General features: G+C 42.4%; 1 protein-coding gene across 1 annotated transcript; it reads left to right on the top strand.

Annotated features, from left to right (window-relative positions):
* Positions 1-19,400: 19,400 nt before the first annotated feature.
* LOC309545144 (KN motif and ankyrin repeat domains 1-like) lies at positions 19,401-41,771 on the top strand. The gene is made up of 4 exons (XM_082244280.1): positions 19,401-19,734; positions 22,474-22,554; positions 33,370-35,289; positions 41,523-41,771. Exons 2-4 carry the CDS (start codon positions 22,518-22,520, stop codon positions 41,552-41,554), a joined length of 1,989 nt encoding a protein of 662 aa, XP_082100406.1. The 5' UTR covers positions 19,401-19,734; positions 22,474-22,517; the 3' UTR covers positions 41,555-41,771.
* The last annotated feature ends 30,318 nt before the right edge of the window (positions 41,772-72,089 follow it).

Genomic DNA, 72,089 nt, shown 5'->3' with positions numbered 1-72,089 from the left:
GGAGCCTATTCTTTTCCCGCTTTAACTTTCTCATCACCTATCGCCCCGGATCAAAGAATGGTAGGGCTGACGCCCTCTCCAGAATGTTTTCCGAGCCCTCGCAGAGTAACAAGGGCCAAAACAACATCCTACCCAAGAGAAGGGTCGTAGGGGTCACCTACTCTAAAGAACTCCTGGGCACAATCAAAGAAGGATACGAAAATGACCCCTTCCTTGCCCATCCCACAAGGAATGTCAGCCTTACGTTTAAGAACGGTCATTGGTTTCATCAGGACCTACAGTTATATGTACCAGAAATCGCACGGCTTGAAGTACTCAGACTCAACCATGACTCCAAGCTGGCCGGCCATCTAGGCACAAGAAAGACCCAGGAGCTTCTCTCCCGCTCCTTCTGGTGGCCAACATACAAGGAGGACATCAAGAGGTACATCTCCTCGTGCACGGTCTGTGCCCGCAATAAGACTCCTCGTTCCTCTCCCGTGGGTTTGTTACAACCTCTCCCGATTCCCTCCCACCCCTGGGGCTCGATCTCCATGGACTTTGTGGTAGACCTTCCTCCTTCAAAAGGGATGAACACCATCCTGGTCGTAGTCGACCGCCTCACCAAGATGGCCCATTTCATCCCCTACAAAGGCCTACCCACCGCCAAACAGACGGCCGATCTTATTCTCAGAGAGGTCTTCAGGCTGCATGGGATCCCGGACGACGTGGTCTCCGACCGAGGCGTACAATTTGCCTCTAAGTTCTGGAAGAACTTTTGCCTGGCACTCGGGGTTAAAGTGAACCTGTCCTCCGCCTTCCACCCTCAGTCAAACGGGCAGACGGAGAGAACTAATCAGACCCTAGAACAGTACCTACGCTGTTTTAGCTCCCACCTGCAGGATGACTGGCTTGACCATCTCTCCACGGCTGAGTTCGCTTACAACAATGCGGAGCACAGCTCAACCAAGCACAGCCCCTTCTTTGCTAACACAGGCTCGCACCCGGTATTCATTCCCCACCTACCCATTGCCTCCACCCTCCCAGCAGTGGCCGAACGCCTAACAACCCTACAGGTGGCACAAAAGAACATTATAAACAACCTCCAGCTCGCCCAGAGCCGCTTTAAACAGGGAGCAGACAGACGCCGCAGACCCACCCCGGGCTTCCATGTGGGAGACAAGGTGTGGCTGTCCACCAGGAACCTCAGATTGAAGGTCCCCTCCAAAAAGTTGGCCCAAAAATACATGGGTCCATTCCGCATCTCTGCGCAAATTAACGAAGTCACGTTCCGGCTCGATCTTCCGGACTCCATTAGGGTGCACCCTGTTTTCCATTGCTCCCTCCTCAAGCCATACGTGGAGAACACCTTCACAGGCCGCCACTCGCCCCCTCCACCACCCGTGAGGGTACAGGGTGAAGAAGAATACGCTGTCGCAAAGATCCTCGACTCCAGGATCCACCGGGGAAGACTACAATACCTAATTGGGTGGGAGGGCTACCCTCCCGAGGATAACTCGTGGGAACCAGAAGAAAATGTCCACGCCCCCAGACTGGTAAAAGAGTTCCACCAACAGCACCCCGATAAGCCTGCCCCTGCGGTGCCCGGAGGTCACCTTGGAAGGGGGGGAGTACTGTTGGGATTCGAACCTGTGACCAGCCACATCCCAGGCGGTAGCCCTGCTTACTAGGCTACCATCCGCTCTGAACATTCCTCCCTGAACATTCTTCCCCGAAGCCTATTATTTCAACCTTAGTCTTGCCAAGCCTTGCTCATCACCCTTGATTCCCCACACCTGGTACTTCCCTATATAAGTCCAGCCCCTTGCACTCCAGTTTGCTGATTATTGAGCTCCTGAGCCTTGATCAAGCTACTCCTCACCTGCTGCTCTTATCTACTACCACAGATCCAACGCTGACCAGGAATTGACTACCGACTACTCTTCTGCTTTGTCCCTACCTACTGAACTGTTACCTCTGTTGCCGATCCGGATTGTCTGACCACGCTTACTGCTGCCCGCCCCGACCTTTGGCTCGTCTGACTTCTCTCTGGTTATCCCTTGTCTGCTCCTTTGCCTTCGGACCGAACCTACACTCTGCCTGGCTGGGTGATCCTGAGGACCGCGTCCTGGTGTTAGCTTGCAGCGCAGTCTATCCCCACCATCTGGGGCTCTAGTGAAAACCAGCTAGCACTTAGTTTCCGCACCTCAGGTGAACCCGTGTCCTCATCAGAGTATTACGCAGTGTCCATCCGGTATCCAGCACCTACTAACTGCCTGCGGTCTTTGCCACTGGGCTCCACTCCTACCTCCGGCCAGCAGTCCTCTGACTCAGGTGAGCCTGTAGGATTGTTACACTCCATTCCACTGGCCAACTTTCAGCACTTCAACGGTCCTGACAGTAGGTTCCATAACCAGCAGAACCTGCAGCGCCAGTAAACAGTTCTATATCAAAATTGAAAATCACCTGCTCCTGCCAAAGGGAGCGACCATTGTAAGAAACCAGAAATAAATCCCACACTCGCAAGTTTTTGATCCTACCCCAGCCGAATATAAGGATGTGGCACCTTAATGCCAACTGTAGCAGCTGTAGCAGCCGCCAGTCGTCTACTAAAAAACGTGGCCCATGGGCATACTGCAGCAAGCAAAATTCAACATGCCCAAGAGAAATTGCAAAGCACAAAGTTTAATTTATTTTGCATTGCCTGGTGGTAGAAACCACCCCCTTCAGATCTTTAAGTTTGTCCAAAGGCATTCCATCGCCTGAGTGTCAATACCTAGAAACCGCAACTCAGTGGCAGGGCCCTCTGCCTTGTCAGGGGCCAAGGGCACACCAAAAAAACTCAATAACATGTTGGACCTTGGCAAAAAGTGAGGCACAGATAGTACTTCTAGCAGGACTTATGCACAACAAATCATCAAAATAATAAATGACTGAATTAATGCCGGAAACATTCCGAACTACCCATTCCAAAATGGAACTAAACATTTCAAACAATGAACAAGAGATGGCACAGCCTATTGGTAAATATAATATACATGTTGCTTGGTCCATAGCTGCACTGGCTTTAGATATACATGTTCAGGGTTTGCTCCCCCAACTTTTTGCTTGTTTATTATGTATTCGGTCTGACCAGACTTCTGAGGTTGAGCATCCCATCCCCCACACACACCTGTACTCTATTGGTGTCCACTATCAAGTAGATATAGGAGGAGTCCCCTGTAGTGCATTAGCACACCTTCCCAGCAAGGAGCGTTGTCTCCAAGGGTAAGAAAGGCTGGATTCACCCCTTTTTTATGGATAGTGTAGGACCCACTGATATGGGGTACTTTGACGCAGTGGTGGGCTTGAGCACGATATGGCCATATGGTGGGACTAAATCCCCATTTTCATTTATGGATTGTCTCCATATTTGATAGTCATTTCTTTTGCATGTGTGCGCTATTCTTTTTTAATATACATGTTGCTTGGTCCATAGCTGCACTGGCTTTAGATATACATGTTCAGGGTTTGCTCCCCCAACTTTTTGCTTGTTTATTTTGCATTGCCTGGTGGTAGAAACCACCCCCTTCAGATCTTTAAGTTTGTCCAAAGGCATTCCATCGCCTGAGTGTCAATACCTAGAAACCGCAACTCAGTGGCAGGGCCCTCTGCCTTGTCAGGGGCCAAGGGCACACCAAAAAAACTCAATAACATGTTGGACCTTGGCAAAAAGTGAGGCACAGATAGTACTTCTAGCAGGCCTTATGCACAACAAATCATCAAAATAATAAATGACTGAATTAATCCCGGAAACATTCCGAACTACCCATTCCAAAATGGAACTAAACATTTCAAACAATGAACAAGAAATGGCACAGCCTATTGGTAAATATAATATACATGTTGCTTGGTCCATAGCTGCACTGGCTTTAGATATACATGTTCAGGGTTTGCTCCCCCAACTTTTTGCTTGTTTATTATGTATTCGGTCTGACCAGACTTCTGGGGTTGAGCATCCCATCCCCCACACACACCTGTACTCTATTGGTGTCCACTATCAAGTAGATATAGGAGGAGTCCCCTGTAGTGCATTAGCACACCTTCCCAGCAAGGAGCGTTGTCTCCAAGGGTAAGAAAGGCTGGATTCACCCCTTTTTTATGTATAGTGTAGGACCCACTGATATGGGGTACTTTGACGCAGTGGTGGGCTTGAGCACGATATGGCCATATGGTGGGACTAAATCCCCATTTTTGTATGGATTGTCTCCATATTTGATAGTCATTTCTTTTGCATGTGTGCGCTATTCTTTTTTAATATACATGTTGCTTGGTCCATAGCTGCACTGGCTTTAGATATACATGTTCAGGGTTTGCTCCCCCAACTTTTTGCTTGTTTATTTTGCATTGCCTGGTGGTAGAAACCACCCCCTTCAGATCTTTAAGTTTGTCCAAAGGCATTCCATCGCCTGAGTGTCAATACCTAGAAACCGCAACTCAGTGGCAGGGCCCTCTGCCTTGTCAGGGGCCAAGGGCACACCAAAAAAACTCAATAACATGTTGGACCTTGGCAAAAAGTGAGGCACAGATAGTACTTCTAGCAGGACTTATGCACAACAAATCATCAAAATAATAAATGACTGAATTAATCCCAGAAACATTCCGAACTACCCATTCCAAAATGGAACTAAACATTTTAAACAATGAACAAGAAATGGCACAGCCTATTGGTAAATATCTATCAACAAAAATTCTGCCCTTGCCATATGCACCCCAGCAGATGGCAACAACTAGGATCAGCCTTTCCCAACAACAAACCTTTACCATATCTACGAACCCACGACACTGCCATATCAAAAGAAGTATAGGACACCATGCAAACCTCCAGATCAATGGCATCATTCACTGAACCCCTTTAGGATGCGACAAGTGACGAATGAGGCATAACTTATTGTGTTCTTTTTTGGGGATAATACCCAAAGGGAAAATATTGGCGGTAAATTAAAAGTAACAGTTTTCCTGGCTGGGCGACTGCTAGATGTAAATGAGATGACTGCAAGTTATCTGCTATAGGAAGAACGACCAGCAACTGGCGGGGTATCAGAAAAACCCTACGGGAAACCCAGCTGCAACACACAGACTGCCTCCCTGTTAGGATAAGGCTTTAGGAAAGGCGCCATCTTTTCTACCCTCACCAGCGTCTTCCCTCTTTCCAGCATCGCCTCCTTTTCCTTTTCCTTGTTTGGAGCATAAGGACAGCACATGAGACCCTCCCCACCCTGAACATTCATGATGGAAACAGCACGCAGTGCCAAACTTGCAAGATCTGGCATTGAATTGCCACAATAACCCCCTGCGATTTGTGGCCATTTGTGAAAAGGCTGCTGCACCCCTGGCCCCACCCTGAAAGGGAGGAACCGAACTTCGTGAAGACTACATCAGTTTCATCTAGAGACTGATTTTTTTGTGGTCCCACCGTAAGGAAGGCTGGACTGCCTTGCGCTGTCAAAATTACTCGTCATAGGGAAAGCAAGCAACCCCATCATAGACTCGCTGGACTTCACCAATAGGGTCCAGATAATGAAAAAAAAAAAAAAGGCGGAGCAGTTATCATGGGTCTTTTCCCCAATAACACAAGCTAAAACTGCAAATGCCTACAACCAATTTTAGAACATATAGGGAATAAACCGATATTGATGTTTTTCTTCTTCCTCCTACTTACTTTCACCTGGCTTAATGAAGTTAAATTTCTCCAATGGCAGCAAAATTTCCACATACTCACCCTTCCATATATGCGCCTTCACTTCCATTTTTAGATGTGCACCCAAGGGGCCTTTTAAAACACACATATCCTTCGCATTTTTACAGCATTTGTCAGACATGCCCCATCAACCCGGGCGACTCCTTTGTCAGCCGCTTTGTTGTCCAAAGCCTTACCGGCTGTAGTTACCACAGACGGCACCAGTCGTTGACAAGAGGAATCCGATGATCCGGCACCAAGAGGACAAGCTGAGGTCTCAGGTGGAACCCTGACTGCCTGACTACTGGCACTGAAGGTGGAAGCTTGTGCTGTTGACCAGGCAGCTACTGGAGAGGACCTCTTTAAAGCGGAGTTCCGGGCACAAAATCAATATTTTTTTTGTGCCCGTCCGCTAGTTCGACATCACCTGAAAAGGAATTGGATAGTTAGGTTTTTTTTTTTTGTTTACTCACCTTGTAATTGAAGATCGTAAATACTCACCTCAGTGTACTTCCCAGAGGTGGGGCACTTGAGTCACATGACTTGACTTAAGTCAGACTTAAGTCACCAGTATGAGGACTTGGGACTTGCTTGACTAAAATAAATAAAAGACTCGACTTGACTTTGACTTGGTATTCATGACTTGAGACTTGACTTTGACTTGAGACATATGACTCGAAATTACTTTACTTTTTTAAGATATTAAATATTTGCATTTTCTCAAGATGTGTTAAAGCAAAATTAATGTGCCTGTTATGTTTCTGACACCACAGTCACTTAAAACACCTCAGTGTGTTCTGATTTTAGGACACTGGCTGTATAACAATGGAAAAACGTAAAGCGGAGTTCCGGCCTATTTTGCAATTTTAGTGATTCCTGGAGTGCTCGCTATGCTGATCAACAGTTGGGCATTTTCAATTTTTCTTTGGGGGTCCCTTACCTTATTTTCAGGGCATTTTTGATTGTATTTTCTCTTTCTCCCCCCTCTGTGGCCACGGCCACCGACATCACTTCCGTCTTTGCATTGCATCCTGGGAGCTGTTTGTCATCACTCCCAGGAGGCTGGAATCAGGAAGAACTCCTAGAACGCTCCCTGGGAAGAAGGACACAGCAGATTACACTGCGGCTTCAGATGCCCACATCCAAGATGGCCGCGCTCAGACAGCGTTTCTAAAAGTACGATTTTGACTAAAATCCAATACTGTACACCTTGTAAGTATGAGAATAGCGGTTCTATAAAGGGCAATGGATTAGTATTATAGGGGTATTTTTAGCTAAAAAAGGTATTTGAGGCCGGAACTCCGCTTTAACATGTTTTTAGTGAATATGGTGTTGAAACATGCCTGGACAAAGGATTTTGAGCTGTTTGGGCATTCAAAGTGTTTCTTTAATATGCCATATTTCCTCACCACTGACTTTTAACTGATTTAAAGGTGAAAATTGGGGTAGATCAGTATTTTGACTTGATTTGTGACTTGACCAAAATAAATGACTTGACTTGACTTGCTTGACTTCTGGCAGGCACTCGACTTGACTTGCTTGCTTTTCACCACAGTAACTTGGGACTTGCTTGAGACTTGAAGGTTAAAACGTGAGACTTGCTTGTGACTTGCATATGTGTGACTTACTCCCATGTCTGGTACTTCCTCCCTCAGCGCCGCGGCTCCGCCGTCACTTCCTGTCTCGCGATGATTCCTGGGAGCTGAACGTCATCGCTCCCAGGAATCAATGCGACGGCACCGGCCCCGCTCGTCGCTTCCGGGCGACGCCACATTCCCCTGCTAAACAGCTTCTGGGCATGCCCAGAAGCTGTGGAGGAATGCGGCGCCGCACTGGAAGTGACGAGAGGGGCCGGTGCAGGCGCATTCTGGGAGAAGAAGACGCGGAAGAAGACAACGAAGAGGACCGCGCCGGCTTCAGCTGCCCACAAGAGAGATGGAAACGCTGATGAAGAAATTTTATAAGTAAGTATTTCTTCTAAAAGGTAAGTGCGAATCGGGACAGATCAGAGGCTAGCCATTGTGGAATGTACTAGCCCTGACTGTCCCGGGGGTATGTTTGTTGAAAAATCATTTCTGTGCCCGGAACTCCGCTTTAAGAACTGCTAACAGGGTGTATACAACACCATCAGTGCCAGGGGCCCCCACCAAAGAAGTGACTGCCGACCCAGCACTGCCCCCCAAAACTCCAGCCACTCTTCCATTGCCCCCATCCCTGCTGAGCTGTCAACTAAGCCCCCAGAGCCCCCTTGAACAGAGAGAGAATGAGAACAAGAAAGAGGACATGAAACAGAAGGCTCACCTGGCTACCTTTTGTCCCTCAGGACATCTAGCTGTAGATCTGGATCCTTGTGCAGCGTGCGGAAGACCACCATCTTCAGAGCTGCTGAGCACCCCTTCAGACCGGCTCTGTTCAACAAGCCACACAATCGCTCTCCCTTCTGCAGGCTCCATGGTGCAGTTGCTGGCTCCAGTCAGCAGCTGCCGCCACACCGGAACCCTGGGCGCTCCCTCTCCTACTCCCACGCTGGGCGCTGTGAGGGATGGTGGAAGCATCACCAGCCTCCTCCCAGCTTCTTTCCCCTGCGGCACCCGCACTGTGATGCCAGGACACAGGGGAAAGCTGCTGCCCACGTGTTCTGCCGCTCCCGGAACCTGGCCAGCACCCGTCACTCAGCCACTCCTGTGCCAGGTCGCACTAAACACAGGCAGGGAGCCTATATAGCCAGCTGCACTATCCACACTGCAAGGTGAGAGGTCAGGGGAGTAGGTGGCAGATGAAAAAACTCCTGCCCTGTGTTCGCTGTAGTCGGGGATTCCTCCCGACTTGCACACCAAGGGCAGCTGGTGTGCGCTTGGCTGGTGGGGTCAGAGGGTCCTTTGAGGGGCTCCCAGAACAGCCCTGGACCCAGGACTGAAGCACTCAGAAAGCAAAGACCTAGCATGTGGGTGACGAGAAGTGGGCCCAGGAGAGACCTGCATGGGCTCCTGCAATAAGTGTGATAGTTTGTCTTGTAGCCACCCAGGGCCTCTGGCCACAGCCGCAGCTCTAAGCTTGGGCAGCATGTTGCCCAAGTCACCCATCTTTTGTCCTTCCTACAGGTGAAGTCCAGGATTGCAGAAGAAAACTGTTGCATGCTGTGATGAGCTCCGACTAAGCTCTGACACGATCTCCCGTCCACTCTACCCACTACAGGACACACCCTCTGCCTTGAACTCTTCAAACTGGTAAACAGAATGCATCATTCTAAATCACTAATGCTCCACCTCTTCTGTTGGCCCTCCTAGTTTCATTCAGCTCCAGGCCATACACTATACATATGTAAATTTATGGCACTATATACTGTAAGTACCTGTAATAAAAAAATAAACAAAATAGCTTGTATCTTTTTGTCTCATGGGCTCTCCTGCAGTGCAATTAACCCGGAGTGAGCTTTCAATTAGTGTTTTCCTTTTTTCTTTTATAGTATCCACATGTACTGATCTTTTCTCTTCTGTGGAACTATTTGGGACCTGAGACTTGTGTTTCTCAGTGGTATGTTCCATTTCCTCCTCTTTATGACTGCATTATTTTTTTTTTGGGGGGGTATGCTCCCATGTCCTTTGGGTGTCTGTAAGGCCTTTATTTGGTATATTTGAATGCAGGCCCAGAAGTGATACCCTGGCTGATCTGAGCTTCCTGATGTGTACCCTACTTGTCTGGTGTCTCGAGCCTGGGTACATGCTCCTCTCCTATCTCTTGCAGCATCACCTACTTCTGTGCATACAAACCATTTGTGCATTTTTTTGTGTAATGGCTTCCAATTTATTACAAGTATTTATGCATGTTAAACTTATTGTACCTCTAACTCTGTATTGTTCTATTACCAGGACCTAAAGGGTCTCCTGATGAAGAAATGTGCTGAGACACTATATCCTGATACCCCACATTTCCACAACATCAGAGTTATAGGTATAATATATTATCTAAAGGCAACATATGATTAGTTCAATATGTTCTAATGTGATGGGTGGGATACTGTATATAAGGTGTTTTGTTGTTGTGATTGGGTTCTCCCTCTGCATATAGTTTTGATGCATACCAAATCCTTTGTAATTTTTGAATGTTTTTAATATATTAAGTAGAATAGAAATATATAAAGTTTTAATACTATAGTCTGTTGTTCATTTCTGAGGTTGTGAACACCTTAAAAGTCTCACATTTCTCACATTTATCCATATTTATGCTTGCTGAACTTACTTTGGGATGTGGTGCCCGTGATAGCCACTCATTTCTAAATCTTATATTACTGTGATCCTTCCTCCTGTTACCTTGGCACTGTCCTTACACTAACCCCTGAGACACTTGGCAGCACTGTTCCAGCTTATAATTACTGTTAAGAAATAATATATTTCTCGTTCATTCTCCTGAGGAAGCAGAATCATTTTCCGGGAAATGTGTCACATTGAGAGCTACTTCTTCTACTAGCTGGATGTCCCAATTATGTCATTATAATGACTAATCACAGTCAGTGCTGGGACAAGGTCATCTAAAGCCCAGGGCGAAAATGCCAAACTGCGCCCCTCCCCCGATGTATGAGCATTATATGTCAGCAAAAATCCCCCTCCCCAAAAAATTAAGCACTAATCTGCATGCTTATCCCCTAAACATAAATATCCCCTCCTCTCAGGACAAATCCACCCCTATGCTGAAAACCCCCCTCCAAGCACAAACCTTTGTGCCCCCCATCCCCCCTCCCAGCTCAAATACTCTCTCTCTGCAAATACTCCCATCCCGGCACAAATTGACCCTCCAAAAAATCACTACTTTTAGCACAAATCCTCCATCCTTCAAATTTCCCCTTCCCAGTATACATCCTCTCCCCCCACTCCAAATCCCCCCTTCCAGCACAAATTTCCCCAATCCTAGCACAATCCTTCCAAAAAAAAAAATCCTCTCCTAGCACAAATAACCCCAATTATGTCTACTAGCCCAAACCTCTTTAGTAAAAATTCCCGCTTCTAGCACAAATCCTCTTCCTCCCATCCCCCCTCCCAACACAAATCCCCCCACAACTTATAGCACCCCAAAATGTTCCCTCCCAAAACAACTAATATCCCCTGCTGCCCCACAAATTCCCTCCTCCCAACACAAACCCTCCCCACAATTTCCTTGTGGTGACCCCCCCCCCCACCTCTCATGATATCACAGTGCCCAGGACAGTCACCCCTCCTGCCCACCCTTTGTCCCAGCCCTGATCACAATATGTATACTGTGCTTAAGGATTAATATATGATACGAGATTATAGAGACTGGGTGTGTGACTAAACTGTCTGAATGAGGTCACTAGCTATCAAAGAGAAATTTAAACATGCTTTATTTTAACCACTTGCCGACTGCCGCACGACTGTTTATGTCGGCAGTCAGCCCCTCACAGGCAGAGCGACGTAGGGCTACGTCGCTAGCCTGTAAGGGTTTAGGGAGCGAGCGCGCGCCGCCGGATGCGCGCTCCTGCTCCCGCTCGGTCATGGACCCCCCGCGCGTGTGCCCGGCGGACCCAATGTCCTCCGGGCACTCGCGATCGTCTGTGACAGCGGGAGAAAGGCAGGCGGCTAGTGTAAACAAAGCCGCCTGTCAGTTCTCCCTGTGTAAGAATGGTGATCAAACGGTTCTACTATGTAGGACCGTTGATCACTGTTCTTACACATCAAGCCACAGCCAATCACAGTTAGAAACACGCCTCTAGGACACACTTAACCCCTCCCTCTCCAATACAGTTAACTCCTTCACTGCCAGTGTCATTTTTACAGTAACAGTGCATATGTATAGCACTGATTACTGCAGTAATGTCACTGGTAACCCCAAAAGTGTCAAAAATGTCAGTCAAGGGTCCGATCTGTCCGCCCCAATGTCGCAGTCCTGCAAAAAAAATTGCAGATCGCCGCCATTAAAAAATGTTAAAAAAAACAGCAAAAATGACAAAAATCTTTCCCTTTGTTAGTAAACGCAATAACTTTTGCGCCGAAACCAAATCAATCAAACCAATCAAAATACGCTTTTTGCGATTTTTTTTTTACCAAACATTTTGATTTTTACATTTTTTTTGGGGAATTTCATATAAAAAAATGTGAAAAATATTGTTCTTTTTGCAAAATTGACGCTCTTTTTTTGTTTATAGCGCATGATCAAAAAATCGCACAGGTGATCAAATACCACCAAAAGAAAGCTCTGTTTGTGGGAAAAAAAGGACGCCAAATTAGTTTAGGTACAGCGTCGCACGACCGTGCAATTGTCCGTTAAAGTCACGCAGTGCCGAATCGCAAAATAGGCCCTGGTCAGGAAGGGGGTAAAATCTTCCCGGGCTTAAGTGGTTAAATAATTATAGTACAGTATGTTGTATTACCAGTTGTTTTTTTTTTTTTTATTGAAATGTATTGCCAGCTGTTAATAAAAAAAGTGTATTTTAAACATTGAATGTTGCTGGGCACTTTAAAAGTCCGGTCCTTTTTGTTTTCCTCTTATTGCTCTACTCTAAAGCATATAAGATGCCAGTGGTTGAATCATCCTACCAAGCTCCAGCTATATCTAAAATGCCACTTTTGGTTGGGCTACCCCTTTAACAATATGTACAATCATCACCTGCATTCTGCCATTTCAGTTCTTCATATAGCAATGCTTTTTAATTTGCATTTAAACAGTACTAAGGCCCTGTTCACACCTGAGCATTTTTCAGCTCATCTCTGAAGTCTCAAAACGCCCAACATGCAAAATCCCATTCATTTCAATGGCCTCTTTTCACATATGAGCTTTTTTTCGCCTGAAGCTCAAAAAAGTACATGAGTTTATTTTTTAGCAGATTACAAGCCTTTTTGTTATATGTCAATAAAAAAAAGGGAGAAAGATACCTGCGCTCATAATTACATCAAGATAGCATAGGCAGCCAGCTCAATAGGTAGATTACAAACCCATACACTGATAGTAATAAAATGGGAGCAGCGCCAAAATTAAATACATATATAAATAATATGCAAATATACAAAAAACAGTATAGACAAAAGTCCCAAAGTCTTAGATGGAGTTGACGGAGGAGAGGGAGGAAACCAGTCCACATCATCCAATCACCAGTGTGTAGTGGGGAAAGCGTATGATCACTCAAAAGTGACAGTCAAATCTGCTTACCAGAGAGTTTGACCCTCCTCCTACATAGCGGTCAAAAAGCGCCAGAGCATTCCAGAAGCACTTGACATAAAAGAATCCCTCAGAATTCATCCGGTCTGTGATGACACCCAAACTCTCCACTCACAGGACAATGCAGAAGGACAACACCAGCCTGAACCACTTAGAAAGCTCCAACCAGAAAGGTAATACCTCAGGAGGACAAAAGCAGGCCAATAGTGTAGTAAGTAAAAACAAGCAACTTTATTAAAAAAGTAATGCACTTACATGGATGTAGATTCAAACAATATGTGAATAAAAACCGCGGTATAAATAGAGCGTGCTGCACATCAGAGTGCCTGGTCCGCCTTACGCGTATCGTCATACACTTGACATCATCAGAGGCACCTTTGGTGATGTCAAGTGTATGATGATACGCGTAAGGCGTATACTGTTTTTGTTATATGTCAATGCCTGCCTCCAAACACCTGCAAAAAACGCCTAAAAAAACTCCAGACAAAACGCCTGGAAAAACGGCCAAAAAAAAATGCCTGAAAACGATACGCTCAGGTGTGAATGGAGCCTAAATCCTGTACTGGTATAATCATTAGCAGGGTTGGATCTTAATTTTATGAGTCACATGTAATACAAGTAAATACAAGTAAAAAAATGGTAAAGTTTTAATCTTTATTTCCTAGAATGTGATGGTAAAATCTTATTGGCTGCTAAGTAAAGCAGTTTTTTTTCGTGACAGCTTCAGTATATTATTAAGGGCTTATTAAGAATAGGCAAATAGCAGTGAGTAGTAGCCAATTGCAACCAAATCAGAAATGAGCTTCAAGAATTTTGAATAGAAAAGTTTAATTGCATGCACTGGGCTACTACACTTTGAATGTTTGGCTGGCCATACACGGTTCTAAATCTCGTGTGGTTCAGCAGGAAACGGCAGAGATTTGCACTGATAATGGGCAGGCTGAATGTACCAAGATAATCAATCAACTTGGGTACAACCAGCCTGGTGAATTCTCTTGCGATTATCGCTAGCAGCTGCTATAGCCGCTAGGGATAATCACTGTCTTCTCCTTGTGGGGACGGTTTCCCCCGCCAGCACACCTGCTGGGAGAAGACAATTGCCCCTGGTTGCAGGAAAGAAATTTGTACTGTGTATGGCCAGCTTCATCTTTGCCTTATGCAGTGATTAAATGGGAAGCAGCTGTCCATTCCCCAGCATAAGAAAAAAAAAATTCTGTGGTAGAAAAGAGAAATATTATACAAGCCTGCTGTCCAAAGAATGTTTTGTCATGCAAACCCTGTGTAAAAAAAAAGGGCATTCGTCCAAATAGTTTTGCTTGTTTTAGACACTTTTAGTAACTACGGCTATAATTCTGCATACAATAACAGCACAGTATCTATTGTAAAGTCAAAGGAAATTACATGGTAGGGTGGGGAAGGAAAATATCTTGGAAAACAAAGTATTTTAAAGGGCTAAGCCGTTACACTGTTCACAGACATTGATAGGTATAAAATAGAGGAGAATTGTAAAAGCTTTGGTTATGTAACAGAAGGTAAATACTGTAGATGTAAACCCTAACTGAATGACTTTTGCTGTTTGTCTAACTATTGCCATGTTTTTGATTCCATCCTATGTTGCGTCTCTGTGCTGTTGATTTTCTTTACCTACAGTTGAGCCTCTTCCTGACTAAATGCATACATGACATTTCTCAGGGTTTTTGGATGGTGAAAACAGTCTGTGTATTAAAATGGCCATTTGAAGTCAAGGAAGCCTGTGTGCAGGGGAAGGCTGGCAGCCTTAGGCCTGGGGGGAAAGTCCAGTCAAGTGGCCAATTGAAGCAACTAGTAAAGGACTACAAGTCCAAGCATTAACGCCTGAGATCTAAGGATGTGACCCCCCCAACTAGTGAAGGCCTACAAGTCCCAGCATGAACCCCTGAGATCTAAGGATGTGACCCCCTTAGATCTCATGGGTTCATGGTGTGACCTGTAGTTCTTTACTAGTTTGGGGGGCGTGATACATCCTGAGCTCTAAGGGGTTCATGCTGGGACCTGTAGTCCTTCACTTTTGGGGGGTGTCACATCCTCAAAAGTGAAGGTCTACAAGTCCCAGCATGAGCCCCTGAGATCTTCGGATGTGACCCCGTAGATCTCATGGATTCATTTATGCTATAACCTGTAGTCCTTCAATTGTTGGGGGGGACGGGGTGGGGGTTGTGATACATCCTAAGCTCTGAGGGGTTTATGCTGTCACCTGTAGTCCTTCACTTTTGGGGAGTTACATTCCCAAAAGTAAAGGACTACAAGTCCCAGGATGAACCCTGGCTGAGCTCTAAGGATGTGACCTCCTCTGCTGCCAGCTCATGCTCCCATGACACACATGCTCCACATATATTGTAATTCATCCACTGCTCCCAACCTCATCTCAAGCAGGTCGACACTTGAGAGGTACTCTGTTTGATCGTGGCAAAGAAAGGGCCCTTCCCTCAGACAGGCGCATTCCGACACACAGGGGAAGATGGAGGTAGGAGGTAGGTGGAGCCAAATAGACACGGAGGAGGAGAAAGTTAAATCCTCCTCCACTCTAAATGCTGGGGACTCAGCCTTGCTTTTTCTCCTCCTGACATCACTGGATGCTAGACACCAGGCGGCAGGCGATCCTAGCAACCAGTGCAGACAACAGCAGCCAACAGATGGGCTTCGGCCACCCGGGTTACTGTGTGACTGTGGAGAACAGCGGAGCTGCTGCTGTGGCGGCCTTTTCTGGGGGTAATCAGATCGACCCAGGGGGGAAATTGCCCCCCTGCCCCCCCCGACCCAGTTAGCCCCTCCCTGTATGACAGGGAGACAAAACAGGAGAACTAGATAGGGACAGGGTGTTTTCACCCTCTAAAAGGACGTGGCTAAACAAGGACTTTAATGGCAGAATCACCAGGTACTATTTTAATAGAAAAAATACAAATGTTTTAAAAAAGGCAAAAATACTTTGATAAATGTTTGTTTGTGATGAAATACTCATTTTACCTTGCAGAGATTTTCATATAACTTTGAAATTAGACTTTCATGCGTTTCTTATGTGTTTTTTTTTTCTAGCCAATGTAATATACAGTTGCATTTACAATCTCTTCTTTTTATCATCAACTGAATGTGCTTTTCTAAGTTTGTTAAATATATAATTGAAAAAGTCAATTAGTTCTGATAAAATTGTTTCTAAAAATTGTCCTTTGATTAAAATAATCTATCACTTCTTTGTATATACACTGCTCAAAAAAGTTAAAGGAACACTTTTAAATCAGAGTATAGCATCAAATCAATAAAATCCTGGGATATTGAGCTGGTAAGTTAAGAAGCAGAAGGCTTCGTCAATCAGTTTCAGCTGCCTTGGTGTTAATGAAATTAACAGCATGTGCACTAGATGGGCAACAATGAGACGACCTCCAAAACAGGAATGGTTTTACAGGAGGACGCCACTGACAATTTTTTTCCCTACTCATCTTTTCTGACTGTTTCACTAGTTTTGTGTTTGGCTAGGGTGAGTGTCACTACTGGTAGCATGAGGCGATACCTGAACCCTATAGAGGTTGCACAAACAGTCCAACTCCTCCAGAATGGCACATCAATACATGCCTTTGCCAGGAGGTTTGCTGTGTCGCCCAGCACAGTCTTAAGAGCATGGAGGAGATTCCAGGAGACAGGCAATTACTCTAGGAATGTTGGATATGGGCGTAGAATGTCCTTAACCAATCAGCAGGACCAGTATCTGCTCCTTTGTGCAAGTAGAAACAGGATGAGCACTGCCAGAGCCCAGAAGGCCACTGGTGTGAATGTCTCTGGCCAAACAATCAGAAACAGACTTCATGAGGGTGGCCTGAAGGGCCAACATCCTATAGTGGGCCCTGTGCTCACTGCTGGCACTGTGGAGCTCGACTGCCATTTGCCATTAAACACCAGAATTGGCAGGCCCACTTCCGGCGCGCTGTGCTTTTCACAGATGAGAGCAGGTTCACCCTGAACACATGTGACAGACATGAAAGGGTCTGGAGCAGCCGTGGAGAACGTTATGCTGCCTGTAACATCATTCATCATGACCAGTTGGGTGTTGGGTTAATAATGGTCTAGGGAGGCATATTCATGAAGGGACGCATAGATCTCTACAGCCTAGACAATGGCACCCTGACTGTCATTAGGCATCGGGATGAAATCCTTGGACCTATTGTCAGACCCTACGCTGGTGCAGTGGTCCTGGTTTCCTCCTGGTGCATAACAATGTCCGGCCTCATGTGGCGAGAGTATGCTGCCAGTTCCTGGAGGATGAATCAATACCATTAAATGGCCTCCACGCTCACCTGACCTAAATTCAATAGAACACCTCTGGGACATTATGTTTCGGTCAATTCGACGCTGCCAGGTTGCACCTTAGTCCGTTCAGTGATGCCCTGGTCCAGATCTGGGAAGAAATACCCCTGGACACCATCCGTCGTCTCATTAGGAGCATGCCCCGATTTTGTCTGGCATGCATACAAGCATGTGGGGGCCAAACAAACTACTGAGTACCATTTTGAGTTGCTGCAATGAAATTTCAGCAAAATGGACTAGCCTGCTGCATCATTTTTTTCAGCTTGATTTTTGGGGTGTCTTTGAATTCAGCCCTCTGTATGTTGATCATTTTAATTTCCATCAAACAATGTGGCGTCCTTTCATTCCTAACACATTACCCAGTCCATATCAGTATATTTATCCAGCATGATATTTTTCACTATTGAGATAAAAATGTTCCTTTCATTTTTTTGAGCAGTGCATAATAGAACACTCCTTTGACTGAAATACTTTATTACATATTTCAACCCCTTTTTAACCACTTGCCGACCGCCGCAAGTACATATAATGCGGCGGTCAGCCCCTCACAGGCAAAGTGACGTATGGGTACGTCACCAGCCTGTGAGGCTCTGGGGAGCGAGCGCACGCCATCCGCCGGGCACTCGTGATCGTCCGTGACAGCGGGAGAAAGGCAGACGGCTGATGTAAACAAGCCGCCTGTCATTCTCCCCTGTGTATGAACAGTGATCATACGGTTCTACTATGTAGGACCGTTGATCACTGTTCCTACACTTCAAGCCACAGCCAATCACAGTAAGAATCACGCCCCTAGGGACACACACCACCCCTCCCTCTCAAATAAAGTTAACCCCTTCACTACCAGTGTCATTTTACAGTAACAGTGCATATGTATAGCACTGATTACTGTAGTAATGTCACTGGTAACCCCAAAAGTGTCAAAAATGTCAGTCAAGGGTCCGATCTGTCCGCCGCAATGTCGCACTCCCGCAAAAAAAATCGCAGATCGCCGCCATTACGCGTTAAAAAAAAAAACAACAACAATGACAAAAATCTTTCCCTTTGTTAGTAAACGCGATAACTTTTGCGCAAACCAATCAAAATACGCTTTTTGCTTTTTTTTTTTACCAAACATATGTAGCATAAAACAAATCGGCCGAAAATGTTAAAAAATTTTGATTTTTGCATTTTTTTTGGGGAATTTCATATAAAAAAATGTGAAAAATATTGTTATTTTTGCAAAATTGATGCTATTTTTTGTTTATAGCGCATGATCAAAAAATCGCACAGGTGATCAAATACCACCAAAAGAAAGCTCTGTTTGTGGGAAAAAAAGGACATCAAATTTGTTTGGGTACAGTGTCGCACGACCCCGCAATTGTCCGTTAAAGTCACGCAGTGCTGAATCGCAAAATACCCCCTGGTCAGGAAGGGGGTTAAATCTTCCGGGGCTTAAGTGGTTAAATAAAACAAATTTCAATGAGGTCAATCAATCTATTATTAAACCTTGAAAATTGATAACTGTAAATATCAAAAAAAAAAAAAATAGCGCCATACACTAGTGTTTTCTTGTATTGGACTTAAATGTCAAATAAATGATCACACTATCTAAACGTAATCAAAAAATATTTGCCATGAGGTTACTTCAGCGCAAATATGCATGCAAATACAGATCATAATAGATCAATCGTAACTTTGCTTGGCACTATCACTTATATATATATCGGTAGACTATCTAAATGTAACATGCGTGGACATTTGTAGTGTACAGAATGGCATTTAAACATTATATTTTTATTTTATAATGGTCCAACTGTGTACACCTGTGGTATCATAGGAAAATTAACCCTGTAAATGCTATTAAAAGTAGGCCTTAAAGGTGTGTCAGAAAAGAATGGTATATTACATCAAAATAAAGGAGAGTTGTGTCATTGGTTGATCACTAGATGATAAATGATCCTTATGCTATCCTGCTGAATTTTAAAATATCGGGGTGCTAGAATAATACTAGGGAAAAGGACCATTGGCCAGTTGGATGTTTCCAACTGGAAGGTATTGTTCTTCCAAGGGAAGGGTGGCACTGGGAAGGGGAGAAGAGGGCTTTGCAATGCTTGCAGGGTATAAAAAAACACAGTGCATTGTTCAGTTCATTGAATGTCTAAATGCCATTTAGTAAGCCCACCTTAAAAGATATCCAAAGATAAATAGAGTAAGTTGAATAGAAGTATTTGGGATTGGACTTTCATAGCAAACACTCCTAGGATATGCAGACATTTGCACAGTCTCTCTAATGCTTTTGTGTCAGGAAGCTGGCTGAATATTCCTGACAATCTGGAATTATGATCTAGCCACACAACAATGAAGAGTTTTTCAAAGGAAAGGCTGTTTCCCAGAGTGGGCCTATCCTCAGGAAATCACATACGTTTCTTTTGACAACAGATGTTATTGCAAGTTTCATTTCAGCTTTAAGCGCTCAGTGAACATGTTCTCGAAATTCTTGGGATTGTCCAAAACCTGGAACTAAGTATTTCGACAAGAAAAAGTATTGTAAAGAGGTATGTGCAGGCTACCTTTATAACAAAATCATTTTAATTTCGTAATTTCACTGTTTGTTATTGTACATTGCTATAAGGCAACCATTTTTTTTTCTTTCTTCAAAGGCAAACATTCATACTTTGTATTTAACTGCTGTATCCATTTGTTAAATTTTACTGCTTTGTTTGATTTGTGTTAAAATAATTTTTATTAATATTTTGTTGTTCACCACAATGCAAATGTACGAGTTATCTATTTTTTTTTTAGAGGCAGTAAATGAGCCATGGAAGAAGACAGTTTGGAACAACACATTTGAAACAAAAAAAAAACACAATTTTGCATTTCACAGTTAAAATAAAATAAAAAAATGTAAACATTAATAAATAATAATAATAATAGCATTATTATTATTATTAGTAATAATAATAATACTATTATTAATAATAATGATAGTAATAATAATAATAATAATTATTATTATTATTATTATTTTTATTTTAAAATCTATGCATTAATATATGAATACCATTTTAGCTGCTACTTGCTTTTTTTCCTGATTAATATAGATTACTTGCTTAAATATAAATCAGTGAAAAGCAATGTATAAAACATAGTAACCCATAGCAACCCATAGCAGTTTTCATATTTCACCCATTTAGTATAAGCAAAGCTAATTTATTACCAGTTGGCTGCTTTTTAGTAACTTTAACACAATATGTGTATTTATAGGCCCATGAGTAATTTTACCACCCTCCATATGAAGTATAATCTTTTGCTGAGTCAGTGTTCTATGACACCACAATCAGGAGATTATTATAGATGATGGTGTCATACACTAATGCATACATACATATGACAAGCATAACTGTTCAACATAAAAGATATTTGGAAAGCTGTAAATAAAGCACTGCTGTATAAGTTAAGATATGAGTTTGACATATTTAAAAACATGGTTTCCTTATAAAAAAAATGTGTTATGAATATCATTAAAAACTTACGTGAGAGTTTCATAAACCATGCCATAAATAAATGTACTTATTTAGCTATTAAAAATCAATTGAAATGTAATGTAAAAGTAATCTAGATGCAATGGGATGTAAAAGTAATCTAGATGCAAATCACCAGACATGGGCAAACTATCCAGCTATGATATTCTTCACTAGAATATCACTCCTTTACTTATACTTAGACTAAATTGAGAACTAAGTGATCACATGATTGCTGATCGCTCAGTTCTCAGTCTGCTCTGAGCAGAGGGTGATGACTGTCAACCGCTGCTTTCTCCAGTGTTTGCTGAAGTGCCAGGCACTTCAGAGGGGACAGGAGTGGCTGAGAGGCTGAGCCTGCTTTTGGTCAGGAATCTGGGTGGATCCCAACATTATTGTTGGGATCCTCTCAGAAATGGGAGCAGGTCTGTGACATCATTTGACAGTGGACTTTAGCCCACTGTTGACTGCTTCTAGGTCACAGGAGTGCAGAAATAATTTACTAACCCCCAGGAGAATTAGGGCTAAAAGAACATTGGCAATAGATCCCTCTTAAGTAGTATGTGTTTTAGCATTTTGAATGTAACTGGCATGTTGTGGAAATAATAGTTTTTTTTTAATTGCTGAATATGTGCAGTTGTATACATTTTAACCACTTACCAAGCAGCTGTAAGTCAGCAGGTTCCCCAGAATCGCGCCTCCACACGCCAGCGGGAAAGCTGATCCGCTGGGCCGGAGGCCGCAATTGCTCCCTGTGAAGAGAGAACGGCGGTCTGCTGTTGTAAACACAGCAGACCATTGTTCTCTCTGGAATCAATACAGTGCCCCTGTATTCCTCCTATTTAGAAACACAGGTCTCTGTATTGATTTTACCAGCCCACCCCCCCTCCCCACAGTTAGAAACCCCCCCCCCCAAGCTCACACTTAACCCTTTGATCGCCCCTGGGTTAACCCCTTCCCAGCCAATGTCATTATTACAGTAACAGTGCATATTTTTAGCACTGATTCCTGTAGTAATGTCACTGGTCCCCCCAGAAGTGTCAAAAATGTCAGTTAGGGGTCCGATCTGTCCGACGCAATGTCGCAGTCCCGCTAGAAATCCCTAATTGCCGCCATTACTGGTAAAATAAATAAATAAAAATGACATAAACCTTTCCCCTAGTTTGTAGACTTTTGGGATTTTTTAAAAAAAAAACAATATGTAGCAGAATACAAATTGGCCAAAAATGATAAAAGAAAATAGATTTTTACATTTTTTTTTGGGAGTGTTATATAGCAGAAAATGAAAAATATATATATATATATTTTTTTTTTTTTCAGAATTGTCGCTAATTTTTATAGCGCAAAAAAAAAAAAAAAAATCGCAGAGGTGATCAAATACCACCAAAAGAAAGCTCTATTTGTGGGGAAAAAAAGGACATCAATTTTATTTGGGTACAGCGTCGCACGACTGCTCAATCGTCTGTTAAATAACGCAGTGCCGAATCGCAAAAAAATGGCTTGGTCATTAAGGGGGGAAATCTTCCTGTCCAGAAGTGGTTAATAGAAAAAAAGCTTTTGCAAGAAATAATAATAAAAAAGGGGCATGTATAAGTTCCTATTGCACAAGTCAGAGCCCAAAATGTATCTATAGTCAAAACCCCTGATATTATTCAATCTGCTGCTTGTGTAGGATGTTAACGAAGCTACACAATAATCAAGTATTAACCACATTGTTTTCAGAATAGTGAATCTTATTTCTACCTTATTTTATTGTGTTTTTTATTTTTACAGGATTGACTGAGAGTGAGATTGAGTCTTTACATATTCATACCAAGATGACACAGTCTATCAATATAAGTAATAATCTTCCAGGTAATGTACTTGCATGTTGTCTAGCAATACTTTAAAGAACAATGTCGTTTTATCACATAGCGTATGTAGAAAAAAACAGCTAAATACAGTATATATTCGTTATTTTATAGGGGAATATTTGATGGGCTGATGGTTAATATTTAGTTAATTGTACAAAACTACAGCAAACTTTGTTCAATTTTGTTGGTGGGCTACTATTAAGCAAATTACCTGAACTCCTTTACAACCTTTACCACCTCCCGTCCGCTGCATAGTAAAATGACAGCGGGCAGGATCCCCTCTCGTTCTGGGACGATGTCATATGACATTGGCCCAGTCTCGCTACTCTGAGCTGTGTAAATCACAGGACTGTATGGAAAAATTGGGCAGGTAAAACAGCTCCCGTATATACTGTATATTTCATCAGATTTTTAGCTTAAAACAACCTAACAAACTACCTAAAAATAAGCAGAACTTTACCTTGACTCTCCTGATTGCATTTTGTGAAAGTCCACAGAGGGACAAGGGGGAATTGGGACTATGTGATACCAAATAAATAAAATATGATAGAAAATGGAAATATTGAAAATTGATATTCTAAAAAAGAATGTTTTATTGGTACAAAACACAGTACAATACATCAATGAAGATCATTGTTGAGTAGGGTAGAAAACCATGAAAGCATACAAAAGGACATTAATGTGTATATATATATATATATATATATATATATATATATATATGGGAAAGTCCCTAATATATATACAATTACAGATGTCATAGATAGTGGACACAGAAGCACCGACGCGTTTCAACCCGAAGTCTTCTTCTGTGGGTAGATATTCACTTTACACAGTTATAGTGAATAGATCAACATATAAAAAGACATCTGTATATATAGTTGGTAGTTTAAGGTTTTCTTTGCTGGAGAGTAAAAAAAAGGCACCACATCCCCCATAAGTAAATACAAAAGTGTCAATGGGGATTTTTTGGGACTTTTTAGGTGCATAAAGTAATAAAACCAAATTGATAGAGAAAAACTCAGTCTTACCATCCCCACTTGTCTTGCTCTCTGCCTTCCGCTTTCTCTTTTCTTTTTAGTAAAATGTACAGGAATTGTACTCTACGTGCCAAAAACCACAATTTAGCCTCCTATCCTTGCACAACAGAACATACAATGGGGTTGATTTCCTAAAGGCAAAAAGACTGTGCACTTTTCAAATGCAGTTGTACTCATTTGTAGAGCTTAGTGAGTGTGGTGAAGCTTCACTTTCTAAAGAATACCCAATTGGCTTGCACATGATTGGATGATGGTAATCAGCAGAACTTCACCACATTTATTAAGCCCTGGGGGAAATTGCAAATCGTTCTTTACATTCTTTCAATATACCCTATATTACCAAAAGTATTGGGACGCCTGCCTTTACATGCACATGAACTTTAACCTTCCTAGCGGTATTCCCGAGTGTGACTCGGGGTAAGATTTTAGTGCCAAAAGCGGTAACCCCGAGTCACACTCGGGGTAGCGCTAGGAAGATCGCTGGATGCTGGAGGAGGTTTTACTTACCTTTTCTCCGGGATCCAGCGATGTCTGCGAGCGGTGTGCGGCGGCGGAGCTCTCTCCCGATCGTCTGCGAGCCCCGGCTTCCGTCTCCGGCGACGTGACGTCCGCCGGGGGGTGGAACCGGCGGCAAATTCGAATGTAAAATGCACCAAACACACTGATATCGTTCAAAATAAAATAAAATCACATTACATTACCCCCCAGTGCCCTTTCCTGCAGTTTTACTGTACTTTTTATGTAAATATATGTATATATATATATATATACATATATATACAGTATATATATATATATATACATATATATACAGTATATATATATATATATATACGTATATATATATACACATATACATATATATATATATATATATATATATATATATACACACACACACCTATTATATATATATATATACATATATATGTATATGTATATATATATATATATATATATATATATATATATATATATATATATATATATATATATATATATATATATATATATATACACACGTATATATATATATATATATATATATACACACGTAATTCTTGTGAATGAGCAGCCCAAACCAACTGTATACATTATATATATATATATATATATATATATATATATATACGTATATATATATATATAATATATGTATACATAATATATGTATACATACATATATATATATATATATATATAATATGTATAATAAATGTATACAGTTGGTTTGGGCTGCTCATTCACAAGAATTACATGCTTTCAGCACCTAAAATAATGGTACCGCTTTCAGCACCTAAAATCCAAAAGAATCATACCGCTAGGGAGGTTAATGGCATCCCAGTCTTTGTCTGTAGGGCCACTAGAAATACAGAGATCCATGGTCAGTCCCCTTACTATCACAACATCCGGAATGAGTACAAATAAATCTAATGTGGCACAATGAAGGAAATAATAGCCCATAAACAAATAAATCAATACATACATGAAAAAAATTGCTGATAAGGGAGGGGGAGAAAAATATTATTCCCAAGATAGTCCGCCTCCTAGGGAACCACCCGCCGGGAAAGAAAACAGGTGCTGCTTTTCGATCAGTACAGCAGTGTTACCTTTACAACAAATAACAACAAATGACAAAGGATACATCATTATAACTAGCAATAAGTAATACCTAAAAACTGATGATTAACAGTATAAGGATGACCCAAATGGCACTTAATATTATGGACGCAATGATGAACTTAGAAGTAAATACACTTTATTGTCAAAAGTATTGGGACACCTGCCTTTACACACACATGAACTTTAATGGCATCCCAGTCTTAGTCTGTAGGGTTCAATATTGACTTGGCCCACCCTTTGCAGCTATAACTGCTTCAACTCTTCTGGGGGAAGACTGTCCACAAGGTTTAGGAGTGTACCTATGCAATGTTTGTCCATTTTTCCAGAAGCGCAGTGAGGTAAGACACTGATGTTTTGGACGAGAAGGCCTGGCTCGCCGTTTCCGCCCTCTTTGTCTTTTTTTTTTTTTTTTTTGTCTATTTGTCTTCATCTTCATATTATCAAAGTTAGATATTGTTATAATTTAAATGGGAATAAGGAGAAATGGGGAGGGAAAAGGGAGTTCGGGAGAAAGGAAAAGATAAGGGAAATGGGACTTTAACCACTTTACCGCTGAGTACTGGAATAGTACTGCTCGTTCCCGTCTGACGACGTAGACCTACGTCGCCAGACTCCTCCCCTGTAGGCGGCGCTCGCGCGCCGCCGGAGGCGTGCTCCCGCTGTTTTCATTCACAGCGGGAGTCGGGCCAGGGGAGGACCAGCGGCGATCGCCGCTGCTCTGCCCCGATCGTCGGGGATCTAGTGCGGAGATCCACCCGCCTGTGTAAACACAAGCGGGCGGATCTCCTCAGTGACAGGGAGTGACAGATCGGAGTGTTCAGCATAGCTGGACATCCGATCTGTCCCTGTCTCACACAGTCACCTCCCCCTCCCACATGTCAGTAAGCACCAGGCATACATTAACCTCTCCCCCTCCAATAAAATTAACCCCTTCCCTGCCAGTGTCATTTTTACAGTAACAGTGCATATTTATAGCACTGATTACTGCAGTAATGTCACTGGTACCCCCAAAAGTGTCAAAAATGTCAGTCAAGGGTCCGATCTGTCCGCCGCAATGTCACAGTCCCGCATAAAAAATCGCAGATCGCCGCCATTACTCGTTAAAAAAAAAACACCAAAAATGACATAAATCTTTCCCTTTGTTAGTAAACGCAATAACTTTTGCGCAAACCAATCAAAATAAGCTTATTGTGATTTTTTTTACCAAACATGGGTAGCAGAAAAAAAATTGGCCAAAAATTTAAAAAAAAATTGGTTTTTACATCTTTTTTGGGGGGAATTTCATATAAAAAAATGTTAAAAATATTGTTATTTTTTCAAAATAAACGCAATTTTTTTGTTTACAGCGCAAAAAATAAAAATCACACAGGTGATCAAATACCACCAAAAGAAAGCTCTGTTTGTGGGAAAAATAGGACGTCAATTTCGTTTGGGTACGGTGTCGCACGACCGCGCAATTGTCAGTTAAAGTCGCACAGCGCAGAATCGCAAAAAGCGGCCCAGACGTAAAACAGCAAAATGCTCTAGTGGTAAAGTGGTTAAATGAGACTTGTGCCATAGAGACTCCATCCCTGTTATCATAAACATAAAATGAACATAAGGAACACATAGTGTTCAAAAATAAAAGGGTGGGACTTTGTATGAGGTGTGGCCAGTTGACACATGATGTTATATTGGTAGTACATATACATTTGCAGGTAAGCATAAAAAGGCATATGGTCAAACATCATGTGTTTATTGACATATAAAATAGCAATTAGCCTAGGTACAATAAGTACAATAAATTCAAGGGGACATAAACAGTATACAGCTAAGTAATATGGTGGAATCATAATAAAAAATGACAAAGGTAAACCAACAGACATGAAGTATGTACAGCATGATAATTGGATGCATGCTAAGATGAATAATGAGTGTACATGGCCTCTTCAGCTCGACGCGTATCGTGAAAAACGTTTCACTTCATCAAGAGCAGGCACAATTGGACTCTAAGGGAACATATAATGTAAATGACATAGCATCCAATAGAGGGTTATATTGGAGAATATATAAGGGAAATTAACTTACTATAGGATAATAACTGGAAGTGAGGCTGTTCTGGCACCCATAAATGCGTCTGGAAGGGAACTGAGGGAGCAAGAAAAAATCCGCGCAGGGCCAGAGGCGCAAAGTCCATAGACATAGCGTGAATTGCCATAATGGGTCTCAGGCTAAGTGATCAAGTGTGGCTCTATTGAGAGATATTAAAATAATAGTATAAGTAACAATCATATGGGTGTATAGGTAAAAATAGGCCCAAGACCACGTGTGTAAAGAGTGAACCGAGATTGTACAGCAAGGCACCGAATATGCAGATAGGTGGGGTGTTGAACAGTAAGGAAACCTCACAGTCAAGAAAGATAATAACGTGGTGTGCCATAAAACAAGAAGTGCAAGTAGAAGAGAAAAGTGACTCACCAGCAAATTGCTGATAGAGAGAAAAGAAAAACCAGATAACGAAAGGACCGAAAAAATATGGAAAAAAGAGACAAACAGGCAAAATTGATAACCAGCGTGATAAAATAGTGAGTATAATAGAAATAGGTGCAGGAACATGGACCTGCGCAAAGGCGGCAGCAGCAGAGATAGCTCCCAGTGTCATGGGCAATTCAGAATCTCGGAACACCACCAGGCCGACTGCGGCTGCCTAGGATGGCGTCCCAGATATGAATGCAGGTGGAGAGTTGGGGAAGGACGTCGGGGAAGGACGTCATGCTCTGCACGGAAGACCATGGCGCAGATGCGCCGCGGCCGCTAACACGCCCCCCCCCCCCGTCCCCCGCCCGGCCGATAATAATTTTTTCTTTTATATCAAATAATTTTTATATAATTTGTTTTTAAATTTTACAACTACATACATATATTCCATACTTCAAATAACATAACCTATACCACCTCCCCCCTGCTCACACATGCATTGGTGTATCACTCTCTTAACCATATTATTATTAAATCAATTAGGCTGTTTTCCCAAATATAAACATAATGCACATTAATTTCTTTTTTCCACATTTTAAAAATTATTCTAAAACTCTATTCCCCACCCTCTTGTTAGAGGTCATTCCCATAGTCCCCATATTTTCTCAGATTTCTTAAAGTGATATGAAAGTCTAGTTTTGTTGTTTAAAAATAACAAACATGTTATACTTATCTCCTCTGTGCAGTTGGTTTTGCACAGAGCAGCCTAGATCTTCCTCTTCTTGCGTCCCTCTATGGTGCTCCTGGTCCCTCCCTCCTGCCGAGTGCCCCCACAGCAAGCAGCTTGCTATGGGGGCACCCGAGCTGAGCCTCAGCTCTGTGTGTCTATTCAGACACGGTCAGCCCCAAACCCTTTTCTCTCCTCATTGGCTCACAGACTTTGGTTGACAGCAGCGGGAACCAATAGCACGATGCTGTGTCTCAGCCAATCAGGAGGGAGAGTCCCGGACAGCCAAGTCTCTTGTGGATCGAGATGGAGCTCATATAAGTAATGGGGGGGGGGCTGAGGGGGGCTGCTGCACATTTAAGGATTTTATCTTAATGCATAGAGTGCATTAAGATAAAAAACCTTCTGCCTTTAGAACCACTTTAAGACACTTCCTTTCCGTATAGAAAAACGTTTTAATTCTCACAATATTTTTTTTACTATTTTACTCATTCTACACTTGTTGGAGGGTCTGATACCAGCCATCTCTCTATGCATTTAGTTTCTGTGCTTGAAATAAACACTTAAGCACCCAGATTAGTGTAATATATGACAAGGTCCTTACATCCATATAGCCCAATATCCACTTCGGCTCTCACACCTGTTCCCTCTATATGGACCAGAGCAATTTTCAAATTTCTGCTATGAGACTGTTTGTTCAGCAATTATTTTGTCATTACTTAAGATAATGTAATACATATATTATTTTTGAAGGACAAACAAGGCTTTCTTTTTGTGAATATTGTTCTACAACAATGATTTTTTTTCGCAATCCTTAGACAATTAAACGTAATAAAATTAAACAAAAGGCACTTTTTCTTTTTTTTGGGCAGCGCAAGTTGAAAAATAAATAGTGTTACTGCACATAAAAAGATTATTTCTTACTCTGTAATTAGTCCTGCTTAAAACAACACTAAAATTATGATTTTGTTACAAAGCATTGCAAAGTTATTTGTTTTTTTTTCAATTTTGCACTTTTTTCAGTGTCATACGTGTAAATATATGTAAAAGGTGTAAAAATATTATTGAACAAAGCAAACAAAAACTGAAAAAAGTTTATTAGTTAATAAAAAAAAATCACCAGGAAAATTATAATTGAATAAAGAAGGAGAACAGGAAGTTAATTAGGGCTGATTAGAGTAAACTAAGGGTTAATAAGGAGTGCAGCAGAGGAGGGTTCTATAAAAACATAAAGAAAACACTTTTTTTTTTCTTGTCAGGTTGCTTTAACTGACTTCATTTGCAAATTGAAGTTCATCCCTTTGATCTGTAAGGCCCCGTTCACACTGGGGCGTTCCGACTTCCCCAGGCGACCACAGAAGTCGCGGCGCGCAGCTCGCACCGCGACCTCGGAGCGGCCGGCGTGGACTTCATAACATTGAAGTCTATGCAGGTCGCTCCGGGTCGCCCCAAAGAAGCTCCGGACCCTTTTTCTAAGTCGGAGCGACTTGTGTCGCTCCTATTAGAATGGGTCCATAGCTTCTGTATGGGAGGCGACCTACGGCGACCTGTCAGGCGACCAGGTCGCCTGACAGGTTACCCCAGTGTGTAAATTTCTGTTTATTCATTTAGCCCCCGTTCAATGTTTCATTGTAGCTTTCTGTATTTGCAGCTGAGCAATGTTGTTGATAAACATTGCCAGACTGCTGTTTTTTGACAGCTCTTGCTGCCAGAACCTTCTTTGTATACTTTTCAATGCAGCTGTGATTAAACACAGCTAGCTGAATTGCATTGTACTGGGACAGGGGAAATAATGGCAGCAGAGCAGAAGAACTGGACATACTAGACAAGCCCTGTGTACAATAATGATATTTTTTGGGCGTGTCTAGTACGTCCAGGGTCTACACTGGATATACACTTACCTGCCACTGTATTAGATACTCCTGTTCAATTGCTTGGTAACACAAATTGCTAATCAGCCAATCACATGGCAGCAACTCAATGCATTTAGGCATTTAGACATGGTGAAGACAACTTACTGAAGTTCAAACCGAGCATCAGAATGGGGAAGAAAGAGGATTTAAGTGACTTTGAATGTAGCATGGTTGTTGGTGCCAGATGGGCTGGTCTGGGTGTTTCAAAAACTGCTGATCTACTGGGATTTTCATGCACCACTATCTCTAGGGTTTATAGAGAATGGTTCAAAAAAGGGAAAATATCCAGTGAGCGGCAATTGTGTGGATGAAAATGCCTTGTTGGTGTCAGAGAGGTAAGGGCAGACTGGTTTGGGATGTCAGAGGTCAGAGGAGATTGGGCAGACTGGTTCAGGATGATAGAAAGGCAACAGAAACTCAAATAACCACTCGTTACAACCAAGGTATCCAGAATACCATTTCGGAACGCACAACACATCGAACCTTGAAGCAGATGGACAACAGCAGCAGAAGACCACACCGGGTGCCACTCCTGTCAGCTAAGAACAGGAAACTGAGGCTACAATTCTCACAGGCTCACCAAAATTGGACAATAGAAGATCTGAAAAATGTTGCCTGGTCTGATGAGTCTCGATTTTAGTTATGACATTCATGATGGTAGGGTCAGAATTTGGCGTAGACAACATGAAAGCATGGATCCATCCTGCCTTGTATCAAAGGTTCAGACTGGGGGTGGTGGTGTAATGGTGAGGGGGATATTTTCTTGGCACACTTTGGCCCCTTAGTACCAATTGATCATCGTTTAAACGCCACAATTTACTTGAGTATCATTGCTAACCATGTCTATCCTACTGTATCTAATAAAGTGGCCGGTGAATGTATAGTGCATAACTTAGGGTCTAGTCCCAAGAACACAACATTTATGCTATCAAGAAAATCTAATCAATACCTATTCAGTTTGGGGCATCCCCAGTTCATATGGATGAGGTCATGAGTTGGATACCCACATCGCGGGCATGCAGCATCTGGACATCTTCCAAATGTAAACAATCTTTTAGGGGGTATGGTAAGTTCTATGTAATAAAACTAAATGTGAAATCCTCTGCAGAGGGGAACATGGACACCAATGGTACTGCTTCTAATATATATTATCACCTCTTCTTCTGTAATATTCACTATTTTAATATTGAACACCAATCTCCATCTGTACATTATCTACATATTAAGCTCCTTTTGTACCACCTGCATGAGGAGCACATTACTTACCCTCTATTTTTTAATATTTCTATGTAAACTTTTTAAATTCGCATTTGCTTTCTTTTGTAAACCCAAATAAAAATGTTTTGCAGTGAAATTGTGCTATGGAAGAACAAATATGTGGAAACCTGGCTATTTGTTGGCATGCTCATTATGAATAAATCACTCTGGTTTAACCACATCACAGAACCTCCTCTATTCTGTTTAGTTGTACATAGAATAGAAAGTGGAAATCCTAGGACCAGTAGACAGTGACTGTCATTCCTCCTCCCTGTGCTGGCCCAGCTACTGTACAGGTGGATAAGCTTTATCTGTATAATTGCATTCTGGCAATATTTCTTTGAATGTTAGAGCAACTTGTCCTGGCACTGATTGTGGGAGTTTACTAATATCACAATATTTGTGAAAGTGTTTTACCTTGATTGTGACCTTTTTTAAGTTTTGAGCCCTTTATATACTGTATTTCCCTTATTGTTTAGAGGTCACTCGTTTGTAGATTACAGAATAATCATTTTGTTGCATAACGGTATTTTTTTTAGGTGAAAAGGTAGTTTAGTACTTATAAGTTAAAAGAGTAGTTTATTTTGTTCATTATGCAATAAAAAAATGATTCTGTAATATTCAAATTTGCAAATACAATTTATTTAACTAGTTCTGGACCGGAAGGATTTGCCCCCTTAATGACCAGAGGAATTTTTTGCAATTTGGCACTGCTTTATTTTAACGGAAAGTTGCACAGCCATGCGACACTGTACCTAAATAAAATTGATGTCCTTTATCCCACAAATAAAGCTTTTTTTTTTTGGTGGTATTTGATCACCTCTGCGATTTTTATTTTTTGCGCTATAAACAAAAAAAGAGTGACTTTCTGCTATGTAACATTCCCAAGAAAAAAATAAAATAAAAATAATAAAAAAATGTTCATCCTTTTAGGCCAATTTGTATTCTGCTACATATTTTTGGTAAAAAAAAAAATCCCAATAAGGGTATTTTGATTGGTTTGCGCAAACGTTATCACGTCCACAAATCAGGGTAAAGATTTATGTCATTTTTAATTTTTTTTACCAGTAATGGCGCCGATCTGCGATTTTTAGCGGGCCTGCGACATTTCAGCAGACAGATCGGACCACTAACTGACATTTTTGACACTTTTTGGGGGGACTAGTGACATTACTACAGTAATCAGTGCTAAAAATATGCACTGTTACTGTACTAATGACATTGGCAGGGAAGGGGTTAACACAGTGGTGATCAAAGGGTTAAGTGTGAGCCTAGGGGAGTGTTTTCTAACTGTATGGGGGGATGGGCTTGTGAAATGACCACAGAGACCTGTGATCCTATATAGAAGGATCACAGGCCCTCTGTGATTATTTCAGAGAGAAGAATTGTCTGCTGTGTTTACAAAAGCTGACCGTCCTTCTCTCTCAGCGGGGAGCGATCGCGGGTGTGGATCGGCGTCCCCGCTGCCTAGTGGGGGTGGGAGCACGTGCCCCTAGCACCACTTGCGCGACCGACCTACCCCTACGTCATTTCCCGCAGCCGAGCCAGCCTGCCACAGTTATTCTGCGGCGAGTGGTCTAAACATTAAGAAAATACGGTAAAGAAAAGGGCTCAAAACTGGGAAAAAGGTCACAATCAAGGTTAACAAGACATTTATAGCACTTTAATAAATAACGAGATGTAAGATATTAAAACATATATATATTTTTTTCCATAAAACATATTTTTATGTGTTCTTTCCAGTGATCCAGAGCTTGCTTTAAAAGTATACTCATATATTTGTATTTTTTTTTAAACAGACCTAGGAGCTCCTTTCTTATACTGGGATCGTAATGAAAATGACAAGGCTCCCTACAGTGTGGAAACGCCATATGGATTCCAGTTGGATTTGGACTTTCTAAAATATGTTGATGATATCCAGAGTGGTCAGACTTTGAAGAAAATGTCTCTTAGCAGAAAACCCAGGTCAACACGGCGCTCTACATCATCCTTAAGAAGCTTGTCCAGCCAAACTGGGATTTCAATTTCAACAGAGTCATTGGATTATAGTGAGGATGGCACCTCATCAGACTCAGTTTTTTTCACAAGAGATGTTGTAGATAACAGCTACCCTGGTATGGCCAAACAGGCTTTGGGTTTAAGAAAGTCAAATCCAATATCGCCATCACCCTTGTTTAAACTTCTTCCGCCCCCACCAGGTAAGTCACTTCTGAATGCTCGTGTTGAGAAAACACTTGAGGGTAGAAAAAAGCAAGAGCAACTAATTGTAGACTATGAAAAAATACAGTCTTCAAATCTTTCTAAGCTTAGTGCTGCTAGTAGAAGTTCACCCAATCTCACCCAAGGAACGTTATCAACTTTGCAGTATAATAAAAGTGGGGACAGACGTGCAGTCCTAAGTCCAACCTCCATAGGGTCTATGAAATTTAGTCCTGTGAATTCTGGAAGAAATACTCCAGTTGATAATTCTTCTTCAAATCATCTTCAGTATATTCGGGAACAGATGGCTGCTTCTCTGAAGCAGCTGAAAGACCTTGAAGAACAGGTAAAAGTCATTCCTCTTTTACAGAAGCAAATTTATACACTTGAAAGAGAGAAAAAGCAGCTTACAGATGAACTAGAAAAGCAGAGGGCCTATGCCATTGGAATGTCATCAATTGCCAATTCTAGCCTCCGTGATATTGATTTAAAGAAAAAGCTTGATGCTATATCTGAAAATGAGAATAAATCAGAAATTAAAACATCTAAATCTGAAATTAGATTAGAGTCTGGATTATCTAAACCAAGTAAAATTACAGAGTTGAAAAGACTTACGGAGAAATTAAGTGATACAGAAAGAAAAACAAGTCATGAAAAAGCAGCAACGGACAAAACCCATGTTCGTTATCCGGCAGTGAAGGAAAAGTCCAGAAAGTCTGTATCAGTTGGTGAGAATATTCCTATGACAGAGTCTGTGTTTTACTATAGATCTCAGCATGAAAAAAAAGATGTTGCCTTACAATATTCAACTGAAAAAACAGATGTAGGTGTTTGGGTAATGGAATCATTATTAGGACTGACGTGCGAAGCTGAGAAGGAAATACAGATTTTGGAACATACAATAGAACATCAAAGAGCTGTTATCAAAATTCTTGAAAATAATCTTAAGGCTGCCTGTGATGAAATGGATGAGCTAAGGGTAGCTGTCTCCACCAGAACCATCATAGACGTGCAACCAAACCCAGTGGAAGCATCAGCAGATGCAAACCGTCCAAAACCATCTGAAGAATACTTACAAATGGTGGACACAAGAGCACTTTTTGTTCCAGAAATGTATGCAAGTGGCATTGGCAGTGACATTGAATTAAATAGATTTGATCATTTTGAAGATGAAACTGTTGTAGATATGATGACTGAATGTCAAGAAATAAGCATAAGTGCACATTCTAAAGGACAGTTAATACCCAGTGGCAATGGATTTGACACCATAAGTTTACCGGATTCTGAGCATGAACTGACAATCTTAGGCAGAGATGAGGTGGATAGTGCTGACAATAACGATATCAAGCGTGATCTATCTGAAAAAGATATCAAGGAGGGTGAAACATGGGCTACTGGGGCTCCTGCAGGAGAAAAGAACAAAGCATCAATGAATCTTCAGAGATCGGGAGAAGTGCCAGAGGATGATGCAGATGAAGATACAGATGGAAGCAGGACATTAAAATCTTTAGATGAAGTCAGTAAGTAATGTTTTTTTTTATTAAGGCTGAATGAAGCCTTAAGCCTTATATTTTGCCTTCCCCCCGGTTTACTCATTTTCCCCCTCACCAACATCCTTATGAAATTATTACATAAACCTGTGTAGCACTACTCCCTTGGGAGCTGCTGGTTAAAGGTTCCCCTGGGTTACCCATAGCAACAACACTGCAGTTTAAAGTGCTTGGCTCAGTCAAGAAACAGTCTAGGGGTTTTGTTTTTTTGTAGTTTAATTTGAGAACTTGGATAGGAGAAGGGATGAGTGGGATACTCCAACTTGAATGAACTATGCACAATTTGCTGGGACATCTAGATATAGCTGAGTGTGGCAAGGCCGCTTCTTCACCTTGTCACTAGCAGTGAAGAAGAATTTAATGAACTTGTATTTCTCTGTGAACTGCTCTTCAGGGCCCAACTAGGCACCCCCTTTGTCCCTATTCTTCAGGGTTCTACACGGCACTCCCTTTACTGTAACTCTCTGTGTGTGAGCTGGCCCCCTGATCCCCTGACTTCTCTGGAGTTGTTCCCCTTCCTGGGCAACCCCTTTGACAAGTTCCTTAGTACTCACGGCCACTGTTTTTCCCAAGAGACTCTGCCAGCAGCTCCACCGTCAGCTTCACAGGATCCTCCACAGCTCAGCTCCACACCTGGTTCACTAGGCCGATTGCCTAAGACCACCTTCCTCATACACAGCAGGAGGAGAGACAGCCGCCTGCCTCCTCCTGGGACTCTGCTTCCCGCCGAAAGATGCCCTGTCACACGTTTTATGAGCAATCCCAGGATGCATTGCAAGAATGCCCTCCCACTGGGATTCCCACAAAAGCCTATGCGTCACTGGCTGGGTTTCCTCCGCTGTCCAACAAGCTCCCTCATTGGATACAGTGGGGACACTCCCTCAGACCCAGTGAATCACACCTGGAAACATATGACAGGCAACCTAATAGATCAGGCTCCCCTGATAAGCAGAAGGAGCAATAGATGCTTTTGCCCAGCACCTACCTACCTAGGAGGTTTCAGCCAGGAAATGAGGCAGGCCCTGTCTGAATAGTTTCAGCTTTTAGACCCGGTTCACACTCATGCGAGTGCCGGGTTCGCATGTAATGTCGGAGCGCACTGCTCCGACATTACATGCGATCAGCTGTGCGGTGCGAGTTTAGCCATACAGTTTGTATGGCTAAATTCGCATCGCACCCGGTGCAAACACGCACAGGAGGCATATTTGCAGCCGCATCAGGATCGGATCGCACAGCGGTTCACACTTGTGCGATCCCATCCTGTGCGAACTGCACGATCGCACTGCGATATGCGATCAAACTGGGGGTGTCGTTAAGATTACATTGACACCCCCAGCGGATCGCATATGGCAGTGTGAACTGCCGGGGGTGCGTGTGCGATGCGGGAACAGGCTGCGAATTCGCAGCCTTCCCGCATCGCAATAGTGTGACCCGAGCCTTAATGTTTGCGGTGTGCAGTTCAAGTGATACTAAAGTCTCGTGTTTTTTTTTTTTTTTAAATAACAAACATGTTATACTTACCTCTATGTGGTGGGTTTTGCACTGAGCAGCCCGGATCGTCCTCTTCTCAGGTCCCTCGTCAGCGCTCCTGGCCCCTCCCTCCTGTTGAGTGCCCCTGGAGCAAGCAGATTTGTTTAATCTCTGCATATAACCTGATGATTATGAATTCGCACTTTAAATCCACCAATATTACTATTATCATTTTTACTGGGCAGATGTAACATTATAGGCATTTTTTTTGTATAGAGGACTGACATTCTGAAACATGTGTGTGTGTATGTATATATATATATATATATATATATATATATATATATATATATATATATATATACACACACAGTGCCTTGAAAAAGTATTCATGCCCCTTGAAATTTTCCCCATTTTGTTATGTTACAATCAAATAATTCAATGTATTTTATTGGGATTTTATGTGATAGACACAAAGTGGCACATAATTGTGAGGTGGAAGGAAAATAAAAAAAGGTTTTTCAAAATTTTTTAAAATAAATATCTGAAAAATGTGGTATGCATTTGTATTTAGCCACCTTTACTTTAATACCCGTAACTAAAATCTAGTGGAGCCAATTACCTTCAGAAATCACCAAATTAGTAAAAAGAGTCCACCTGTGTGTAATCTCAGTATAAATACAGCTGTTCTGTGAAGCCCTCAGAGGTTTGTTAGAGAACCTTAGCGAACAAACAGCATCATGAAGGCCAAGGAACACACCAGACAGGTCAGAGATAAAGTTGTGGAGAAGTTAAAGCAGGGTTAGGTTATAAAAAAAATATCCCAAGCTTTTAACAACACAGAGCACTGCTCAATCCATCATCTGAAAATGGAAAGAGTACGGCACAACTTCAAACCTACCAAGACATGGCCGTCCACCTAAACTGACAGGCCGGGCAAGGAGAGCATTAATCAGAGAAGCATCCAAGAGGCCCATAGTAACGCTGGAGGAGCTGCAGAGATTCACAACTCAGGTGGGAGAATTTGTCCACAGGACAATTATAAGTTGTGCACTCCAAAAATCTGGCTTTTATGGAAGAGTGGCAAGAAGAAAGCCATTGTTGAAAGAAAGCCATAAGCAGTCCCGTTTACAGTTTGCGAGAAGCCATGTGGGGGACACAGCAAACATATGGAAGAAGGTTCTCTGGTTAGAAAAGACCAACATTTTTGGCCTAAAAGCTAAATGCTATATGTGGCAGAAAACTAACACATAACCCTGAACACACCATCCAGTCAAAGTCTAGAGCTAAATCCAATTGAGAATCTGTGGCAAGACTTGAAAAGTTCCCAGACGCTCTCCATCCAAACTGACAGAGCTTGAGCTATTTTACAAGAATGGGCAAACAATTCACTCTCTAGATGTGAAAAGCTGGTAGAGACATACCTAAAAAGACTTCAATATTTCAGACAGTAATTACAGCGAAAGGTGGTTGAAAGGGGCTGAATACAAATGCACTCCACACTCAGGGCCGGGGCTAGACTATTTTACGCCCTAGGCAAGACCAGCTACGTACGCCCCCCCCCCCTAAAAAATAAAAATAAAAAGGGTAGGGGTTAAAAACTTCTCTATGTCATACCCAGTGACCCTGATCTGATGGTTCCTCCATGTTATGCTGTCATACCCAGTGACCCCCATATTCCTCCATGTCACACCTGGGGACCCTGATGTCATTCTATGTCACACCCAGGGACCCTGATGTTTTTCCATGTCACATTCTGGGACCCCAATATTCCTTCATGTCTTGCTGTCATACCCACTGACCCCGATGTTCCTCCATGTCACACCCAGGGAACCCCGTGTTCCTCCACGTCATGCTGTCATACCCAGTGACCCCAATGTTCCTATATGTCACACCAGGGGTCCCTGATGTTCCTCCATGTCATACCCAGAGAGACCCTGATGTTTTTCCATGTCACACCTGGGGACCCTGATGTTCCTCCATGTCACACCTGGGGACCTCAATCCCCCATGACACACCCAGGAACCCAAATTCCTCACGGCACACCTGGTGACCCCGAATCCCTGTTACACCCGGTGACCCCGATTCCCTTTCACACCAGGGATCCTCCATGTCACACCCAGGGACCCCGATCCCCTGTTCTGGGGACGCTCACTGAGCGGTATGAAGAGAGTGGCCCGCGCTCTGTCCTCCTTCACTGTGATTCCTTTTCCTAGGACACTCCTCTCCTGGACCACAGTGCTCACCACAGCTCCAGCCGAAGAGGATCATCATGCAGGCAGCACTCCTGTGGGCTCCCTTCCTGCCTCTTGGGGCCCACCCAACACTGGTGGAAAGCCAAGGCTTGGTAGTTCCGCCACTGCCCCAGACACCTAGTATCTTCCTCTGTCCCTTCTTCCTCCCCCACTGCTGCCCCTTCCCTCAGCTCACAGGGATCATTAATAAAGGAGAGTGCCGACTCGTGGCTGCGCCCCTAGGTGGCAATGCGCCCTAGGCGGCTGCCTAGTTTGCCTAGTGGAAGCACCGGCCCTGTCCACACTTTTTATTTGTAAAAAATGTTGAAAACCATTTATCATTTTCCTTCCACTTCACAATTATGTGCCACTTTGTGTTGGTCTTTTAAATAAAATCGCAATAAAATACATTTACATTTTTGGTTGTGACATGACAAAATGTGGAAAATTTTGAGGGGTATGAATACTTTTTTAAGACACTGTATATGTATATATTTAACTAGCTTTAGTTCTTCCAACTCGCATGTGCTCATTAAATGCACTGCGTAAAAAAATTGCTTGCAATTTATGTCTGTTTTAAACTAAAAAATTCCCTGTAGATCACTGAATTTCCTTAATATCTTTCTTTATGGTTGAGGTATTTAATGCATCTTAGTTGTACCTTGCCGATATGAAGAAAGGCCATTAAAACAATCTATATTGTTTTTATTATTATTTTTTAATTGCTAGGTACAGTCCATTGCTATTTATTTTGTACATTTTTTATTTTTGAAAAAAATATTTATTACAGGATGTAATGATGCTCCAGATTGCCATCCCTGGGTCCAATGTGAGTGTCTTAGTTGAAACTGAAAGATTTTACTTGAACAGTGGAATAGCAGCTGGCAGGGTTTTGGCCATGAAATCTGGAAAAGCATATGAGAGCTGGGTACCCAGAATCTCCAGGTGCTCCGATATGCAGATGCTTCCTGGGTTGATGGGTGCAAAGTCTGGTCTTACCCCCTCCTTCATCCTAAGCCTCACCTTAGGGCCCCATGCACACATGGTGCTAGCTAACCTCTCCTAAATCGGCAGCAAAAAAACCCACCGCCAGCGCATCCTAGGAGCAGCTGCGTCTTGGCAGAAAAAAACTTGATGTGTGTGTATGCGTTTAGATCGCTTGAGGGTTAATTTGTTTCATTGGCCAGAATTCTGGCCAATAAAATATGACTTAACACTTAGATACCTGACACGCCTAGTGTTAATGTACATTTAAGGGCCATACACACTATAAGATTTTCTGAAGACTTTTTCCTTCAGATTTACCTTTTCTATGTAGTGCAAGGGCCTGCCAGATTTCATACAAATGTAAAGTGTTTAGGTTTGACCTCATATTATCTGGTTTTGGTAAGTCTAAAGGAAAAAGTCTTCAGAAAATCTTATAGTGTGTATGGCCCATTTCACACATCAAGTATTTTTTTCTGCCAAGACGCAGCTAGTCCTGGATGCGCTAGCAGTGGTTTTTTTTTTTTTTTTTTTGCCTCTAAATGCCTATGTGTGCATGGACACATAGGGGTTGATTTACTAAAACTGGAGAGTGCAAAATCTGGTGCAGTTCTGCATAGAAACCAATCAGCTTCCAGATTTTATTGTCAAAGCTTCATTGAACAAGCCAAAGTTAGAAGCTGAATGGCTACCATGCAGAGCTGAACCTGATTTGACACTCTCCAATTTTAGTAAATCAACCCTATAGGCTAACATGGAGGGGTGCCTAGAGGCAAAAAAAAAAAAAAAAAAAAAGAAAGCCAGATGCCCCTAACAGCAGCTTTAAAAACAGTGTATAAACATGAGACCTTAGCCACATTAATGGACCAATAGTAATACTCAGAGTCCTTTCACATGGGCCTTCTGCCCAGATGGACTCCATTTCGCTCAGCGGGGATCGATCAGCCGCTGAGCAGGCGGATGACAGGTCCGTTTTCGCTTACTTTGAAGAAACAGACCTGTCAGATCCCCACTCCCCTCTATGGGAGATCGGATGATAATGGACTGCCTGTCTGTTTTCATCTGATCCTATCACATCTGATCCCCAGACGGAAGGAAAATAGGTTTTCCACCTGTCTGGATTTCACGGACAGGATCGGATAGCAGCGGGTGTCAGCGGACATGTTACCGCTGTCATCTACTGCTCCATAGAGGTACATGGAGCATCTGATCAGGTCCGCCTGAAAAATTGACAGGCGGCCCTGATCGGAAAGCCCGTGTGAAAGGGGCCTTAGATAGGAGAGGTAAGTCCGTTTAGGACTCTGCATAGCAAAGGAAATTGAGCATTCTGGTCACCTGGAAAGATTAAACTCAGAACAGACCTGATTTGCATGCTCTCAGTGCTGTGGATGAGTAAGGACTTTCCACTGCATGTTTACCACAATCTGATATAGAAAAGACAACATACAGTATATTGGTATATTGCAATATGTTTAAGCTGCTGTGTTATGGTCTTTTTCTTTCTTTTTATTCCAGTTATGAGTTGTGCTCAGGTTCTTGCCAGCTAAGTAATAAAAGCACCGAAGATGTCAAGAGGATAGTGGCCTCAGCAGTAATTTCATTGGACACATTACTGATTCTTATATGATTCCCATGGTGGGGAAGCCCATATTTTCCAGTTACTGATGTGTTTCTAATATATTCCTTTTGTAAAATCTGTATACTTATGTACTTCCCTGTAATCTTGTTGGAATGCTTATAAAATCTATCAGATGTCAAACCAAATCATGTCTCTTACATTTTCCCAACCCTAGCGTTAGGCTGGCCATACATTATACAATTGTTTTGTATAATTTTACTTTTGATTTACTAAAACCACATAACACTTTCAATTTGCATGCAATCAGGCAAGCCCTTGCACTACAAAGTTGTAGATACATCTAAAGCCCCGTACACACGATAAGATTATCGAACGATCTGTCATCCGTTTTTTGTGGCATGCTAGTCTGATGTGGAAAGTGAAGAGATTATTTTCATACGAATTTTCCCGTAGGACAGAATTCTACTTCAGACGTGATGTCATGTGCTGGATTGCTTTGTATGTGTTCTTTCGCCTCTGAGCATGCCTAGTCTTGCTCTTAAGATTTTTTTCCGTCAAACTGTACTAATGAGATGAAAATCAGAGGTTGTATTACGGACGACAAAAACTTTATAGCCTGCACATCAGGATTTTTTCAGCCGAAAAGTCGGAGTCGGCTGTCGAAAGCACCATACTAACAATCTGAAAATCGGCAGATCGGTCGTCGGACGAATTCTCCCTTCAGATTTTCTTATCGTGTGTATGGGCCTTTAAGGAGGTTGAATAAGAATATTGTATAATGTATGGCCCCTTTAGATGCACTAGCAGATTTAGATGGACTTGACCAACAAAGGAAAGGTGAACACCAGCTAACACTTTTTAAGCAGTTCCAGCAAACATGGTTTTTTTTTTTTTAAAAAAGATTTATTCGGAGTCTGTGTTTTAACCTGGAATCTTGCCAACATCCCTATTGAATAGTGTCAAGAAAAGAAAACCCCTGAGGAGTGGGACTTTGAACGGAAAGAACCAGGACTTGAGTATGAAGTATATCAATTTATTACACAATAATCATCAAAATACAAAATTACTTTAACACGGACATAAAAAGCATATATCATAAAAGCATGGTCATAAATACGTCTTTGATACCGAGAATGTCTGAGATGTCTGGACAGGACTAGACGCGTTTCGGTCGGTTTGCCTTTCTCGATAACCCAGGAAGCGCCAGAGCTCAGACAGATATGCAGAAACTCTGTGGGTTCAAGGACGGAAGACCATGTAGGCAGATTTGAAATCTTAGCAGGTTATAAAACCTTCATTTATCTTTAAGCATAGATGGTAAATGCTGACTTGGCTAGATCTGTATTGATAGACCTAGAAGAGTACGTCATACGTGCCAGGGCTTCAAGAGGGAAACTCCTTAATTTTCAACAAGATTATAGTAAGAATCGGTATATTGGCTTCACAAGTGACAGTAGGTAGGCCCCCCCGATCAGAATTCCCACGAGGATCTCCAGATGAGGGTCCACAGTAAGGGGCATCTGTCAGGTTGGAGTTTCTTAGGAATACATCCAGGATAATCAGTATAGTGCTGGGCGTGTCCAGCACTGAGTCCCTCGGCAGCCCGGTCAGGATGAATAATGGCGGGATAAAGGTTTTACAAAAAAGAATAAAAGCTAATTGTTATAAGCACCCCTTGTCAGTGTTAAATTCATTTTTTTCCTGTCCATGTCGCTTTGGGAAAATTCCCTTTTATATCCTGTTCTAAAATATAGGAAGTAAAAAGAAAGCTGTATAATGTGAAAAAAAAACTTCCCCTTGGGCAATTGCCAAAGGCATTTAATTTGGAAGATTTTGCCTCAACTGCAAAATTTGACATTTCCCACCACTTTCTATCTTTGTGGCAATCATCACAATGACAAACAGGGTGAATTTTCCCAGCGGGGACACAAACAACAGTAAAAACCTGATGGGCATTTAAAACAAAATGTAATGGCTATTCATATACACTATATTGTCAAAAGTATTCCGTCAGTATGTAATAAATATAAGTGCGGCGCTAATAATTATAATTGTGATTAGACAAATAAATATCTAAATGCAAAGAAAACATATCTCATATATTAATCAAAGAGTATAAAAAGGCTAAACATAGAATCCAAAGGTGTGTGTAGCAATCAGAAGTCAGTTGCCTGGCTCATTATATTCAAGTGATTTCTCCAGTGACAGACACAGAGTGGCAGAACACTCACCAGACAGAAGTCAAAAGACAGCCGTGAAATGCAAAAAGTAAAACACCTCGTGTGTTACCAAAGGTTACTTCACTGTGCTCTCACTTCACCATTATATGCATTTACCAGATGCTGGGATAAAACAAGCCCTGTAACGCTGTCAGTCAGAATACTGGAAGCGTGGCGTTCTATGGCGGCCCCAGGGTCAGTTATCATACGAAATGTGCTGTATAAAAAAAGCTCACCGGCAGGAACCACAATTATGCTAATATAGTGTAGTATTTATTATAAATTAAAAGTATATGTACATAAAGAAAAAAATAGCCATAAAACTCACATGAAAGACCGCCGCTCCTAACATGAGGCCGGGACGACAGCGTGCAGGCCCCTACCGACGCGTTTCATGCTCAAACACATTGTCAAGGGGTCCGCCTATGTCATCCATAGTAAAATAACAAACCAGCTGATACTCAAATAATAAATCCAAAATCTATAGATGAAGTGAACGCTAGAGATAAATATTGTGAATAGCAGCTGGCACAAATTAAAGGTAAATATACAACCTCCAGGTTACAGTATATAATAAATATAAGTGCAGCGCTAATAATTATAACTGTGATTAGACAAATAAAATAATAAATGCAAAGAAAAAATATCTCATATATTAACCAAAGTGTATATAAAGTCCAAAAATAGAATCCTAAGGTATGTGTAACAATCAGAAGTCAGTTGTCTGGCTCATTATATTCAAGCAATTTCTCCAGTGACAGACACAGAGTGGCAGAACACTCACCAGACAAAAGTCAAAAGACAGCCGTGAAATGCAAAAAGTGAAACACCTCATGCGTTACCAAAGGTTACTTCACTGTGCTCTCACTTCACCATTCAATGGAACTGTAGTCTTCTACAAGGATATTTCTGCACTGCAATCTGTTTAAGAACTGTACTTCCCAGCAAGTCATGAGCTCCGGGAGAGAATTGTGGGAGAGACTATAAAGAGATCTGCTAAACAGGCCCGGGCTCTCTTGCTTCTAGGGATCCATCGCGTGTGCATCATTCGGACAGACGGATGACCATCGCTGCATCGCGGACATCCCTGCAGTATCACTGATCGAGTGGAGTCAGCAGGACTCACTGAGACAGCAGTGCGCAGCCATCTCAGTGTCTCACAGCGTAGATAGTTGCCACTGCCTGTTCTTCCAGGACATCAAAGTTGGTGAGAGAGCACCTGCTCAGAGTCCAGGTTACCAGTTGCTACAGTTTCTCTTAGACACTGAACATAGACACTCTACATTGGGATCAGTTAGTGGATCATTGATAATCAGAACTATCTAGTCTGCATTGCCTGTTTCACACGGTGCTACACTGGGGAATCATTTGTTCTTTGAGCTCCAACTGCCGGTGATGATCTTAGCAAGGCCTTGCAAATTGAACATTGCTATATAATGGCTCCTAAAGGGGACATGTTCCTGGTATCTAGATTACCTCATCTCTCATTAGGATACAGGTATTATAGGCCAGCCCCGGGGTTCCCCTTTCAAAAAGCTATTAGATGGGCACCTTAAAGACCACAAAATACAGGGGTATACAATGCACGGTTAACAGCAAACACGCACGTGCATCATAGGTTGAACTGGATGGACTGATGTCTTTTTTCAGCCTCACAAACTATGTAACTATGTAAAAAAAGTGTTTCTTATAGCAATTTATAGCTTTCTGAGAGATGAATTCACTTACTGCAAGATACTGTGTTTATTTGGTGTATATACTTATTATTATAATTGGTTATTCACTGTTCCGTAGTGTTATTTCAACTGAGCCCTGGCTGTTTATCCAGGGCCTAGTTGATTAATAAGCCTTTTCCTTGAGTAAAGCTGAACTAAGGAGGTAAAAATCTATTTGTATTGTGTCAGTGTGTCATTTAAAGTTATACACAACATGTTTGAACCTAGAGTGTCAGGAGGGCTGGAGGGTTCACAGGGTCAAAGCGGCACAGAAGAACATACAATAACCAACAACCCTCAAGGGGGCAGTGCTACATCAGTATGTGAAAACTTTAAAGTTATTCTAAGGGCTAGACGTTTTTTACCTTAATGCATTTCCTGCATGAAGGTAAAAATGTTCCACTAATTGTATTGCCTCCTCACCTCCCTTTATAACTACCAGAGACCTCTGTCAATCCAGCGATGTGCCGTTGGCAGCAGCGCTGTTATCTCTCTCTCTCTCTCTCTCTCTCTTCACATGCTCTAAGAGAGAGTAGAAGTCATTGGCTCCTGCTGCTGTCAATCAAATTCTGTAAGGAGGGAGTGGGGGGATGGACCCGAGCCCCACTGTGTGTCTTAATGGATGCACACAGCCTGGCTCAGGAGCGAGCCTGCAGGTGTGCCACCACAGGAAGCGGCTACCTATGGTGGCACACAGAGAAGAGAAGGAGCCAAGAGAGCCAGCGGGGGACCCTAGAAGAGGAGGTTCTGGACTGCTCTGTGCAATACCACTGCACAGAGCAGGTAAGTATATAATGTTTAATATTTTATAAATAAATACTCATTACAACCACTTTAAGTAATTTGCTTAAGTGTGAAAAATTAACAAACACACCACAATGTTTACCTATTTTACAACTTTGTGGCTTATTGTTCCTTAATCATTTCACTTCCTACATATCTTGAACCAACATAATAAGACTCTTGTTTATAGAAAGCTAATAAGAGACAGCAAATGGTAGAATTGTATACCTTTGGGATTGGTCAAGACAACAATTTCTGTTTTTATACCTATGCTTTGGAGGAAATTTTCCAGTGCAATCTGACATAGTGGATGACCGATCAGTGTACCAGCCCGCTGCCAGTACCATGTTAACGCTGTCTATCAGTGCCCATCAGTGCTGCCTATCGGTGCCTATCAGTGCCCATCAGTGCCGCTTTTCAGTCCACTTTTATCAGTGCCCACTAGTGCCTCCTCATCAGTGCCCATCAGTGCAGCCTATCAGTGCCCATCAGTGCAGCCTCATCACATCAGCGAAGGAGAAAAATTCCCTGTTTCCAAAATTTTATAACAAACTATAAAGTTGTTTTTTTTCAATATTTTTGGCTTTTTCATTTCATTCATTTATTTAGCAAAAAAATAAAAAACCTAGTGGTGATTAAATAGCACCAAAAGAAAAGAAGAAGCTTTATTTGTGGGGAAAAAAAATTATAAAAATTTTATTTGGGTACAGTGTTGCATGACCCGCAATTGTCATTCAAAGTGTGAGAGCGCTGAAATATGAAAATTGGCCTGGTCAGGAAGGGGGTAAAAGTGCCCAGTAGGCAAGTGATTAAGAGCATAACATTATAGTAAAAATTGCAATTTACCATATTTAATTCCAGATAAAGGGGCCAGAAAATATTTCCTGAAGTATTTAAATTAAAAAAAGGTATACAAACCACTGAGGGAAGCATGCAGCTTTGAAAACACTAGTTAACCGGCCTGAAATAGTAGAGTGTCTAATTCCATAACAATTTGATCTATTTCTGTAGAATTTGGCACATTGGCATTTTTTCTATTCATAGTTTAATAATTGCAACATAATAATAGTCGTAATATGTTTGCTCGGGAGAATTGCATATTTAAAACTTTAATTTGGAAGCAAAAACAGTGGATTAAATAGCATGGCTTGATGTGAGCCGCATACTTTAAAGGTATTACATTCCAGGAGTGTCTTTAACACTTTGTACTGTCCCTAGAGCAACCTCACCCTATGTCAATAACTGTTTTTAGCCCTGAAGGCTCTATCCTTACATCAAATGCAAGTCTTTATGACCTCAACTATACATTTCATTTTCCTATTAACAAGTTTTAGAAGTTGCCAAGACACTTAAACACCCCAATGAAGAAAAATGAATAATAGAATTCAAGATGCCAGAGGAGTAGGTAAAATCAGCAAAGTCTTAGTGCAAAATGTGCACAGATTCCCCTTTAAATTGTTGCTGTTGTGTTTGGCCCTTGATCTTTAAACAGTTAATAATGTGAAATTTTGTTTCTTTATATTCAGTAAACTAAGTAATTCCTTCTGCTTCCCTATGTGGTTCTTGCCTCAGGGGAAGACAGTCATAGCAATTGTCCATGGACCTCGCTCTTTGATGAAGCCCCATTGCAGTGGCCTAAAGCCACCTTGTTCTGCCGCCTGGCACAAGATCCATCGGCAGCACTGAAGGCTAGTTACCTTGAATAGGAAGGGAAGGCATGTATAGGGGAAGTGGCCAGGGTTCTGCATTACTGAAATGGGGAGCATGGGGAAGGATAACTGTTGACCAAAATCTGTGGATTTGATAAGCGCTTTGAGCAGGGTGTCAGATGTGATAGGTGTATATATTGGGGTTGACTGATTCCTCTTTATCTGAATGTATTTGAGTTGACTGGTTAGTATGAGTATATGGTGGACAACTAACTGTATTGGGTGAAGGGGAGTACATAGTAAGGTGCGTTCTGTGGACATGCTGTGGTAATCTAAGAATACCAGGCTTCTTGATGGAATATGCTAGGTATACTAAAAGTAGCATATTTCCCTTCTTTGAGGGATAGTATTCTGCTGTTGGGAGGCTTTACTAACAGCTGCTGTCTCTAATGCTTGGTAAACTTTTTTTCAGGCCCGGTTCAGACTGTTGCAACATTGGATCCGACTTGTGAGAGTACAAGTCGCATGACATGTCAAATTCAATGCTTCCCTATGAAAGCCGTCCTAACTGACCGACACAAGTCGCTCCGACTCTAGAAAAGGTTCCTGCACTACCTTGGTCCGACTTTGATATGACTTCAGTACCACAGAGTGTAAAAAGTCACATTAAAGTGATACTAAAGTCCAGTTGTTATTTTTAGTTACAAATAATAAACATGTTATACTTACCTCCTCTGTGCATTGGTTTTTCCCAGATCCTCCTCTTCTCGGGTCCCTCTTCGGTGCTACTGGCCCTCCCGTTGAGTGCCCCCACAGCGAGCAGCTTGCTATGGGGGCATCCGAGCCAAGCCACAGCTTCTTGTGTGAATTAAGAAACCGAGCTGCAACCCAGCCCCGCCCCTTTCTCTCTGGCTGACTGACTTTGATTGACAGCAGTTGGAGCCAATGGTGCCACGCTGCTGTCTCAGCCAATGAGGAGGGGAGTTCCAGGCAGCCAAGACACTCCTGCAACATTGCTGGATCTAGCTGGACTTCACGTAAATATTAGGGAGGCTGCTGCACACAGAAGGTTTTTTCATCTTAATGCATAGAATGCATTAAGATAAAAAAAACCTTCTGCCTTTACAACCACTTTAAGTTGGATCAAAATCAGAAATTGCAGGGCAAAGTCGGATCAGAAGTCACCCAACTTTCTTGTTGGAATAGTGTGAACCTGGGCTGAACCAGGAGAGAGAGCACTGGCAGAGGGGAATTTAAAGGGTAACTCCACTTTTGTGGGGAAAAAAAATAGCAAATAGGAAAAAAAATTGATATAGCGTATACAAAAGTCATATTGTAATTGAATATTATTAAAAATGACCTTTCCTTTTCAATCTGCAGCCGTTGTAATTTTCTGACAAATGCAATGCAATGTGGCTACCTGGAGCCATTCTGTACACAGACTGTGTACAGAACGCCCCCCAGATATTTAATTTCCTGCTTGTGTGATTGGCTCACTGATTTTCCCAAAAGGTAGGAGTCTGCAACACAGTTGATTAAAATCCTTGCAATGTATATAGATCACCCATGTTTTGGAGTGGAGTTACTCTTTAACACTTGGAAGTTTCTTTGAGGCAACAAATGTTAGTCATCTTAGAATGGAAAGTGATATTCCTACTTCAAATAGGCCTTTAGCATGGCAGGTAATCAAAAACTTTAGACAGCAATAGAGTATTTTGGAGGGAGGAAGGAACCTTGACTTTAAAAAACTACACTTATCGGACACTTTATTAGGTACTCCTGTTAAAATGCTTGGTGACACAAAATGCTAATCAATAAATCACATGGCAGCAGCTAAATGCATTTAGGCATCCAGACATGGTAAAGACATGGTAAAGATGACTTGCTGAAGTTCAAACTGAGCATCAGAATGGGGAAGAAAGGGGATTTAAGTGACTTGTGGCATTGTTGTTGGTGCCAGATGGAGTATTTGAAAAACTGCTGATCTACTGGGATATTCACGCACACCCATCTCTAGGGTTTACAGAAAAAAGAGAAAAAAATCCAGTGAGCGGCAGATGTGTGGATGAAAATACCTTGTTGATGTCAGTGGTCAGAGGGCAATGAGCAGACTGGTTCAAGATGATAGAAAGGCAATAGCAACTCAAATAACCACTCGTTACGACCAAGGTATGCAGAATACCATCTCTGAACACACAACACATCGAATCTTAAAGCAGATGGCCTACAGCGGCAGACCACACCAAGTGCCACTGCTGTCAGCTAAGAACAGGAAACTGGGGCTACAACTGAGGCTCACCAAAATTAGACAACAGAAGATTGGAAAAATGTTGCCTGGTCTGATGAGTCTCGATTTCAGCTGCTACATTCAGATGGTAGGGTCAGAATTTGGCATGAAAGCATGGATGCATCCTGCCTTGTATCAATGGTTCAGGCTGCTAGTGGTGGTGTAATGGGGTGGAGGATATTTTCTTGGCACACTTTGGGCCCCTTAGTACCAATTGAGCCTACCTGAATATTGTTGCTGACCATGTCCATCCCTTTATGACTACAGTGTACCCATCTTCTGATGGCTAATTCCAGCAGGATAATGCACCATGTCACAAAGCTCAAATCATCTCACCACTGGTTTCTTGAACATGATAATGAGTTCACTGTACACCAATGGCCTCCACAGTCACCAGATCCTATTCCAATAGAGCACCTTTGGTATGTGGTGGAGCTGGAGATTCGCATCATGGATGTGCAGCCGACAAATCTGCAGCAACTGTGTGATGCTATCATGTCAATATGGACCAACATCTCTGAGGAATGTTTCCAACACCTTGTTGAATCTATGCCATGAAGAATTAAGGCAAATGGGGGTCCAACCCAGTACTAGCAAGGTGTATCTAATAAAGTGGCTGGTAAATGTATGTAAGAGTGATACTGTGATGAGGTAACAGTTTCAGGACTCTCACCAGACAAATTAATAATGCAAATCTGGAGAAGTACTTGCAATTAAGCAGAAATAAACCTGATAAGAGAAAGTATGCTGGCTGGAGTGCACTGGTGAAAGTGACCCTGGAAGTGTAAGTGAGAAGAATTTGAGTTGAGTCCCTGATGTGAAGAGCTAAATATTTCTTTTGACACTACTAAGGATGAGCCCACAGTTTGAACCAAACTTTGCTTGTCGAGGGGCTCTGACAAAAGCCTAAACTTTTGCTGGTTTGGCAAGAGCTGTCACTGGTTCCTAAAGAAGCAGTGGGTGCTTGCACCTGCTCAGTCCTTAGGAACTGCTGACATCACTGGGAATCCCCTCCACTGCACAAATACAGTCACCGACAGCTTCCCCTTCAGGGTGCTTTGGACAAATAGCACATAGTTAATTACCGTGCATTGCATGTGATGACGCCAAGGGACCCCCTACAACCCAAAGTTGCACCCATATAAAAAAGATGTTAATCCCACCCTACCTCATGCACTATATATATTTATATGAATGCATAAACTATATACGTATACCCATTTAAATGTCTCACTGGTGCCTGGCTGGGCCTGTTTCTCCAGTGTGATATGGCCAACATGCATTCATCCCTCCCCTTCTCTTTCCTTGGTAAAATACATAAGGCAGTACCTGCTCAGTTTATTTTTTACACCACCCCACCAGGGGGCCAGGTATAATGCTGGGGACACTTGTTTCCCAGGAACAAACCCCTCAAAGCAGGGACTGTTTCTGGAGAATAATAATGAAATGATAACCACAGCATTTAGGCATGGTGACTGTCTAGGGCAGTGTCTCAACCTTTTTTCAGTCAAGGCACCCTTTAAAATTCCACAAAATCTCGAGGCACCCCATTCTAAAATTTTAAAAACAAAACCAATCGTTTTGCATAATGTAGCAACATCCACATGCGTTGGACACCCAACATTAGTGGCACAGGCGTGCGAAGGAGGTGTGCCTGGGCGCACCCTAATCACCCCATGCGGTGTACTTTCCTCCTTCAGCCCAGGCCCCCCATGCCCTCGGCTACTACAGGGGATGTATCAGGATGGAGAGCGGGGGAAGGGGCCAGTAAATATGCCATTTACCGGCCAATTCCTTTCGGGAGTAAACATAATGAGTGATGGGTACCAATCACTCACTGTGTCCATTTATAACTGAAGCATAATAAACTGTGCTTCAGTTTGTGAATGAACAAGAAACCACTCAGCACAGAGTTTGCATTCACTTTATTTCCTGTCCAATGCAGCTGAGGCTGCAGAGAAAGGAACTGGGGAATCTCTTTCCTCAGTCCCTTTCTCTTTCTCAAAAGTTAGACATCATGGGTTTGTTGGGGGGCTTTGGTGCCTGATATGGCACCAAAGCCCCCCAACGGGGCTCCTAAAAAAATTGTAAAAACATAATAAAAAGTAATATTACAAAAAATAATAAAAAATACAATTGTAAAAAAGAATAAAAAATAAAATAATAAAAAACGACTGACACTGTCCACTGCCTTAAGTAAGTAAGCCAGTTATGTGCAACAACCATTCTCATGTATTATATTGTGAAAACACACACACAAAAAAGTGCACTTGAGAGTGTGTCTCTTGTCCACCCTCTGAAGGAGTAGGACCTTACCCTAAACCCCCAGGGTGCAACGCTCGTGACAGGGGCAAGGCTCAACTTGGTCCACCTAGATAAAGGCATGACAAGCCCCTCTCCTCATGGTCAGCCAAAGCCCACCAATGAGTACCAGGTGAGGGGATCTCCCCAAAAGAGACCCCTCTCTTTCAGGGGAGGAAGGAACCTTATGGCCACACATCCTCCCCTGCACTTCAGGGTAGACCCGAGGACTCAAAACCTCTATCCTAGCAAGAAAAAGAGACCCAGACAAAAGTGCAGTGACAAAATGTCAAAACCAGAACTGCTGCTGACAAGAGAGGATGCATGGAAGTGAGCGAGAGAGAGAGATGGGGATTAGAGAGAGGGGCATAAGAGAGAAAGGGGGGTGGTGAGAGAGAGGGGAAGGTGAGAGAGAGAGGGGAGATTAAAGAGAGGGGGGTGAGAGAGGGGGGGGATTAGAGGGAGGGGGAGTGAGCAAGAGAGAGAGGGGGATTAGAGAGAGGGGGTAAGAGAGAGAGGGGTGGTGAGAGAGAGAGGGGGGATTAGAGAGAAGGGGTGATAGAGAGAGAGGGGTGGTGAGAGAGAGGGGGAGGTGAGAGAGAGAGAGAGAGAGAGAGAGAGAGAGGGGGGGGGGATAAGAGAGAGGGATGGGGTGAGAGAGAGAGAGAGAGAATGTGCGGGAGATTAGAGAGGGGGGTGAGAGAGAGAGAGGGGGTGAGAGAGAAAGAGAAAGAAGACCTGAGAGAGAGAGAAGGCTAATGAGAGACAGTGGCATTACTCCTATTACAAAATTAGCATAATAAGTACAAACCACATCAATAAGCTCTAATGAGCAGGGCCCTCTAATTCCTCCTGTATTGAATTGTATTGTAACTGTATTGTCTTCCCTCACAGTGTAAAGTGCTGCGCAAACTGTTGGCAATATATAAATCCTGTATAATAATAATAGTAATAATAATAATAATAATATAAACATGAATGATCTGTGTTGCTAACTGAAACTCCCCTCGTAAAAGCTACTGTGCAGGTAAAACATTTTTTTAACTAATCAGTACATACAATGAATGCACTTATAAATGCATACCTTAAAAAATTTATGATACAGACAAATCAATATAGAACAATAAAACAACACATCTGTGTAAAAAGCAGTAATACATTACATGTGCAAAAGTTCAAACAAATGAATCAATACATTAGAATATGCAAAGTAATAAGCAAGTAATAAGCTCAATACTAATAATAGCAAGTAATAAGCTCAACAAGTTTCATCACAAACAACTTCATCAGGACTGGAGTTTTTTTTTTTTTTTTTTATACCAATTGTTTCTTAAAGTCATTGCAAGAAAAAATTAGGTTGAGGTGTTCCTGTAGTTGCCTACTCCACCCCTGGGACCCCGTTCACACTGGGGCGAGCCGACTTTGCCGGGCGACCTGTGAAGTCGCGGCGCGCAGCTCTTACCGCGACCTCGGAGCGGCCGGCACGGACTTCATATAATTGAAGTCAATGCAGGTCGCTCCGGGTCGCCCCAAAGAAGCTCCGGACCCTTTTTCTAAGTCAGGACGACTTGTGTCGCTCCTATTAGAACGGGTCCACAGCTTCTCTATGGCAGGCGACCTATGGCGACCTGTCAGGCGACCGGGTCGCCTGACAGGTCGCCCCAGTGTGAACCTTCTCTGACAAAGTTGTTGTTGTTTATGACAAAACATGTTGAGTAGGTGGAGACACACTGACATCATCACGTAACATGGAACTACCATACCTTCACAGAGACTGGGTGGTGAGCGGATTGTATTACAGAGTGCATTACATAGTGCTGTGAGGGCTATATATTGTGAGTGTACTGTTAAATGCTTTTATCCAAATAAATGTACATTCAGTTTTATGCTTTGATAGCTTTTTTTTGCCTAATTGCAAACTGTGAGTAATTCTAAAGTGTGACGAATAAAGTTTTTGCTGGAAATGCTGTGGATAATTAGTACCATTAGATTTTACTATTTAGTGAACATGGTTATTGGTTAGTTTAGAATACTTTGAAGGATGAGCACATTTGCATTTTTTATTTTGCACTGAAGATTCATTTGGGTTGGCTTTATTAATATGGGCACTGAATTTTGAAGTTTATAGCCAGAATGAATGCTCACTGGGTTTTCTTTGCACATTCAGATGAACTGATGAATTTGTTTGCACGTTTGTACATTTGATATTTTTTTTTTCCTTTTTGCACAACTTTATTGTTTTTATTGCTTTGTATTGATTTGTATTTATCAGGGTTTCTCAACCAGGATTGTGTGGAACCGTAGCCCCTTCCTCCTGAGGTTGCTAGGGGCTACTTGAGCAATGGACAATTTCTGCCTCTCCGATATGTTCCCAAATACACCATTGTTCCTTTTAACTATCTGTAAGGAGAATTCTTCCCACTGACTGTCACACTAATGTGTCATGAGTTGTAGATTTTTAGTTTTTAGTAGCGGTTCCCTGAGACCAAAAATGTATTTCAAGGGTTTCTCTGGGTTGAGAAAGGCTGGTATATATCATAGTTTTTTTTTTTGTATTTACTTATATCTTGCACTTTGATGTATTATTAGTAACATGCAGCCTAAAACATGGTAATGCTTTGTGTTCAGAAAGACAGGTAACCCAAAGGCAAACCGCTAGAACAAAAGCTAGCATGAATCAGCAAAAGAGTCAAGTTAAATGAAAAAAAAAAAAAAAACAACAAAAGAATTAAAAAAGATGGTGCTTCAGATACTTTCACTAAAAAGAGAACACCTCTTTATTCTTCAATTAATTTTAAAATTGCATCATACGCAAAGTGGTTAATTCTTAACTGGAAATATATCATAACCACCATGTAGCCTCCAATAGGAAGAACATACAATTATGCAAGCATTAAACACTACCACCTAGTTGCAGAACTATTCATGAGGGTTCCTAATTTGTCACACTATCTGCCGCCATTGCATGAGTGGTATCAGAGATCACCATGTGTTTGATTTCAAGGGTGTTTTTAACTGGTAAGTTGACGTTTGTCATTCGTCGTGTATCTAAAGATAAATTTGGAGTTGGAGGACGTTTGCTAGAATTTGTATTGTCTTCCTGGGGGAATGACCGTTTCGTTTTTATTTGTTTACCCCTACCTTGTAAGGGTTGTGAGGAGGATGATTGTGAAGAGTTGATGGAAGAATTGGATCCCAATGTGGAATCGGCTCTTGTCAAATCGCGTCGCAAAGGTCGAGATTGCATGCAATATTGATTCCAGTTATAAGCTTTTTTATCGCAAAAAGCTATACGATCTCTACAAAGTTTTTGTTCTTTTTTACTGATGTTAAATTTAATATTTTTATCCAATTGGTTCTTGGTGTTCTTTTCTAGATTTTTAAATTTCGGAGTGCCCAATTGGGGTTCGAGTTGTTCGTATAGTTTTTCAATAATGCGATCTAGTTCTTTAATTCATTTTTGGTATTCTTCGATCAATATACACATCATATTTCTTGAACAAAGCTGAAGATTTGCCTCCCATTTTGTTTTAAAACTCTCATCTAGGTAATCTAAGGTGGGGAAAATCTGAATCCTCAGACCAAGGGGGTTCAGATTTTCTTTATTGTACGTCTCAAAGTCAATGTGGGCGGCGCCGTGCGCTCCGGACACGGGGGATCCCTTTTGGCCTCCGCACTTACGATGGGCGGTTGCCGCACACGGCTTCCTGCGCACGCGCCGGCGTCTTTTTTAAAGGCGGACACATTCTTTCAGAATGTGCGCCGCCATTACACACTTCCTGTGGGGATACAAGGTAAGGAGTTTCAGGCATGGGTGGATGTCACCATTTTGGTATACTTCTATGGCAATATGCTAAACTTTGTACTACTTTCTCCTCTTTTAATCTTGGTTAATCTTGGCGGTATAGATACAGAGCACATCTGTGGTATATCTCCTTGGTGGTATGGTGACACTCTCTTTCTTTCTCCTCTTGGTCTGACAACACAATGATTTATTATCATGGCTACTCTGGTTGCCCTCTACTTATTTATTTATTTATCAAACCAATTTGAAGCTATATTCAACTTCTAATTATGGCTACTATGACCCACAACTGTAGGGTTTAATTTTGGGCATCATAGAGCACCTACACATTGGGGGGCTCTTTCCCCCATTCTCCCCTCTCTCTCCTTCACCACCTTGTGGAGATCTCTCCTCTCCCATAACCTATGTAGAGAGATAGGATAAGGGAGACAATACACTATCTCTCGAAACTCCCTTTCTTCATCCTTTGCAATTCAACCCTTGTCTTTTTTTCAATTTCCATATACTGGTGACAATGCCAATCCTTCCTAGTACCCCAAATTTTATTTCATAATTCTACCCTATTCATTAAACATAGGGCTCTCATTATTCCTTTTATTATTCTTTTTTTCCCTATATCCAGGATATTCCCCTACCGGGACTTTACATTCCCTTACTCGAATACTATATTCCCATACAGGGACAAATCGATGGAAATTCATTTGATTGTACGTATATATCGTTGACTGCTTATTTTTCAAAATCACAACATTTTCCTCTCCACCATTATCACATATACCGCAGTTCATTAATATTTTTTCACCCTAGACGCCTTTCATTGTGGGCTGATCTTTTGGGATCCTCGTGGGAGTCCTTTGGGTCAGGTGCGGCCTCTTCCTCTCGCTGCCATACTCATCCTTACCGTGTCTCTCAACTACTTTTTGATAAAAGGCACAAAAGAAGTTTCCTAAAGCAAGATATAGATCCAGAAGTGTGGATGATTGGCAGTCTTTTGATATCAAGAGCCACAGGTCTTCTCCTGGTCTCGTTTTTTATCCAACTCTCTGTGGCCATTTTCCATTTCTCTTGTCACACTTAAGATGTTCTTATAAGGTATGTACACATTCATACACAAATTTAATACCTCAAATAAAGCACCCCCATGTGGGTGTAACAGACATTCTGTATATTGATATGAATGTAAAATGTATGAACTACCATGACTGTTATTTCTTTTTCCACCTTATTGCTCTTTACTGATTGCATCATTGTTTACATCTTCAGTCTGAGATTCTTTCCTGTTGGACCACTGAGAAAGGTCACCAACCGAAACGCGTCTGGTCCCTCTCAGGACATCCCAGCCATCTCTATCTGTGACGTATAACTTGGCCACATGTTTTTAACCATTTTGTAACCTATGTATAATGATGTATAATGATTTATATGCCATTGAAATTCTAATATGTATATTGTACAAATAAACTTTGATTGATTTACTCCTGCTCTGGTGTTTGCCACTTAAAGTCCCACCCCCAGGGGATCTTTGTTCTTTTAGTCTTAAAGTGGAACTAAACCCATTGAATTAACAGTTTAAAAAACAGTTTTGGGAATGTATCAGTCACATTGGTTGTCAGCCAAACATGGTAAATCATCAAATTGCTGGTGTTATAACTGGTCACAAATGCAGCATCATGGCAGTTGAAGAATAAACAGAGGCCATGATGGCAACTTCCTTAGCTGAAAATGATAGGAGGGTTTATTTCTGCTTCAAGAAGCAGATGTAGGAAGAGCAAGAGCAGCAACAGGGAGAGCAAGAGTGTGTTGGATGCTCCTAACATCATTCTAGCTCTACTGTCTCCCTTATATACCTTATCCTTATACACTTAAGTGTAAACCTATAGTCTATAGAAAATTTTATTTTTTGCAAGATTTCCCTTAAAAAAAGGCTCTAGTTTCAGGAAGAGCTATATTGGTTTATATTTTATGCTAGTGAGGGCCTTTATTTTAGGTGCAACTCCTTTTTTTGAATCAAGCCTTTTGGTCCAAGGGTGGTATTTTGTGATTTTTATTTATTTAATGACTATGGCAACCAAAACCGCCTGAAATCATATCACTCACATTCACCCTTCTGCCCTTCCCTGTAGATAAAATAAAAGTTGGGAAATTAGACCTATTATCCCTGTCTTGCTGCTGGCCAGTTTTACGCTTCTGTATTATCTGTAGTATTTCTATTATAGTAGTAAGGCTTCAGCCTTTTTTTTTTAAATAGTAAAAGAAAATAAAGTGCAGCGCTATAAAATTACAAATAGTGCATAAAATCATTCACATTAAAATGTATAAAATGCACAATAAAAAGCATGTGGATCATAAATCATAAAGTCCTTAAAAGCTGATTTCCAAAGTGAAAAACAGGAATATTTAAAACGACACTGCAAACGTGACTCCTCCACCACAGATAATACAGCCTCTCACCTCCTGTATTCGACCACTAGGGGTCACAACACTTTGTATCAGTAAGCCTGAGGCAGCCAGAAGATCTGTATATCCAGGATCCAACAGGTTCACAGAAACTCGTGTATGGCAATCCGGAAAAGATAAATAAAACGATCTAATGCTCTCCGCTTAATTAAGGACATTTATTAAAGTAAAAAATAAAGCATCACTCACAAGCAAGGCACTGTCACAGTGCCAGATGAAAGCGAAAGTGCAGACATGTGTTCCAGGATCTCAGAGAGCTGCGGGTGACATCAGACTCCTTCCCCCGTATGCATTACGTCAATAAGCATGACTTCCTCAGCAGGGGTAAGGAGGGAGACCGCACCCGCTCGTTATAAAGGCGTCTCATAGCAACCAGAAGCCAGGTCATTACAAAACAGGAAGTGAAGGGGAATGGAAATCCTCCACCCCCTTCAACCAAGGACCAGCCCAACTTCCTGTAGACACAGGAAATAAGAATAACAGAGCTGAACAGCAGTGGTCAGAGGAAATAAACAACACGGATTAACCCCTGAAGCTCCGCTGCAGCTCACCATCAGTGACTAAATAAATTATGGCAATATAATTGGAAATGCCCGAATAATTCACTGCCTAACATAGACAGTCGAGCAAAATATTAAATATTAAAATAAATATCCAATTTAAAACCAATATAAAATCGGAATATGACAACAACCGCAGCTCTCCGATTGGAACATCATGCAGATTAAAAACATATACATATAAAACCTGCGCATAGAGAAATACATATATGTATAAATATAAATATAAAACATACAATATGCATGACCTACATGATACATGCAATAAAATTCCAAAAGAAAAACTGAATAATAAATAAAACAGATATATTAACTATTAGAGATAAAACAATTCAAATCAAAATCGGCATTTAAACCTCCTGGTGACAGCACATGGGTCCGATAAATCCAGAAGGATTCTCTGCGACTCAATTGTCGCACGAAATTCCCACCCCTCCAATGATGGGCTGGTCCTTGGTTGAAGGGGGTGGAGGATTTCCATTCCCCTTCACTTCCTGTTTTGTAATGACCTGGCTTCTGGTTGCTATGAGACGCCTTTATAATGAGCGGGTGCGGTCTCCCTCCTTACCCCTGCTGAGGAAGTCATGCTTATTGACGTAATGCATACGGGGGAAGGAGTCTGATGTCACCCGCAGCTCTCTGAGATCCTGGAACACATGTCTGCACTTTCGCTTTCATCTGGCACTGTGACAGTGCCTTGCTTGTGAGTGATGCTTTATTTTTTACTTTAATAAATGTCCTTAATTAAGCGGAGAGCATTAGATCGTTTTATTTATCTTTTCCGGATTGCCATACACGAGTTTCTGTGAACCTGTTGGATCCTGGATATACAGATCTTCTGGCTGCCTCAGGCTTACTGATACAAAGTGTTGTGACCCCTAGTGGTCGAATACAGGAGGTGAGAGGCTGTATTATCTGTGGTGGAGGAGTCACGTTTGCAGTGTCGTTTTAAATATTCCTGTTTTTCACTTTGGAAATCAGCTTTTAAGGACTTAATGATTTATGATCCACATGCTTTTTATTGTGCATTTTATACATTTTAATGTGAATGATTTTATGCACTATTTGTAATTTTATAGCGCTGCACTTTATTTTCTTTTACTGCATATTATAGGTTTTGGTAGGTTTGACCTATCCTGGTGTACAGCTGCTTACCCATCCATTTGATTTTAAGCGCTGAATTTTTATTTTTATTGTGTGTTTTTTTTTTAAATACCATCGCTTTTGAGGGGGTAAGAGTTTGAAGGGTGTGGTAATCATGTCGGAAGCTAAGCTTTAAAAAAACGTCTGTGTTTGAGATGATAAAATGTGCTGAGAAAAGCAATGCCATTTATTGAACACCTAACAACTAACAGTATTCTCCTTGCCTGAAAAGGGCAGCTAATTTTTAAATCACGTAAGATCAAGGGGGAAAGGGCTTTGATTTCATCACAGGAGATGACTTTCCAATTTTAGTTTGCACATTCTCAGCTATGATGAAATAATAGTAGAACAACTAAAGCTGGCCATACATGTATCAAAATTTGGCTGGTTCAGGAGGGAATTTCCATTGTATTCTGCTGGCCGGAATGCTTCACATGCCCCCCCTGCTGGCAGAATACAATAGTGCAACAGGAGGCATTCCCCCACCAACACTGATTGTGTTGATGGGGAATCAAGCAATTTTCTTTCCTTCCAACTGCGGTGGAAGGAAAGAAAATCGCATCATCTATGGCCTGCTTAACAATAAGCACAAAAAGTATCAGGATCCCAAAACTGTGGATAATATGTAAGAATAACGTGGGAGCTAAATACAGGTGAAACTACTCATTCTTTTCTCGCGCAACAGTGGCACAAACTTTTTAATTTGGTTAAGCAATGACATCTACAGGAGGATCAGTGGTAATACACAGGAACACATTTCTGCAGATTAATTTTGCTCTAGCACAGACTGGATCAGCCTTTTTCAACCAGGAGTCTAAGCATCTTGGGGTGCCCCCTGGGTTCTTCAGGAGTGCCTTGACAAAATACCTAAAAATTGTCCCAAATTGCCAAAATATTGTGCACAAGCCAGCAGGTGGATCAAACCTCCTTTTTTTGTTACATAAAGCCACGGGTTTTCACTATGTAACAATACAACCTTGGGTACTGGGCAGGCCAGCCGCCAGTGTCCTAATAACTACTGATGTCACTGGTTGATAAGGAGCACATCACCGGCACTTGCACAGCATCATTGTTTGCCTCCCTACCCTTCTCTGTCAGCACTAGGGTCACATTGAATAATGAAAATAAGGTGCGCGTGAAAATAGCACAATATGAATAACGTTAACATATAACATATACAATATGTGTAAATGATATGGTGTTGTACAATTGAGTGCAATACAAATAAAACCACAAAGTTCAAAATTGCACCAAGTGTCCCATAAATGGTGAACCCTGAGTGATAACAAAATGTTCCAAAAGATTCAAAAGGTGAATAAAACAACAAAGTCCAATGGTGATCTTCACTAAGTGCTGCAAAGGCAAAAAAACTATGGTGATGTATCCAGTGCTGTGTAATAGAGAATCCTGCCACCAGCTAGTGTTCCTCCTTACCAAATGAAATAAGGTGGAACGCAGAGAAGACTCTGATCTTTAGATGGAAAGGAAGGAGATATCTCTAAATCACCACCCAGTGGTATAGTATAGATGGCCTCTTACCAAATGGTGGATAAACCAAGCGCAGGATGAATCCAGTGGTTGATGCTTTTACAGTGGGTCGATTGCCAATGGTAGTGTCCCGCTCCTGCTATCGATTCGTGCTTCTACTGACTCCCCCAGATGGGCATGTGTGGGGCAAAGAACAAACAGACCATAGTGTATTATCCCCGGTGTACGCTTATTAAATAAGGTAGGGCACTTACATTAGTGGGTGGGAATACCAGCGACAGTAGTAATCAATATGCCGAGCTCGGCTGCAGACCGGGCTGTGCGTGACGTCTGTGGCGGCGCGACACGCCTCCTCTCTGACGACGTTTCCTCTGAACAGGCTTCACTGTTCAGGCCTGATTCCTCGCTATCACTATCCGGAAACCAGTTTCTGTGATCACTGTATATACACCAAAAATCTCATTACCTCTCTACAAAACTAGCAGTGTCAAATGTTGACTGCACTGAAAGGGAAGCATGCATAATACTTACTTGTTAAGCTACTACGTTCTGATCAGTTTTGTTTTTCCTACAGGATGAAAATATGAGGTAATATAGAAGAGATAATGCCAGAAAGGGATACCTAAAGGATGGTGTTAGGGCTTCTGCAGATATGAATAATCCAAAAGGAAACCTAGTAGGGTCCAGTGCCCATTAGATGTCCAAAGAGTCCAAATGTCCAAGAGGCACTAGCCCTGACAGTCCCAGAGGTATTTTTATCTAAAATTCACCCCCGAGCCCGGAACTCCGCTTTAACTTTTACACAAAGTGAAGTTTATGAAGGTGAAATCATAGCCACTTACTGGCCATCTGTGTAAAATATCTCATTCTCATTTTTTCCAGCAAAGAAGCTGAGAATCAGGGAGGGAAGCTGTTGCAATGTAAAGCAGAAGACTCCCTTCTTCATTCCACAGCTCCAGCAGAAATAAGTCAATTATCCTGACATTGACTGGGAAGAGGGGACTACACACTCACAGAAGGCCCGTCTATTCACGGAAACCTTACAGGACAACTACATGTCACAGTTAGTGGATTCTCCTACTAGAGAAAATGCAGTCCTGGATCTATTGATCACTAATGACCCAGACCTAATCTCTGAGGTAGGAGTCCAGGACAACCTGGGCTCTAGCGATCACAGGATGATCACATTTAGTATAAATAACAATGTAACAAGGCAAGAGGGGAACACAACTAAAACCTCCACTTCATTCTCCTACAGTTAATCATGGGTATAGGGCTATTGGTTAAATCTGTGCAATCACCTATGATTTCAGTGACTGCTGGGAATGAATGCAACTTGTCCTTATTCCCATCTTTGGTCTTGTGATATGTCACATGACAAGGGAATACAGGAAGAAGGATAGATTGCTCACACTCCCCAACCTGGGGTGTGCTCTTGGCGCTTTGCTCTCTTCCATATCCAGCCAGCTGCTATTTGAGGGAGGAGAGAGCAGAATCCTCTCTCCAGCAGATATTGGGTCCCTGCTCTTCTGGTGCTGCAGTCACTACTGTAAGTGAGGGGAAGGAGAAGCTTCCAGTGCACCTCAAGAGGTGTTGCTAAGACCTTAGGCCTGTGACACCTGAAAGAAAGCAATAATGTGGTGCGCTCTGCATGTCATGGTAAAAATTGGTGTGACTAAATGCTTTATAGTGGGAGGAGCCTAAGGTCATAGTGAAGCAAAGCCAAGCCTCTTTGTACCTATAAATTATTCTTTAATTGCTGTGCTACAAATTAGAGCCTTGCAAACACATATAAACCTCATACAACCTCAGTACAACAATAAAAAAAATGTTGCTACACTAAAAATAGAAAATAGAAAGACAGCTAACACTTCATTTCCTACCCTAAAATAGTCAGGGACTGCTTAGCAACCAGTAACTAATGAGACAATAAAAACTTTGGTGGGAAATATGTAATGCACTGTACAATATAGTGTATATAGTGCAGAAGTATGTAAGGCTGAATGCAGGGGTCAGGAGTATGTAATGCTCAGTGCTGCTGCTGGGGTTAGGAATACATAACAAAGAAAGTAATAAACATAGTGCAGACATCTGGGGTGTGTAAAAAACATAATGCTGGGATTCAGGGAATGTGTAATTCAAAGAGTTCAAGGGTCAGGAGTATGTAAGTCAGTGCTGGGTTAAAGAGCACATAACACACAGAGGGCAGAGGTCAGGGCAGGGTATGTAATGCACAGAATGCAGGGGATAGGTATATATGATGCATAAGAGTGGTCAGGAATACAAAATTAAATGAGTGCATAAGTCAAGGCTGTGTAACACACACAATGTATGTGTCAGGAGAATACAAAATACCCCCCTCTGTGAATATTCTCTCCAACTTTAGACTTTCAGTAAAAATCCCCACTCCCTCCCCCAACCGCAAAGAAAACAGCACTTATCTACACACTCACTTCTACCCAAACAAATCTTTGCCCCTCAGATACCCCGCCCCCCCACCCTTCCCAGCACAAATCTTCCCTCCTCCAGATCCCCCTTCTAGTACAAATCCTCTTCCTCTCCAAATACCCACCAGCACAAATTCTTCCCACCAATGCACCCTTCCAGCATAACCCTCCTCCAATGCTCCCTCCCAGCACAAATCCTCTTCATTCCCTCTCGAATACTTCTTCTAGCACAAATCTTGCCTCTCCAACTTCCCCTCCCAGAGCACAAATCTTCTTCCTCTCCCAGCACAAATCCTCGTGCCCCCCTAAGTAGTACAAATATTTTTTCCTTCAAATCCCCCCGCACAATTCACCCCGCAATCTATCTTTCTGGCAGAAATCCTCTTCCACCCCCTTCCCCCAATTCCACATCCCCCTCTTAGTATAAATACCCTAATCTCCCCCCAATCTGCCCACCCACAGCACAAATTCTCTCCCCCTAATCCCTCCTCTAGAACAAATCCTCTTATCAACTCAATCCCCTCTCCAAGGACAAAGCGTCTCCTCTTCTTTCTAGTATGAATGCTCTTGCTGCAAACATCCCCTCTTAGCACAAATCCTATTATTCCCCCAAACAGACCTTAGCTACAGTGGCTTAGTGCTGGGAGATGTTCTTCCTCTGAGGCTCCTCTTCCTGCTGTGTCACAAGACATGTCAGAGCCAAGGAGGAGCCTAGGGGAAGCTTTCCTCTGCTCTGACATTATTTTTTCTAACAGGCAGCTCATGGGAGAGATGCAGGCTGCCTCAGTGTCAGCGATCCCAGTGCTGGGCACTCAGGCTACCCTGCAGGAGATGTGGGCACATGCCCTGTGTACCCATGGTTAGCGATGCCACTTGCACCACCCCCCCCCCCCCCACACACACATACAGTAAAATACTGGGCAATGCAGAATAACAAGAAGCATGTGCCCCTTCTGCCCCTTCTGCTCACTCCTCCCTTGCCTCAGCCCTGCTTCCAGTATCCAGTATACCAGAATCGGGTGTTTCATAGAAAGACCTTGTCACCGATTAAAAGATTAAAAAAAAAATGCAAGCAAAAGCACAGAAAACTCAAGAGATTTAAAGGTGTTAAGGGGATTTCCTCACCATAAATTATTTTACATTAACTTGCAGTCATCTAAAACATGAAATAGCTCGAAAAATTGACAAGCCAATTAGGGATCTACCGATTATCGGCACCACCAATATATCGGGGGGCCGATATGCACTTTCCCCAATATGTCAGATTCGGCCCCTGAGGTTACCGATATTGCAGATATTTCGGGAAAGTGCTGTACCGGAGTGATGCCTGCAGCTAGAGGCATCACCCCGGTACCCGTGTCCATAGCCTACGGTCGGCTGTCTTGTAATGACAACCGATGCGGCTGAGAAGCCGCTGTCATTACAAGGAGCGGGAGGGGACATCCCCGCCACCTTTCCGCGGCTCGCCCGGTTCTCCCGCCCCACCGGGAGACCCTGGCATCCTACCTGCAAGACCGCCGAACAGAAGACCCGATCAAAGCTGCATTCGGGTCTCCATGTAAAAAACCCGGAAGTGATGTCATCACTTCCGGGTACATTCGCCACATTCAACAAATCCGCCACATTCAAAAAACTGACAGCATTCAAAACAGCCAAATTTGGCATTTTGAATGCTTTTCAGTGCCGAAGAGGGGTTTGGGGTCTTTTAGACTCCCAGATCCCTCCTCAAGAGTACCTGTAAAAAATTTTTTTTACATGCCCGAAAATATCGTCCGATATTGGCCGATACCGATATCCGATGACCAAAATATCGGTATCAACATTAAAAAAACTATATCAGTCGATCACTAAAGTCAATTCCCTAGCACAGCCCCTCTCTTCTTGCATGTTAAAGCCCTCTCCTCTTCTGGGACTGTCTAATTACTCTCTGTGCTGGTCAAAGTCCTTTGTGTCTCCCATCACCTCCCTATGTAACCTTTTATGTAGCAGCTGGGGAGGAGCAAAGGGGAATACTAGAGCAGGGGTGTTCAACCCGCAGCCTTTGGGTAACATGCAGCCTAGGGCATGTCTGAAAGAACCCCATGCAGAAGAGAAGCCATGGCAAGTAGCATGTATGGAGGGATGTATGGACATATGTAGAAGCCGTGGCAGCAAAGAGAATGCAGGAACGTGCACATCTAAAGGAATGCGGGGGGGTCAACATAGCTCCAGGCAAGCAAATGCAACTTGGCAGTCTGCATGCCCATAATGAATATTTACAGACAGATGTAAAAATCATGGATTTTAAAGACTGTCCATGAATTTAGGCCTGGTGCACACTTCTGCGATGGCACAAGATGACAGTGTTCAGCAGCTCTGTTCATCATACATTTCTTTAAAAGAGTGCAGGATCCCTGGGACTTGTATACTGGAAGCAAAACGTTTCCCTACAGTTCAGATGTCAGCAAATTACACAACCCAGGATGCAGTTGCCAGGGGGCAGAAGCACATTAAAGGAAAGGCCTGAGAATAGGAAGGAGAGAGGGAGAGACTTGGTTTCTGGAAGGATGTGCGAAGGAGAGTTGTGTGGAGCCACGTGAGCCTGGACTGGTTGAGTCAGGAAGCCACAAGTGTCATCAGAAAGCTGAATATCCTGAGGAGGAAGACTGCTGGAGATCCAGATGCGGATGGATGTCATCATCATCATTGCAGCCACATCTTTGGATAAGGACTGGGTGAGAGAGATCCTAACCCATTTAACATTACCCTTGTTGCTAGTGTGTTTGTTGTTTCAAGTTACTACAAGTTTAAGGACACTGTACAGTACAGGCCTGTGCATTCAGCCAGAGCCCATCTATTGTTGCAGTCTGCCATTCTTATCTGTTCCTACAGTACTGCCTGCAGGTTATCTGACTTAACCCTTTCACTACCTGCTAGGCAGGACTCTGCATCTACCCTAAAGTTCAAACCACCCAAGGAAGGAATTAGCTGCTCAAGGTTAACTTCTCCATTCAAAGGGACATTTGACAATTCTTCCCGCCTTCTACTAAAGTAAATTTTTTTCCTACCATTCAATATTCTTAAAGTGATCTTCTACACCAACATAATCTATGAAAGGAGAACTGTACTGACTACTTTACCATCTTTTGAGATTAATCAGTTTACTTCTTGAAGAGACTGGGTCCCTCATTGTGTAGCAACTTTTGGGACCCAACTAGCTGACAGATCAATCCCATATATACTTATGGTTTAGTGGCTGGTGGTAGCTTTGAAAACCTTCCTGAAGCCTAAGCTTAGTCTCTTCCAAATAAGGGTCTCCAAGTGAGTTAGTCTTGTGTTTTTGTTTCTTCTGCTCGCTCACTTAGGGAAAATATCTCAGTCTCAGAGCTGTTGTTTACATCTTCAGTCCTGAAGGATGGGTCGGCGTGTCTTAAAGGGGTATTGTTTGCTGTATTACCTTGTTTATAGAAAGTTTCAGTTGACTGTATTCTTTGCCTGCCATAATATTCTTTAATCCTTTAATTCTTTAATCCTGTGTGCACATTTTGCATATTTTGTGTGACGGCCAGGAGACTGCCTGGCCAAGGTACTGTGGTGGTGTCAGCGAACATGACCATGACTCAGTGATGAACAGAGGACTCAAATCTTCTAGGGACTCCTGCAGGGGTAGCGCTACAGTTGCTTTGCTTGAATGTGCCAAGTAAGATCTATCATTGAACTTCCAATGGTATACATTTTAGGTGTTCCTCCTCAGGCATCATGAGGGAAGAGCTTTTCTTTTGCAGGTGCGGACCATTGTTTAGTTCCTTAGTACCATTATAGATCAGGTTTTAGGTGTGGTTGTTTTCATTCCACACCGTTTGATTAATCATTTTTCAATCCATACCTTTACTCAAGGAGTTACCCATGTGGTTCCTCCAGTCAGATACCTGCTTCCTTAGCTGGACCTTAATTTGGTTATTTTGATCTTACAAAGACTTCCATTTTAGAATATTCTGGAGATTCCTTTGCAGATGCTGTCTCAAAAAGTAGCCCTTTTGGTGGCCATCACATCAGCTAGAAATGTGTCTGAGTTGGCAGCCTTGTCCTTTGATTCCCTCTTCTTGATTTTCCTCAAGAACAAGGTGGTTTTGAGACCTCTACCTTACCACCTAAGGTAGTTTCTGCCTTTCTCCTTAAAGATATTGTGATCTCCGTCCGGCTCCGTCTTGCCTTAAGGACATTTTTTTTTAGTAGAAAAGGGAAAGATTGAATGACTGACATAGGTTTACCTGTTGCCGACCAATACCACCACATCCCCAATATACTGTTAAAGGAAAAGAAAGAAGGTGTTCGATGGGCTGATTGGGCAGCCAAAGAACCACCAATGGGTATGGGACTTTAAAGGTGGTGTGGTTGTGGCAGAGACAGACAATCAAAAAAATTGGTTAAAAATACAAAGTTTAATACATTTTGCAATATAAAATATACAAAAAGACACATCCAATAAGTAACAAAACGTGGACATTGATCCATGATAAAATTAATACAGTTGATACAGATACTGTGATGTTTCGAACCAAGAGATACATGGGTTCACCGGGGTCCTACATGTTTCGCCATTTCGATGGCTTCGCCAGGGACCAAATGACTTATGACCTCTCAAATAGTTCAACAGTTAAGTATCAAGAGATTTGACACTGTAGACTAACTCATTAGGTATGGTCATGCATGCAAAGCGATATTGGACCACCACCGAGTCCTATGCGGGCGCGGGGTATTACATGCCCTCACGGGCTGGCGGATACTGGACCGGGCCGAGACAGGCAGCTGGCTATTTTGTCAAACCCAGCAATGGTAAATGAACGATCCCAGCCTCAAGAGCAAAAGTATTTTGTGTTGATCCAGAACGCTGCAGCGTCAGGTAGTCGTGACTTTTGCTCTTGAGGCTGGGATCGTTCATGGTTGGCAGCCATGTTACATTCTTGTGAGTAAGGGCTCACTATTTTTTAGTCTCCTAATTTGTGCATTGCCCACCCTACTTGTTGGGTACTGCTAGTTGTCATCCCACTGGTACAGTCTGATCGTTAATCATATCCCTGTCTCTCAATAACTGTGAGAGGAAATAAACATTTTTGTATTACCTGTAAGACTCATTTTTCTAACTTTATTGCGAGACACAGCTCTTACCCCTCCATCTGGGTTGTTTTTGAGCCTGTTGCCTACTTTTGTTTTTTTTGCCTATGCCTATTTGTTTATGCATGTATGCTCCTTCTACTGCTTTCTACTAGCTGAGATCCTTTGACAGTTGGGTGGTTACACCACCGAAATGAGCTGTCTTTCTAAATGCTTGATCAGTATTTTGCACATTGTGCCCAACTCATGGAAATGTGCAATATACAGTGCATCCGGAAAATATTCACAGCGCTTCACTTTTCCCACATTTCGTTATGTTACAGCCTTGATCCAAAATAGATTAAATTCATATTTTTCCTCAAAATTCTACAAACAATACCTCATGACGACAATGTGAAAGAAATTTGTTTGAAATGTTTGCAAATTTGTAAAAAATAAAAAACAAATAAAATCACATGTCCATAAGTATTGACAGATTTTCCTCAATACTTTGTTGAAGCACCTTTGGCACCAATTACAGCCTCAAGTCTTTTTGAGTATGATGCTACAAGCACACCTATTTTTGGGCAGTTTCTGCTATTCTTCTTTGCATGACCTCTCAAGCTCCATCAGGTTGGATGGGGAGCATCGGTGCACAGCCATTTTCAAATCTCTCCACTCCAGACATGTTCAATCAGGTTCAAGTCTGGGCTCTGGTTGGGCCACTTAGGACATTCACAGAGTTGTCCCGTAGCCACTCCTTTGTGATCTTGGCTGTGTGCTTAGGGTCATTGTCTAGTTAGAAGATAAACCTTTGCTTCAGTCTGAGGTCCAGAGCGATCTGGAGCAGGTTTTCATCAAGGATTTCTCTGTACATTGCTGCATTCATCTTTCCCTCAATCCTGACTAGTCTCCCAGTTCCTGTCACTGAAAAACATCCTCACAGCATGATGCTGCCAACACCATGCTTCACTGTAAGGATGGTATCAGCCTGGTAATGAGAGGTGCCTGGTTTCCTCCAGACATTACGCTTGCCATTCAGGCCAAAGAATGTAATCTTTGTTTCATCAGACCAGAGAATTTTGTTTCTCATGGTCTGGGAGTCTTTCAGGTGCCTTTTGGCAAACTCCAGGTGGGCTGTCATGTGGCTTTTACTGAGGAGTGGCTTCCGTCTGGCCATTCTATCATGCAGGCCTGATTGGTGGAGTGCTGCAGAGATGGTTAATCTTCTGAAAGGTTCTCCTCTCTCCACAGAGAAACACTGGAGCTCTGTCAGAGTGACCATCAGGTTCTTGGTCACCTGCCTGACTAAGGCCCTTCTCCCGGTTGCTCAGTTTGGCCAGGTGACACTCTCTAGTAGTAGTCCTGGTGGTTCCAAACTCCTTCCATTTATCAGTGATGGAGGTCACTGGCCACTGTGCTCATTGGGACCAGAAATTTTTCTGTACCATTCCCCAGATCTGTGCCTCGATACAATCCTGTCTCGGAGGTCTACAGGCAATTCCTTGGACTTCATGGCTTGGTTTGTGCTCTGACATGCACTGTTAACTATGGGACCTTATATAGGTAAGCGTGTGCCTTTCCAAATCATGTCCAATCAACTGAATTTACCACAGGTGGACTCCAATCAAGTTGTAGAAACATCTCAAGGATAATCAGTGGAAACAGGATGCACCTGAGTTTCATTTTTAGTGTCATGGCAAAGGCTGTGAATACTTATGTACATGTCATTTTTTAAATTTTTTATTTTTAATAAATTTGCAAAGATATAAAACAAACTTTTTTCACGTTGTTATTATGGGGTATTAAAAAAATCAGCACTAGGTCAAGCAAAAAAGAACGAAAAGGTAAGCAGCCACTTAACCAACTATGATACCAGTTATAAATGATCAAAAAAATAAGAAGAGGCGTTAAATCCTAATAGTGCAATCATGAATAATCATATCTATAATAATAAAATCCAAGTGTCTCTGCGTCCAGTGTCCCTGTGTCCGTGGGATTGCGCTACTGTGCATGTGCCCCACGGACAGCCATTGGGGGGCGGGGTTTTTCTGCTACGTTCGTTATGGAGGAGTTTCTGAGGGTAAGGGGGCTGTGTTTGGTATGGGGGGGGGGAGTCCTGGGGACTTTGCTGCGTTCGTTATAGAGGAGTTTCTGAGGTGAAGACAGTGGAAGAAGATGAAGAGGATTCGATGAGTAAAGTGGTAAGATTGGAGTTGCAGGGGGGTGTCTGTCAGGAGGGGCGGGGCCCGGGGAAGGCGGGCCGTGCGCAGGCGGCGGGAGGAGGGCCACGGGGAAGATGGCGGCTTTGTGATATTCTGGGCCAGGCCCGGCTTGGTCGGGGACACCGGGCAGTGAGCGGCAGCTGGAATTCTCAGGCAAGGCTGGGGCTGCTTCTCTGGTTGCGCCGTCCAGGCCGCGGTAGCGTCGGGCGAGGCCGGGGGGTTCGGGGCCTACGCGGCCTGCTGTGGAGACTGCCACCCCCCCCCCAAGTGCGGAGACTGCGGCCGGCCCATGACCTTCAGAAGAGCCCGGGGATTGGGCCTGCACTCACATTGTAGAAGAAAAAGAAACGC

The sequence above is a fragment of the Pelophylax lessonae genome (genome assembly GCF_965119305.1).
Source record: "Pelophylax lessonae genome assembly, chromosome: 2".
In the NCBI taxonomy this organism is placed as follows: domain Eukaryota; kingdom Metazoa; phylum Chordata; class Amphibia; order Anura; family Ranidae; genus Pelophylax; species Pelophylax lessonae.
Note: the sequence above shows the minus strand (reverse complement) of the source record. Positions and strands in the feature narration are given on the sequence as shown.

Excerpts from the sequence above, each read along its gene's own strand:
- LOC309545144 (XM_082244280.1), top strand. The coding sequence starts at position 22,518 with ATGACACAGTCTATCAATATAAGTAATAATCTTCCAG. Across the intron at positions 22,555-33,369 it reads TATAAGTAATAATCTTCCAG|ACCTAGGAGCTCCTTTCTTA; the intron begins GTAATGTACTTG and ends TTTTTTAAACAG. Across the intron at positions 35,290-41,522 it reads AAAATCTTTAGATGAAGTCA|TTATGAGTTGTGCTCAGGTT; the intron begins GTAAGTAATGTT and ends TTTTTATTCCAG.